Raw genomic sequence first — 72089 nt, 5'->3', positions numbered from 1 at the left:
TGTTGTCTTCAAGATTACGAGTTCCCGATGATCCAGGGATCTTTCCCGGAGCCATGAGCACTTTCTTTAATTCAGCCTCTTGAAAGACTTTTCGTTTGACGAGCTTGAATGAGTAGAAAACAGCGCCTTCCTCGTGGATGGATGTGGAATGTGGAGGCATCGAGCCGGGGGTGATCCCGCCAATGTCTGCGTGATGGCCTCTGCTGGCCACGTAGAATATCGGCTTTTCCCTTTCCCTGGAAAATTGAAATTTTCGCCATTATTTGCCAAATATTGCAAATTCAAAGGATTTAAAGCTGCACATGTTTACAACGGACAGCACATGCAAATTCTGCATCAGTCGGCAACAAGTAAAATCTGCCCGTAAAGGACATTTCTGTCACACGCAGACTGTGTCCGCAAGAGACACTTACCTGCAAGAGACACCTATCTGCAAGAGACACCTATCTGCAAGAGACACCTATCTGCAAGAGACACCTATCTGCAAGAGACACCTATCTGCAAGAGACACTTGTCATCAGTCACTTGTTAAAGACGGGCGTGATGACGGTGAGGTCAGGTAGGTGGGAGCCACCAGCCGCCGGGTGGTTGCTCAGGAGGACGTCGCCATCTTCGAGATCATCGCCCAACTCCCGCAACTGCGTGCATCATAATATTCTAAATTCTACCCATTGAATCCCTTCAAACATAATTTAGTTCATTATTGCTTAATGATCCATTTTCAAATTTACTATCTGCAGCTGCGTCTTAGTTTCACTACTACAATTAGAATTACGATGTCATTATATTTAATTATGAGTCGCACCGGCTTCTAGATAAACTTCATTGATGTTCTAGCTTTTTCGGTTGTTGAGAGAGGGAATACAACACAAGGCATATCCTATCACTGTATAGTAAAGATTATCAGAACGACGAGTGTATACAGAAATCCTTCTAGTGAAATAAAAATAATTTTACTCATTATTATCGAGATGCCGTAAGCACTGCAACTTTAAATATTATGTTACTTGGCATTATGAGATGGATCTGCGATAACATCGATTTACCAGTCGCAACAATTTAAACTTTAGACAACTGTACATCAGTATGTTTACTTGCTTTAAAGCTCAACCATTAATTAATACCTGGTACTGCACCGTCTCTTGCATGGCCCCCAAATGGACAGGAATGTGGGGTGCGTTCGAGACCAAGCCTCCGTCAGGACCAAAGACGGCACAAGAGAAGTCGAGTCTCTCTTTGATGTTCGTGGATATGGACGTGCGCTGTAGTACTCTGAATAGATAGCCGTCATGTAAACCATCAATACATAATGTAGAGATGGCAAATGAACTTTGCGATGTATAACAAGTATGTTCTTTAAATCTCAAGTGTACCGGGTCGATATCAAATTAAATATACGAGCATAAATAAATGATTTTAATTTTTTGGACGCGAGGGAACCGGTGATGGAGCTTGGTGGAGGACGAGTAAAGAAATTAAAATACACTATCATTTAAATTAAAAAATAAGTAGATATATAATTGATCAAAACTAATCCCCACCGGCCCATTTGTTCAGCAAGGCTCATGAATCGGTGCGAGAAGATTGACAGTTGGATGGGGTCGAGTTTAGTCGCAAGTTTGTTGTTGTTGGCGGTCGCAGTGCCAATTTCTATGAGGATGTTGCCACCGTCCGTCACCTCGCCTTGGCAGGCTGATACAAAAATAAATGCTATGTACTCTTCATATTACTGCTAGAGATTTAATTCTACAGTACGTGCCACAGTATTACCTTTCATCGTGAAGGACTTGTTCAACCCTGTGTTATTTCATATCAAGGAGGCAGTTTGTCCGAGTATCTAATCAGATTCGTTCAGACGTGAAAGAATGAAAAGATTTATGTGGGAATCAAAAGCATCTTTTTTCATGTCCTTTTTGTGCTTTGCCGCTTTATCCGCTAGTTCAGACGAGCTACAACAAATTATCCATCACTGGGACATAACAATAAAAGTTTCATTAAACCTACTAAGATTCTCGAGAATGGGATGAATAGGATGAATATGCACCTTTAGTGCATAACGCACATCTTAAAAATCATGGCGACCTGACAACAATATCTTTAAGGCGAGACACTATTACTGCCTAACGAGTTCTAAAAAAACTAGAAAATTCTTCAGTTATCAGGAACTCTATTCCATATCATCACTAAAGGCCAGGCACTTAAAGCCTAACGGTTATGTAAAGAAATCTCTCGATTCACTTAATTCATTATTTATCAATTTCCTGAAGGTCAGGCACGTACCCGGCTCAACGAGGACCGTGCTGAGGTGGACAAGTACCACGGCGGCATATTTGAAATTAATTGAAATTGTATTCACATTTTCACGAATGACCAGGCACGCACCAGGCTCTACGAGTATCGTGCTGAGTATCATTACAGGCCAGGCACGCACCAGGCTCTATGAGTATCGTGCTGAGTATCATTACAGGCCAGGCACGCACCAGGCTCTATGAGTATCGTGCTGAGGTTGTCCAGCACCACGGCAGGCCCCGGCAGGAGGTGTCCAGCGCGCAGGTCTTCCAGGCGGTACACGGGCGTCTGGTACATGCCCTCCTCCAGGTACACGGGGCTCACCTGCCATATTTCAACGGCAGTTGCAATTATTTCTGAGTACCGATTAGAGATATTAAATTTCATTTATGATGATGTTAGACATCAGCCGATAATCAAGTGCCTTAAAACATTTCCAGGTCCGGTTGCCTCCATCTTACCGTTCGCAGTTATGCAATTATCGGGCAATATCGAGCAAAAATATCTGGCAAAAATCATCAAAATTTTACGAAATTACATTAAACATTATTTCTTTTTAACGTGAACCTATATAAGAAAAATCAACGTACTTGTAAAGGTTGCGGTGGGCTTGCGGCGCTAGCGACTGTTTGGCGGCACTGGATGCCTGACGCGGCCACACCGCGCACTCGTACGTCGTCCACCAAGATGGCGCGACCTTTCAACACGAAACCGAACTCCCGGTAGTACCTGCCAAATTCGTTACATAATACTACATTTTCTCATTTTTGGACAATTTATCAAGTGATTATTCTTACAGGATAAGGCAGCTAACGTCCGCTCTGCATCGTACAAGATCATTTCGAAAATCCCCAAAATGTAAATATTACTCCTGAAAAAATGAAATTCAAGAAGTGGTAAAGTGAAATTATATTTAATCAAAGAAACAGCCAATTCTCATCGCATAACACATTGTTACTTTGATTCTAGACTAGCCTTTCAGTGAACGACTGAGTTCAGACTTGCCTTTCAAGAAATGACTTCATGAAGCGTCCATAGCCCTCAATACCGTTGCCTTCATCAATGTCTTGTTCGTCTTCGGCAGAAACGTGAGACTTCTCTTCACTGCTACTAGACTCCCTGAGATTGTAGACGAGATTTTTTCAATAAAATTTCACTTTAGATTATACCTATTGAAGTTATTTTTGATAGATTGTAAACAGCGATGTATGCTTTTTAACCATTACTAGCAATTCAAAGATGCTTCTCGATGAAACTTCAGAAGACTCTAGATCAGTTCAGAGTATAAGAATAGCGGCACGCACTATAAAAAATCTATACACTAGACAATTATGGGAGCGAAATCCCATAAATTTTCGCAAATATTCATATTAACTGAAATGTTGTGCATTATTTACGAATAGTTCGGCAACAATGAGAGAAATTATAAAAAGTAAGAAAATTTGAATGGAGATTTAAAAATATCTAACTCAGGGAAATAAATTTGGTACATGCATGTCAAAGAAAATAAAAATAATATAAACTAAAACAAAGCAGTAAAAGGAAAATCTCCCAGCACTCTTCAAAGCGGGTTATTTTTTTTTTAATAAACAAAATAAATCATACATTTTTATAAAAAGAATAAAAATCTAATGTACCCGGTCACTGCGACGTCTTGGGCACCAGATGCTGCTGCTGCTGGGGGGCACATGAGTGCGCAGTCTGTGCCTTTATAGCGCAGGTGCAGGAACGTCTCGACCCTCACGCTGCTCGCTGGGAAGCCTTCACTAACCAACTTCCTGCGACACTCTTCTTCTAGCTCCTGCAGCCGCTGCCTCAAATGCTCGAAATTTTCTGATATGGAAAATTAATTATCCACGTAAATTAATAGACATTGATAAAATCGTTTCTAAAGAATTTATATTATCATTCGTTTGCTGAAATCGCAGGTTCACCATGAATATAGAAGCAAAGAAAACGTCAAGATTTACCAAATCTCAGACGAAAACGCTACATGGTGTTTTCTTTGCTTTTAAATTCTTGGTGAATCTTATCCCCTGTCCCAGGGCTTCTTCAGGTCAATAATATTAATGTTATGCTTTAGAACAATTTTCTAGGTTTCAGCTGTTTACATTGCACATGGTCTTACAAAATTCATGTTTTTTTCAACCTCCATTCTAAACATAAGTCTACGTAAATAATCGTCGAAGAAATAAATAATCGGCGAAGAAATAAATAATCGTCGAAGAAATAAATAATCGTCGAAGAAATCAATAATCGTCTAAGAAATAAATAATCGTCGAAGAAATAAATAATCGTCGAAGAAATAAATAATCGGCGAAGAAATAAATAATCGGCGAAGAAATAAATAATCGTCGAAGAAATAAATAATCGTCGAAGAACTAAATAATCGTCGAAGAAATAAATAATCGTCTAAGAAATAAATAATCGTCGAAGAAATAAATAATCGTCGAAGAAATAAATAATCGTCGAAGAAATGTAACTTACGAGGCTCGTATATCTTGGCGCACGGCACTTGCATGTCGTGCACAGTGTCGGCGAGCGCGAGGCCGTACGCGGACAAGATGCCGGCGTAGCGGTGGATGAAGACGCGTCGCATGCCCAGGCTGCGTGCGATGGCGCATGCGTGTTGCCCACCAGCACCACCAAACACTGAGAGCACGTGGCGGCTCGTGTCGTGGCCCTTGGCCTGAAATATTGTATAAATATTATGTAAATATTTGTTAGACTAATTTATTAATAGATCTTGATTAATTATTTATTATATATTATTAATTGACAGAGCGCAAGTACTGGTCAGCAAACCCTACGGTATGGATTAGATAGGGATCTATACACTAAAATTTGTGCCAAGTTTGACAATATTATCTTCTGGCAGTTCTTTACATTTTTCCATTGAAAAATGTTCATTCGAATTTATTAGAAAAATTGTTTATTAGAATTAACACCTATTTCACAATTTACCCAAGTAAATAGTTACCTGTATCAATTTTTTAACACCCACACCTAGCTGTTAGAATTCTGCAAGGCCTGAAACCAGCGAGGCCTTACAAAGCCTAGTCCAAACGCTGAAACCACTATATTATAATACCAAGACAATAAAATTATTTCACATAACCTCAGCCGACGCAGTCATCTGCGGCTAACTTTCCGATCAGGAGTTTTACTTTACATAAGCACAAGGATACTCTTATTCATGGCGAATTCCCGCCTCTGTGGAATCCATGACGAGATTTTACCCGCCGTAAGTAAAATAAAGCTCGTAAATTATTGCTGTGTAGATTGTGACCTCAGTGAGAGCTCTGATGGGCCGACACATGGTCTCGTTGGCGACTTTGATGAATCCGAGAGCCAGCTCCTCGGGGCTTAGCGTCTTGTCGCTACCTCTCGAATGCTCAAGATCATTTACCTGTTGTGAATGTTAATATGTTCTTGTTTACACTTAAATGTTGAAAATATAATTTTCACATCAAAATGTAATTAGAAAATACACCAAGCAAAATTTATTCATTCAATAATTAACAAATTAATTAACTTTGTGACCTCTAAATTTGAGGATTGGGACCTCTAAATTTGAAAACGATCAGGTTACAAATTCAGCCAGTAACCTCAAAATTGTGAGAGTAAAAAATTTGATGTTGTCGAGTCATTAGCGCTTCAAACAAAATTCTATACAGTACGGTAATGGAGAGAGCGTAGAAAACGTACCGTGGTGGCGAGTTCTTCAAAAGCTTTCCTGGAGGCATCCGCGTCCAGGGGCTGATCTTCAGTAGGACCGAAGATACGAGGGAAGTGTTCGGGCAGCAGCCGCCCCAGCAACAAGTTGGCGTCCGTCACCGCCAGCGGACCGCCTTTTTTGTAGCACACGGGACCTGTAGATTTTCAGAACATATGTTAATGGATGGCTCGATACTGATTAACAAACTTCCTGTACAATTTACTTTTTCTTGACGAATCGATTCTAACCTTTCACTGTCCAAGAGGGCTTATTGGTACATTTTTATGCTTTCATACTTGCTGCCTTGTTACAGCTGCGTTGTCAATCAAAAAAATATTTGTCGATAGAGGCTTGTGTTCGTAAAACTTACAGCTGGAATCTATTATTTGAAAAAATTTGAAACCAAATATGCTTACAGACCCAGAATATGCTGAGAGACCCTGCAAGCATATTTAAATCTAGTTCTCGATTCCGTTAAAATTTATGAGAAATGAATGGTAGTATCATCAATGAGGGGCTAATGTTACGTTTTAAAAACCGGATTCAGGGGAAAAGTGATAAAATGAACAGATAGGGGTTTAATTTTCCAATGTAGAGCTCATACATACCAGGGTTAGCTCCCGCAGACTCTGGGCCAACGACGAACAGCCCAGACTGGAAGAACAGTCGTGACCCGCCGCCCGCCGCCACCGTGTTGATGTCCAGCTGCACTCACGCCACGTGTTTGACAACAAGTAGTAGTTATTACCGAATAAAATACCCTAAATCAAAATAAACGTATTTATATTCATTAATGGTGAAGAATGAAATTATTTAATAATCTAAAACATTGCATAACAATAAAACTCCAACGGAACACATGTTTCACGATGCCGTTCGTTCTAAAAAAATCATAGGAGAGAATACACATTATTTATTGGACCAAAAAAATAGGTAATTGTAAGTGCTAATTTGAACGTTTACCTGAGGAGACTGCAGGGTGATGCCCGCTACGGTGCTCTCGAAGACGTGCTCAAAAACACCCGCATACCGAGACACATCCGTTGAGGTGCCGCCCATGTCGAAACCGATCACAGGCATGGAGCTTGGGTCGTCCTCCTCCGACGGTTTCTGTGTTGACGAATCTTGTGTGTCGGGCGAAGAAGAAGTCGAGTCTTTTTGTTGCTCGATAGGAAGGGAATTTTCCTCTTTTGAGTCGAGAGAAGAAGTCGAGCCTTTTTGTTGCTCGATAGGAAGGGAATTTTCCTCTTTTGAGTCGGGAGAAGAAGTCGAGCCTTTTTGTTGCTCGATAGGAAGGGAATTTTCCTTTTTTGTGTCGGGAGAAGAAGTCGAGTCTTTTTGTTGCTCGATAGGAAGGGAATTCTCCCCTGTTCCGTTAGGAGTGAAGGATTTTTTTAGTGAACGTAGCTGATGGCAGGTAGTGGCGGCGTATCCAACGACTCCTCCGGCAGGCCCCGATAGTATGGCCCGTGATCCAATGAACCTGTCGCAGAGATAAATTATAAATAGAATCTTTTCGAGGTTTTATAATTGGTTTATTGGGGTTTTAAACCTACAATAATAAACAAACAGTAAATTTCCATAATCGTGCGCATGTGAAAACATATATGAATTTATGGAATCATTTATGTTCGAACAATTGACAAAGGGAAATAAGGAAAATTGCAAGCCAATAAAATCATATTTGAAGTATTATTGAGAATAGAAATTTATTTCAAACTTCTTACTTCTCCATGAGCGTGAGGCCGCCATCGCTCTGCATGAACAAGACGCGCACGCCTTCAAGGTCGTTCTCGAACCCACTTTTGAAACCCTGGAGGTAAAAGTAATATTTATACTTAAATATTATGAATTATTTTCGCTTATTAGGTCAGCACGCACAGCTATTTACAAATTTGGAATAATGTTGTAATTTTATTATAAGGAAATGAATTAAATTGAACATAATGAAATCAACTCAGTAATACAATTCAAGAAGAGCGAGTATCATCATTACCGAGCATCATCGTCTTACGAGTATTTCGTAAGACCGAGTATCATCATTAAAAAGAAAATAATTAACAAAATTATGTTGATTAGCAGGGAAGAAATTTGCGTTTATGCAGCTCAGGTAATTCTCGGGTTACAAAATTGTCGTCTTATAAATGCTCTGCTATCATTTTCTACGAATACGTACTAAAACCTAAATGAAGCTCTAACACTACAAATCTCAAGTCTAAATGAAGCTCTAACACTACAAATCTCAAGACTAAATGAAGCACTAACACTACAAATCTCAAGTCTAAATGAAGCACATAGAGTTTTTCACGTGTACAAACGGAGTAGGACGTATTGTACGCTTTAGAATATAGCGTTAGAGGAAAAGACATGCTATATTTCTCTAGCTATTACTAATGATTACGAATAAGCTAGATATTCTGACGTGTATGAGTGGAGGAGAAGGACGGCGAGAGACGAGACGCCCTTAGCGAGCACCTTCGTCAGGTCCTCACGCAGCAACTCCTCGTCCAGCTCCTTCAGGAGTAGGAGTCGCTCGCCCGTGCTACCTTCCACCTATTTGTACAAACAATTACATAAAAATTTTTAGTTTGATATGGCAAACTTTAAAACCCTGTACAGCTTTAATGAATTTTAAAAACTTTTATAATTTTAATTCATTTTAAAACCCTCTATAGCTTTAATGAATTTTTAAACCCTATATACATTTAATAAATTTTAACACGTCCTAAAGTAAAAAGTGGAAAAGAGCTACGGTACACCGAAAACGTTGCCCGCTCAAATGGCGCCTGCTAGTCCACTTTAAAAAAAAAACAAATGAGTATTTGTTCTGCAAAAATTAAATATTGAAGTTTCATAACATTATATCAAGTCAGTAAAAAGCACTTCATTATTTTTAAGCGCCTGAAATACAGATACTTCAGATAATAGTACCATCTTAAAAGCTAGGGGTAGTTACGCAGACACCTTTTATGTGGACATAAACCTATCCAGCTATTAAACTAACAAGTTTTCAACATATTTAACGCATGTGAAATTTTCAATTCATCAACCAAAACGTTGTACTGCATAAAACGTAACTAATTTTACCTGTTGTACTTCAGGATAATCTTCTGCGATCTTCAGCGCAGGCAGAAGCCTTTCGTGAACCTCCACCACATCTTCGTACAGAACATCCGGACACTCCACCCTCTGCATAATAGAAACAATATCCAGTAAGTAATTTCGTTACGACATTCAAAATCAGGTGCCGTCCAATTACGTCAAAAAATGTAACTCAGTACTCACTGCAGTGAGTGACAGAGAGCGCATTTTCTCGTCGACGAAAACTTGAGGTCACGGACGTAGGGACAGACGGACAGACAGACATGGCGAGCACAATAGTGCATTTTTTTCCATAAATGAGAAAATGCGCTAAAAAGACTACCGTAGACACTGGAGGCTCCTCAATACTGGAGACTCATTGAGATACATCATAAATGGTGCTTCTGTGTTTTGTACTTGCTTTGAATAATGATTATAATGTTCAAATCAACTTTTTTTTTTTTTTATTATTAAATAATCAACTTAATAATTTTTATTAAATAATCAACAATTAATCAACTTTTCATGCTATATTTTATTCGTGGAACAAACAACCCACGAAATCACAACAGGAAGACAAGTCTATCGTCCCGTTCATAAAACTTTATTCGTAACGAGCTGTGTCAACGTAAATACAAAATCTGATAATGTTTAGAAATATTTCTCACTAAATAACATAATGGTCCTTGTTAGATTTCATTTGTTTGCAAATTTTTAGATTGTAGAACCTAATTTATGTTAGATATCTTGGTAGTTCAATATTTTTGTGAGCTCTCAATTTTCGAGTGCAGCGCGTTTTCGTAGCTAGTTTACTGTTCGTAGCTTTTATTTCGAGTCGAAATCGATTTTCACGATGGCAAAATTTTAATGTTGCAAACGACATTAATAAATTCGATGGTCAACTTTTGGGAAGCTTGAAAATTTGAATGAAATAGAGAAACTAATTAGTGTAAATCAGTTTTGTATCCTTGATGACTGACTAATTATTATATCAAGATCTTTTGAAGTCAGATCAAAGCAGAGGAGTTTTAATTTGTTGTGAACACCGGAATTGTGAACTGAGGTCATGTAGATCGTGCATAGCCATTCAAGATTTAACAGCCTTCATTTAAACAAAACTTGTCTTTTCAAAACTACGAAAAAGATGCAAAAAAACAGCACTCAGTTCCATTTAATTTGGGACAAACGGTCTTTAATTTTGTTATCAATCTTCAAATATAAAATATAAACTTTTTACAGAATTATATCGCACTGATGGAACTATATACCTCCTCAGCTATACCATCCATGAATTAATGACAAACAGTTGATGATAATATAGAAAATTCAAGGATAATAAAATAAGTAGGATTAAATGTATAAAAAGTAACAGAAATTCAACAGCTGCAAACAAATGAATATTGGGCCTTATTGGCCGAAGACAAAACAATTTTAAATTAGAAGTGAACAGCACTAGGTAAGGGATCAATGTAAATTCAAATGAATATGACTGACCAGATCAAAGATGTTGGGGCGGGCCTGATTGCCGATATACAAGAGGTCCCTGAAGCCGCTGGTGACGGCGAGCGCCGTACGCTGCCCCTTTCGCTCGAGCAGCGCGTTCGTCGCCACCGTCGTGCCCATGCGGATCCAGGCGATGCGCTCCGTGCTGATCCGGCACGACCGCGGCATTACTTGTCCGGTCTCCTGCGGTCCGGCAAATATTACACACATACACATAGGTTAATATATTATCAATAGGTCAAGGTACTTTCGATAGGGTATGTAGTATGATGGGTTATTTATAAAAAAAAATCTGTGAGACTAATGTAAGATGAGTTTTTGGAAAGAAAATACTGATTTTACAACACTTCTCTTTAACTTCACTTCTTGTCTGTCTGTCTGTCTGTCTGTCTGTCTGTCTGTCTGTCTGTCTGTCTGTCTGTCTGTCTGTCTGTCTGCTACAAATCTTGTAATCGAAATTTAATACACTTCTACTTATCCTATCGACCTGAAATTTTGCACACTTGTGTAAAGTTGGAGACAATGCATGAATCAAATGTTAAAATAAAAGATTTTAAAAATTGAAAAAAATATTTGTTTTTAATATTAAAAAAATTGAAAAAATAATTTTGCCAGCTACAAATCTTATAGCTGATATTTGACACACTTTTACCTGTCTGATTGATCTGAAATTTTGCACACTTGTGTGAAGTCAGAGGCAATGCATGAATCAGAATCAATTAACAGAATAAATAATTTTGAAAAAATTATATATTAAAAAATTTATATATTAAAAAAAATTGAAAAACTAAATTTTTAATTTGAAAATTAAATGAGAAATTCGTTGTACATTTGTGAGATTGGAGACACTGGATTCTTTGGAAGTGTTGTCTTTAAAAATTAATTTTTAAACGCATATTTATACCAGAGATCGCGAAAATACATGACTAATAGAAGAGGAAGCAGTTCAGAGTAACAATTACAGATTAACACACAGCATCAACGATGTCATTGTTATTTAATTCGCATTAGCAGGAACATTAGGACATCAGGCAACCAACCTGCTCGAGGATGCGTCTGATGGCTTCGGTAGGCGCGTCCTTGTAATGCTTGGGGTCCTCAGAGAGGAGCTTGAGGACCCGCTCCTTGCCCCCAGGACACAGCGCCCACACGTCCGTGAACGTCCCCCCGCGGTCTATCGCGAACGCGAACTTGTCGTCGGGGACGGTCGCCATCTTGATAATCTAAAAACTGTGAAGACATACAGGTGAGATTTTGCTCTTATCAGAGCTATGCTTAATCAAGAGTGATATCAACATTAGCAGTTGAAAAATTTGATAAAGTATGAATCTATCATTACCATATATAATACACTTCGAAGTATAGTTTCCTTCAATATATAGTAATCGCCAGCTGAGGCTTGTTATGAGCACATCACACGGTCAGTTTTCTGGTCAATTCCACTGTACATCGTTCATTCATTGCTCGACCTCTCTTCACAAACATTTATCCACTGCGCTACCACCGTTCACCGTACATTTATTCACTGCCCAACCACCGTTCACCGTACCTACATCATTAACTCATTCATTATCCTATGACCGCTCTCAGTACATCATTAACTCGTTCACTACCCTAACGCCGTTCACAGTACATCACTAATTCATTCACTGCCCTAACGCCATTCACAGTACGTCATTAATTCAATCACTGCCCTAACGCCTTTCACATCATATCACTTGATCACTGCTCTGCCACGTCTCAGTGCATCACAACATCTGATGATCTGAGTACGGCAGTAGACAAGGCACAGAAGACAGATAGCAACACATCTGGCACCCTCAAGTCTACCGCGGCTAGTGGCGTCGACGCAAGGCAAGTGGCACCGGCTGAGCAGAATGTAGGAGCAACAAGTTTGTGCATTCAAGGTCACCGCCATCGAACTGGCGTACGTACAAACATGAACCTTTTTCTCGATAGCAATGCATAGCCATTGTGTTCGCTCATTCAATCAATATTATTTGATTATTACTGATCACGAATAAGCTAGAGTTTTTCACGTGTACGAATAGAGTAGTACGTATAGTATAATTTAAAATATATCATTAGAGGAAACGATAGGCAGAGAAGGGCATGTGGGCAAAGAGAGACTTTGCTGTCCTAGTGAAATTGAAAGCCACGATGCTAAATGTGACATTTGAACAATAAGTAATCACGAGGATGCAGCTGAACAAATTTGTTTTGGTTGTCATCATCTCCAGAAAAAAGAGTCGAGAAAATCAGAGTTGGAGGGTTCCTCAAAGTAAATTTATCCACAATGGTGAACCTTGGCGAAATTTTTATATCAGCAGACATTGATTTTCGAGACAGCTCTTCCAATTAAACTATTAGATATTTGAGATAGCAGGATTATCTTATTTACAAGCTTAGTAAAAATTTTCAATGTCTAAGAAAATTCACCAAATCTTCGAAGAAAATGTTCCAATCATTTTCATTCTAAATATCTCAAGTTTTATTGACTTGCTTCTTTTCAATTATTGATTTTTTATTTTATCTTTCATCCATTATATCAAACATTTTTATTATTTTAATATGTAGGTATAGATCTAAATTTATTTTTTGCCATTGAAATAATTACATTACTTACGTTGGTACCAGAGGAAATGTGACGTTTAGTTCAGACGACTTCAACAACGATGTTGCTAGTACGGAAGCAAGATCGACAATGCGGTAGCAAGCTTTGTGCGCGTACTTATAAATGTTGGGAGAGGTCGCATCTCAACTGCAATAGCTTATCGGTCTTATCACTTGCCACTTATAAGACGCAATGGCTGGTGTTCCGAGAGCATTTTATTAGTCTACGAGCTAAAATTATCTCACGACGGCACAACATGCATTCATCTACTTCAAGAATGAGGTCATGTTTCTTCGAGAGTAAAGAAACCTAATTCAAGAATTAGGACAAGCTTGACTTGACATCCATGCTGTTTACGTAATCAACCCTCTTTCACTACTTATGGTTACTCGCGTTACCAGACTTTAAGAAACAATTAGCATTTGAAGCGTTTAATCGATCTTTGGACAAGTATTGAAAGATACCTCAACTCAACAGAACTCTCCATGAAAATTATATTTAGTAAAAACATTGATAAAGTCCAAGATTTTGAATGCATTTCCAACCCGTGATGAAATAGGAGTGAATTGAATTGAGCTGTTGAGAAAATTATCGGTGAACAAGGAATTAACGGAGGTGCTACCGCTACAATAGTCATACACTATAAAGCATTGAAGCAAAACTATTGTGAAGGGGGTTAACGCCTAGCGGCATCAAGATATCTGTAAAGTTGACACGTACTGAATATTAACCAACTACCCAGATTCAAACGAAATGTCATTTGAACATCGGCGTCTTATATTTCACACCAGCGGAAAGATTCACATTGTTATCTATCTATTTCAAATTAATATTCAATTTTAATAGATGCCCAAAATAAAATCAGAGATTCCCACTATGACAAAAATAGGTCGGTATAGGTCCAGATTTTTACCACATCAAAATCAACATTCAATGCACAATTCCTCAATGATCACAACTAAGAAAATACTAATACAAGCCACGTTACAACTAATCCACCATCATATAGAAGTAGACGTCCTCGAGTTCTAATAAAACTACGCACAACGGACGACATGCGATATCTACCTACGCTTGACCTCATCAAGAGAAAGTCATGAGGAGAATACTTCTTGTTTTATGTACAAGGCCGGTAAGTTGCCACGAAACAACACGGAACACTCGATTTTAGTCTGAAAATCATACGTGCGTTTTATGCATTTTCGTGTTTCTAGAGACTTTCAGGTTTGAGCGGTGCATTGGCTTATGTTAGTAAGTACCCGCCACAGACGGTAGATATGCAATTATGTTAGTCGCTACCCGTCACAGACGGTAGATATGCAATTGTGGTAGTCGATACCCGCCAAAGACGGTACCTAGATATGCAATTATGTTAGTCGCTACCCGTCACAGACGGTAGTTATGCAATTATGTTAGTCGGTACCCGCCACAGACGGTAGATATGCAATTGTGGTAGTCGGTACCCGCCAAAGACGGTACTTAGATATGCAATTGTGGTACTGTAGTCGGTTCGCGACACAGACGGTAGATATGCAATTAAACTAGGCCAGACGGTCGGGTCGAGATAGAGAGCGATCGCTCGTATTATAACAGGCTGCACTTCACGGCCTTAGTTTTGTTTCATAAGTAGAACACGCATATATGCGATCATTGTACACAGATATGATAGGCCAGAATATAAGTGTAACCCTTACAAGACTAACCCGACTATATTAAATACCGTGCGCGTGGATATATTTTTTTCCAATACATCACAATGCAATCGTTCAATAGAGAGTCGCTGATGTAAAACAATGATAACACGACAGATACAACAACAACATGACAAAAACGTAGACAATTATGTACCACTGCAACATACCTAACTGGTGCGCCGCATCAATATGATTTCCTCGCCAAACAGCTAACTGAATAATCTACCCAGCTATAGAGGCTCAAAATCACGAACAAGTCTCACACGATCATTTCTGGAATAGTGAGAAAATAAGGCCGAGCCAGCCCTTAATAAGGCAACAGCGTCAGCTCGCTCATGACCAGATTTGCCAGGAGGAGCCTTGACCCACGTAGATCCGTAGACACAAAAACTTATTTGGGTTCAGGAGCAGCTGACTAATTTGGTAGATCAGACTGTAGTAGAATCACAGTCGTCTTGTGAAACTACAAGGCTTTTAAAGAATATTACTTATCAAGTAGAAATTACTTTTTCGGTCTGCTATATATTCATGGACAATGCAAGTTAACTTGGCAAGCCGAGTAGAATTCTTAAAATGTTTCCTCCGGGAAATCGGTCGTGATTTGATGGTCCTAATAAAGCCTAAGCTGTGGATTGACTATTTAACATCGGGACTTATGACATTACATTGTGTTGAAGCCTGAGTAATTAGAACAGAGGTCAACCGTAATGGAACTCAATATAATTTACCGTAGGCGTAAATATTTTAGCACAATCGTGATTGAGGAGTGGAATTCAATTGGATAGTCACGCGCAACCTACGCGATTTCAGTTCCTTATAGAAAAAATGTCTCATGACATTCCATTTTGTTCAGTCACGCATGTCACCAGCAGTCAAGAAGAACCTACGAAATCTCCACTCACGCAAATGGGACTAGGTACACCGACATCTGAAATACACGCGATGAAAGAATTGCATAAACAATGACTTTCGTTCAAGCAATGTACACCAGAATGTAAGGTTTTCTGCCACCTCCGCTATTGCAAAGCGAACAAGTTTGGAAGAGAATAGAGCCCTGGCGCCAGCGCAGCCTTGACCCAGTGTCAGAGAACGATCTACCTTTCAGCGGCGTTCATGGGTAGCGTAAGAATTTGGTAGACAAGGTCACATTTGTTGGGGCTAGTTAGAGCTGCAAGGCCAAGTAAGCTACTAAGCATGTCACCCACTCTGAGGACGGTTTGCCTTTATATTTCCTAATAGCCAGGAAAGTGCAGCATACAGATTTGTGGGACGAGGTGACAGTATCGGTGCTTATGCTCGTGCTGGATATGGTACACACTACACACAGTACATGATGTTCACGGACCATTAGATAATGACGACGCCTCAAAGCCGATCAATATTAATCCGATCTTCCGCATTGGATGAATGTTGATCGCGTGTTCGGCGAAAGCAAATAATGCAGCTACACCAGATCCATAGTCCGCGGAAAATACTAGGCATTGAATATGGGGATCGTCTAAATACAATTTTCAATAACTGTAATTTCATTTCATTTAAACATCAATGATGGACGTCAAATACCTAAATATAGTCATAACATCTCCAGATACGAAGATAGCTTTATTTTCATCATTCAAAATAGAGTTAGCCTCTAGATGACGTCATAAAGCCTACTGAACTATAACATTACTCTCACCAGCACTGACGTCACACAGCCTGCTCCTTGTACTCCTGCATATTATCGATCACGGAGCCCGATGCTATGCAATCTCACATTGAAGGTCAACTTACCCGCTTGTAAAAATATAGGAGAAAATTAAAACCCTGAGCATTTGGTATATTGGAACTATAAATCATGATGTATGAATGCCACATGCCAACAACCGAGCATGGAATCCACGCACTTTCCTGCCACGAGTAGAGCTTACTCGTGATTTCTGGAGCAGTTAGGTTCATATTGGATGAATGATCTATATAATTGTTAACAAAAGTACTCTATCCAATGTTGTGCACGACAAATGTATTTTTTCGTACTTCTTGAAAGGGATGAAAACTATAAAATTAAATTAAAGAGCCTCTTCCTTACATTAACTTTAAAAAAGTGTTAGAATTAATAATGTGAGAATTATCCTTGAGCCGGTTTGTTAGCCCGGTATGAAGGTGAAGTGCATATTGTCCATGTCAGAACTAAATGAACCTCTCTTACTAAAATTCCACCATGCGCATTTATTCTACCAAAATTTGTAATGTCATCTATATTATTCTACGCATGATATAATTCTAAAATGCATTGGATTTGCCTATAAAAACACCAACCTTTCCAAGTGGATAGAGTACGCGGCCACTTCAGCACCAAAGCGACCGACCCACGCAGCAAACGAAGACTAACTAACCGTCTTTTTAGTTCGCAACACGCAACTTCGCGTTAGACTTTGGCCAGTGCCAACAACGCAGCCTGATATACTGATGGTGAGCTAAGATTCGCATAGATCGAGTAATGAGTCAAATCTGAACTCGGTGACCGATAACCGGTCAACGAGTTCAGCTTTGGACTATTCATGGCACATGCAGTACAAACCAGTTCGCTGTGATGCTTAGATTTATTCATTTTAACGTCTATAGAGTACCATTCTATGAATAAGAAATTAGTAGCCCATATTAATTGGCAAATTTTAATATTTATGCCATACTATACTTTGACTACATTCCTAACCAACGAACGGTGATGTTTAGAAGCATGCGTGAGCGATCCTGTCCATTTTGAACTTAGTCCTAAAGTTCATAAAATAAAATTACTCTCTAATATCCTGCGCAAAAGTAGCCCGCCTAAACGCACTTCAAACATCGGAATGGGTGCAATAATTTTTTTTGCATAAGAACGTACGCTCAATAACGGAATGATTTAAATTATGTTGTTTCAGCATGGCGAAGACGATATCACTATAATTCATAAATTAGCAACAATCAAACAACCATGTTCCCCAGAATACAAACGCTTCCGTTCTGTTTAAAAATTGAACTCTCGTTCACCTAACATCTCCGTAATGGTATTGGCTATACGTAGTGTGTATTCATTAATAATGCATAGTTCATTAATGAAGCTTCTCATGACATGCATCATGAAATTCGACATTTGAAACTATTTTATAGAGGGAGCGCAGTATTATGTGACATGGGCCAACCTAACTCCTACTAAAATGTGAAAATCCCTAAAATTGGTTTGCGATCAAAATAAACAGAATAGAAAGCTGGTTTTTACGCTAAGTTCACTTAATTTCTATTGGAAAGTATTCCTCTATGCCACTACAGGACATCATTATAATCCTCTTCTCTAATCCGCTCTCAGTGAACGATAACAGTAAACGACTGAGACGTCTTAACTACCATCCGGTACCTACCATCCGGTACCTACCATCCGGTACCTTTACTACATCCTATATGGACTGCAGTACACCGAGGCAGTCAATATGATAAGCATAGCGATAATTTCGGATCATGTAGAGACTAGAAAATAGCTGAACTCTACTGGTCTTTAATGCTTTGAAATGCTTTCTTACAATCTGCTCGACAAAAAATCTTTATGCTTAAATGGAAAAGATGACCTACTGATAAATTTTATCCGAGGTCATTTTACGTACCATGAAATACATTACATGTTTAATGATGTTTTCAATGGAAGCATATGGAGAGGAGTTCAATTAACATCTCCCCCTTTCTTTGCGGCAGCATAGATTGCATTCTTTTCCATTATATGACCCAAGGTCCTCGTGAGTTTAAGATGAAGGTCAATAATTACAAATTTTTTAACCGCTCTGCGTTTTCTTCAACTATAATCGACTGACTAGCAATAATTTTATTGTCACCTGAACTGTTAATAACGTTCCTTGCAGCTGCTACATTTCACAATATTACCATCACAATAATTTCATAATATTTATCAATATCAGTAATCTAAAACTTTCCGAGAAATCTATGGTTTCGTGAGTAAGTCAGACACTCATAATTGTCTGCTTTAATCCAATCAGAATATTTGTAAACATGAGGTTTGTCAACTATTTACGTATTCTAGCTGGTGATGAAAAGCTACGGAATACAAACTTTTTAAAGTACAAAATCGAGAGTACAAACTTTTTATGATGATAAGTGTAGTTAGCACGACGAGATTCTCAGCAGATTCTGATAGTACACTGCCAGAATCTGGGTTCGGAGCGCTCTGCTCAGTTGCCCTGGCCTCCTAAAACGTGGCATAAATATTTTCTTGATTTACACTAAGGAACTACGGGATTGCGTTTGTTGCACCTAAAAGTTACCAACATAGCTTGTAGTTTTTTTTTCTATAAGAATAACATGGTTGCACACAATGTTTAATTTATCAGCACTAAATTATAAACAATTACTAATTATCGTTGCATAGAATTTTTCTCTTGTTTTCCCATTTCCTGAAATTCGTTAGTCCCAGAAGTCGTGCTCTTTACTAAAGACACGACTTTATTTGTCCCGTACTTTGCTTATGAATCTGCATTGCGATTTCATTTGATCTTATATTTTTGCTGTTGACTCTTGATCTAACGCAAATTCCCCTGCCGTCTTGAGTGTCATACTAAAAATGTCATGCATTCTTAGTATGACTCATAGAAATTGAATCTTCAAGACCCTGACTTATTCTCCCTCAGAACGGAGGAAGTTCAGAGTACCAGGATTGGCGCAGGGAGGCGTAAGTTCAATCCCAGCTCTGTGCGCCAGTTTCCGGTCAGAATCGGCAAGGAGGCCGGGCGGTTAAGCAAATCAGAATTAGAGCAGTGAGTTGCGTGTTCGAGACCGCTACACGCAGTGAATGTTCTGCGATGTTAATAATCGGCGACAGGCCTATGGTCTAATAAACGCTGAAACCGCTATATTATTATAGCAGCTATTTTAGTAAAATTCTCTCACTCCTGTGTGTATTTTCGCACGTAGTCGTCTAATCTGCAAACGAAGCCGCGGTTGTGAAAGTTTGTCGTCATTGAATTAATGCAATATGTCCCCCTCTGAAATTCAATACCTTCAGCCGAGTGCTATCTTCAGTGTGAGTGCTGTCTTCAGCGTGAGTGCTGTCTTCAGCGTGAGCGCTGTCTTCAGCGTGAGTGCTGTCTTCAGTGTCTGTCTCTTATACACATCTAGATGTGTATAAGAGACAGGCTGTGTCTTCAGTGTGAGTGCTGTCTTCAGCGTGAGTGCTGTCTTCAGTGTGAGTGCTGTCTTAAGTGTGAGTGCTGTCTTCAGTGTGAGTGCTGTCTTCAGTGTGAGTGCTGTCTTCAGTGTGAGTGCTGTCTTAATTCAGTGTGAGTGCTGTCTTCAGTGTGAGTGCTGTCTTCAGTGTGAGTGCTGTCTTCAGTGTGAGTGCTGTCTTCAGCGTGAGTGATTAGTATAGAAATTCATAGTATCTCAAAATTGTTAATATATGTAGAACCGTTGAAGATTGATTGAAGCCGACGGTTTAAAATTCAAAACAAAGCGGGTGTAGGACGCCTCACGCGGGTAGCGAACGGGGCTATAAAAGGAGAGAGGTAGGAGAAGAGGCAGCTCAGTGCGAGTCGGCTAGCGTGCCGAGAGGACATCGTGTTGTGTGCGGAATTTAGATCGCCGAGTCTGTGCAGAAATCTCGTGTTGGAGTTTTTCCAGGACAACACGGAAAATATGAGGCGTGTTTGATAGCACAAGAGAAGAATCAATCTCCCAACCGAAGAAAACTATTCCCACCGAGACAGAGTTTTATTTCGGAAGCCAGTATCTACAGGCTACAGCAAGAAAGAACGCATCACCCCAAATAACACGCACACCAGGGAACGCGGACTGAAGACTTCCGATTTCTAATCTTCGGTCGTTTACAACAGTCGTACGGCTCAACGGAACTGCAACGGATCTCACGCTATTTCTTAAACATCAATCTCCCAACCGAAGAAACCTATTTCCACCGAGATAGAGTTTTATTTCGGAAGCCAGTATCTACAGGCCACAGCAAGAAAGAACGCATCACCCCAAATAACACGCACACCAGGGAACGCGGACTGAAGACTCCCGATTTCTAATCTTCGCCGTCGCTTAGCCTTGGAAAACTCGCCACCCGCTGCGCAGTGGGCCTCACCATCTCCAAAATTTTCGGTGATGTACTCCGGGAAACTGTTAGAAACTATCTTATTTTCCGTAGAGTCATAGAAGTGAAATAACTGGGTAGATAGGTCGGGATAGGAGATATTTTGAGCACAAATGCTATGTCGGGAAATTCCCCTGTGTAACTCTGTCTGAGCTACATATTTTGGTGTGGCAGTATAGGACCATATTTCGTGTAAATCGTGCTCTGCCGACTGTCCAATTGTATTAGACTAGATTTCTCTATAATATAGTAACTATAGAATTTATCTCCATGTGTTGTCATTGTTCCTTTGCTAACTAGTTCGCTGTTCTGACTTTTAGAACCGTAAATCAATGCGCCGTTTACCGCCACTCTGGCAAAAAGTCAACCTGACCAATTTCTAATTTATATCAGAAGATAGAAAATCGATGAGTTAACTCAATAAATTTATGACGAAAAATGGTATTTCAGATTTGAATTCGTGGCCAAGTAGAAATGATTAAAGATCTCGAAAAGAGGTAAATAATAGTGAGAATTAGGAAGTCTTAGACTTTATAACAAAATTATTCACAAACCAATTTATTCATGAGTGCTGTCTTCAGTGTGAATGCTGTCTTCAGCGTGAGTGCTGTCTTCAGTGTGAGTGTTGTCTTCAGTGTGAGTGCCGTTTTCAGTGTGGGTGCCGTCTTCAGTGTGAGTGCTGTCTTCAGTGTGAGTGTTGTCTTCAGTGTGAGTGCCGTCTTCAGTGAGAGTGCCGTCTTCAGTGTAAGTGCTGTCTTCAGTGTGAGTGCTGTCTTCAGCGTGAGTGCTGTCTTCAGTGTGAGAGCCGTCTTCAGTGTGAGTGCACTTTTTAGCCGTTTTCTATGAATTTCACGTTTTCTATCAATTTTTTCGAAAAATTCATAGGAGCAAAATGTTTTTTTTTACATTTTACGTATGTATGTGAAGTTTCATGACAATCGGATAATAACTGTAGAAGTTTTCGTATGCTAGGGCGGTCCCCTTAAAGATCAGAAATGCACTGCATAAAATAATAATATATAACATTACATGTGTAACATGTGTATTATGCATGTTATATATGTTTATGTTTCGATTGATGCCTGGGAAAAATTTTCATTTTTAAATCACAGATACCAAGACTTATTGAAGTTTTTTGATTAGCGGATAGTAGTTTGAATCGAAGCATTATATTAAATAAATTAAGCGATGTGAATCACGTAATTACCTTAGTGCTACCTTAAAAACCAATAAATTACCTTAAAGATCAATATGTAAATGCTGCTCATACAGTGCCAATTATTCATTGATTATCGCTACTGCTTAGCTATAATTTGGAAAATTCTGTTATATGAAAATTCTCATGAAGTAGTTTGAATTCCTGGTTTCATTTGCCGCTCCAAAACTGTGTTTTTACGAGTCAATCACTAAAAATTCAACCAAATCCTACATATAAACAGTGACGTCATTTATGCAATTTTAAGGAGGCTTCAGCTTCTTCAAAATTTTCTAAAGCCCCATAAATAAACTGATGATCAGTTATTAATTAATTATTTTTTACGAATAATTTCGACACATTCCATATTGCGGGTCGGAATGCGCTTATAATGCTTTAAACATACTGTATTTCCTGCTTGTTGTCGTGCTGTACTACAGACAGTTTGTGCTGTTTGCGGAACGAAACGTTCGCTCACATCACATCTCCTGAGGCCTTAGCTCCCTTGTCCTCAAAATGCCCATGTGTCGCAAGTGAGTATTAAAATAAAAAAATTCACTTTGTGAAGCACATTATATTGTTATATATGCGTTAAATTGCTAATAATTCTTAAATAATTTTAAAAGTAAATATAATTATGTATGGGGTCAATTCAGCTCTAAAACTCATTCCACAGAAAATTCTTTGTTCACGACAAGTTAAATATTAGTTTTAAACTCCGTGGACTATTTTCTTGATTTGTTTCCCAAATTGAGCACATGCGAGGTGAGTTTTGCTAATGAAATATTCAATATATTTAAGCCCTTTTTGAAATGACGCAATAGGCACATAATTGAAGCCGAGAGCCATTAGGGCTTCATGGCGAGGCGGCCACAGCGCAGGAGGGCGCAACACGACGCTCTTCCTCTCGCCGGCCGATCACTACAGCGCTCTCTGGTGGTCGTGGCGGCAAATTGGTGCATCAGCCTGCAATAACGCAATTCATAGAACATAATACAGAAAAAACTTTATAGTCATGATTATTCTAAACATTATCTTGCATTCGTTAATATTTTGAAACAAATAACATTATTTTATAAGGGGCTAACGCCAAAAATTGTTCACTGGAAAAATTTGCACTCGAGACCATTATTTTCCCTAACTTTTCATATGCTTGTTTATTTAATTCAAGAGCCATGCCAATTTTTCAAAATATTTTTGAGTTTGACGTTTTTATTACACTACCCAAGACGCGTTGGAGTGCATCGTAGTGCAGGCGTGGCGTCGCAGGTTTCCTGGGCAGCGCTCGGCACTGCAGCGTTGGCTGTCGTGGCGTTAGCAGCTAAAACAACGCTGCTCTGTCTCTGCTGCTAACTCAGTTCGCTTCAGGCTCATTACCCCACATTTGCTAGAGATAGCAGATCTCTTTTAAATTTTTTATAAGCCTATCACATTATCATATTTTCATAGAGTTCCAGCCATCGATTTACAGTCATATTAGCGATTAGGTACTTACATCAGTAATTTCATGAATTATGTGCGCTTGAATTAAATTAGGCAGTTGCGAGATAGAGGAGTTACTCTACACTCAAATAACCGTCTTATTCATTCCAGATTCTGAAAATTGAAGTAAATTCACAAATATAAAGTTACAAATTAGTCGAGCGTTTCGCGATTTTTTAAAATCTTGCAGTCACCCACGAGGACCAAATTTCAGCATGCCACAGCGTGAGTACTAATGTTTTCTAAATATCCACCTTGAATTGATCCATTTATTTCTATTTACATCGTGTTATCGATAAAATAATGGATATTTAAAACATTATCAAAATAAATTTCATCGAGGAAGTAATTCAACACAATTCTGATCATAGGCCGAGGACGACGCTTCAGGAATGAAAGAAATTGAGATAAATTTATACCAATTTATTTATTAATCACCAAGATAAATAACGAGTCTTTCTTTCTTCATCTCTTGTTTGATAGTTCTAGTAAAAATCTCTCAAACCATTAAAAATATTTATACTTCCAATCCAGTGCACATTATTAAGCTGCTCCTGGGAAGCAACGAGCGTCTTTCCAGTCTCCTCATGCGTAATTTGCGTTATAATCATTTTGGCACCTGAAGTGCTTACTTGTTTATTTAGTAACTTCCTTATAAATTGTTTATTTTTCATCTTGAATAATTGTGTCGAAACTCGATCAGATAAATTTAGGGACTGTATTGAAGAGTTCTAAATTCAAATCGAGAAACGGATTTTTACAAAGGCTTGGAAATTTGTTGGAATGATCTTCCTCACATGACAAACTTGATGAAAATGCAATTACGAACCTATCTAGAAATTTATTTCTCGATTAAAACAAATTCTGCAATCAATGTGACTCCGAAACCAGCAGCATATAATTTTCTCTCTTGGTCGTAGAGTGACAATATTTCGGTGTTATGGAAACTCAGAACTCGAGACATGTCCATCACTCCCAGCTGTATAACAACCAACCGATTATTTGTCAGTAAAAATACTACCCATGATATGTCACAACGGTTGTTCCCTATTTAATTCTCGTCATTTTTTACAGTTAGTAACTTTTCACTCGCACAAAGTTTCTAACTGACCAAAAAAGCAATAAGTTCGAAAAATTTAGCCATGTCTAGCGCCACGCGCTTCGAGTGCAGTGACGTGTTGGCACCGCAGTGCGACTAGAGTGCAGTGACGTGTTGGCACCGCAGTGCGACTAGAGTGCAGTGACGTGTTGGCACTGCAGTGCGACTAGAGTGCAGTGACGTGTTGGCACCGCAGTGCGACTAGAGTGCAGTGACGTGTTGGCACTGCAGTGCGACCACGCCTTGTCCCATCGTCGCTATCAATGCTGCCGATTTCCGAACGATTTTAATTTGGAAATAAATCTAGTAGACTTAACCTCAAGCGAAGAAGATAGTGGATATTGTGATCACAATTTCATGAGTTTATTCCTTTAGTTAATTTATGAGATTAATTTTATGGGATTTTCCTAACAAATGAAAGGAATAAATTTGTGCATTCATCTGAAAAAACTTTCGAGTGATAATGTATAGCAAGTTTAAATTAAATTATTTATTTATACAATGAGAAATATGGAGAAAAATTACATGGAAAATTTTTTACCAAAAATTTGCAATGAAAAAGGATACATTTAATTACTCATTGAGGAGGTATGTGGATGAAAGTTCTACCAAAATAATTTAAAAACCGGAGTATTAAGATAGTAAAATAAATGCGTAAACAGTACAAAGTGTCATTGGTTCGCAGCAACTCTGATATTCAAATGGAACGGTACATGCCCAATTAGTAGCGGAAGGCCGGCATTTATCATTGATTGCACTGATGATATACACATCACTATATACTGTATCATTGATCGTGGGCAAATCTGCTGCTCATCAAATTAATGGCCCGTCGCTCACCGAAGCCAGCAGACGCAGAAACATCAATTCAGGGCATGACTACAATAAACAAAATCAAGGAATCTAAGCGATTTTAAGGAAACCGTGGACTTTCTCATGTAAACTTTACGTTGATTGTTTTTTTTTTGCTGGGAAAGAAAATCTAGAAAATTCCCAGCAAGAAAAACGGATAATCTAGAAAATTCATTCATTCTTCACCATCAAATTACTTCTCAAATGCGAGGAGATTATTCCTCTCATAACTTATTTGTTATTCAGTTCAATTTAGAGCAACAATACCAAAATTATTGAGAATATGATTCAAATAAACAATTTCCATCGATCTTCTACTAGTAATTTTGAGAGTCAAAAACTTGTCAGGTAATCATACTAATTTAGCCTTCCGCATACTTCTGTCAACGGGAGTACGAGATTAACTTCGATCCGATTGTGACAAACAGGTCCTCGCTGACCCGTTTATAAAGTGTGAACATGCAACCTCACTGACCTGGTTTGAAAGTGTGAACAGGTGTTCTTGCTGACCTGGTCTGAAATTGTGAACATATGCCGCCGCAGTCCAGGTTTGAAAGTGTGAACATGTGTCCCCGCGTACCTGAACTAAAAGTGTGAACATGTGTCAGCGCTGACCTCCTTTGAAAGCGTGAACATGTGTCCCCGCTGCCCTCCTTTGAAAGTGTGAACATGTGTCCCCGCTGACCTCCTTGAAAGTGTGAACATGTGTCCCCACTGACCTCCCTTGAAAGTGTGAACATGTGTCCCCGCTGACCTCCTTTGAAAGTGTGAACATGTGTCCCCGCTGACCTCCTTGAAAGTGTGAACATGTGTCCCCACTGACCTCCCTTGAAAGTGTGAACATGTGTCCCCGCTGACCTCCCTTGAAAGTGTGAACATGTGTCCCCGCTGACCTCCTTGAAAGTGTGAACATGTGTCCCCGCTGACCTCCTTTGAAAGTGTGAACATGTGTCCCCGCTGACCTCCTTTGAAAGTGTGAACATGTGTCCCCGCTGACCTCCTTTGAAAATGTGAATATGTGTCCCCGTTGGTCCAGCTTATGTTGGGAATGCTACTGGATTTTACCGGTCCACTGGACAACACCGGTTTTCATTAGCGGCACAAATGCCTGATGTTTAGCAATCACGCAGCGTTGGTGTTTAGTCTAGATGAAGTCGGTGTGTTATCGCTGGTCGTCATGACGAGGAACTGTTATGCCGCGCATGACAAGCTAGTCAAGTGGATCAAGGTTCAACGTTAGTGATCATTAGCTATTCATTAAAATTTCAAGATTTTACATGATAATTTAACGACGCCGCCCCTGATTTTTTCAACAAAAATATTAATTTGCGGGAGTCATCGAGCTCTTTTTTATCAACATAATTCATTCGTAATAAAGCATTCATTTAGTTTTAGAATTGAACGTTTACGAAAATTTTCTCAAGTGTTGGCCAATTAATATTGAAATTTTTACAATTAGTATGACCGACTCAATTATACGTTCATGTGATAATATATAAAAAGTACAGAAAATAGTCCTATAATCATTGCTATCTTTTCGTGTTAGTCAAAGAGAATTAGACGGATTAATTTAATCGGAGCTAACGGAAATTTAGTCTCTGAAATTATGTTAGCATTATAAATAAATATTCTTATTAAACTCGAACTAACGATATAAAATCCCTATATTTTAGATTAAATAGAGACCGATGAGTGAGTTTGCACTATCGTCTGGCCGCTTGCAGTATCAAAATAGGTCAAAAGGCCAGGAATTTTTATTTTCAAATCTTCTTTTGGTTTCCTAATTCAGGCAGGTCACATCTGTGCGGCCTACCTGCAGACCTTTGGCCTTCCATTAAGAAGGCTGCAGGTCAAGGCTGCCTAATTCAGGATCATTGCAGGTTCCGCGCCGCCATCAAAATGACAATTTCTTATAATTGAAGGCCTCGAGCTGAACTCCGACTCAAGAACGGCCTAAAAATCCTGCTGCGGCGAGTTCCTTATTCACTTTTTTCAGAGATTTGGAAATTTAAATGAAAATAATTGACTAATTTATTGTGCTCAACATCTGTGAGTGACAGTAAAATAGGTGTGTGTCAAAGTGATTGTACGTGTGTCACGCTGAAACGTGTGCTCCACAGTGAAGAATGTGTGTAACATTGAATTATGTGAGCGTCACAATGAAAACTGTGTGTGTTATAGTTAAATGTGTGAATGTCGCAGTGAAATGTGTGTGTATCATTGTGAAATGTGTGTGTGTTTGTGTGTGTGTCGCAGTGAAATAGTAAATGTCACAATGAAATGTGTGTTTCTTAAGCTGTGAAATGGGTTTGTGTCACAATGGAATGGGTGTTTGTCACAGTGAAATGGGTATGTGTCGCAGTGACATGTGTCTTTGACAGAGTGGAAATGTGTCACAAGGTAATGTATGGAATTTATCAACAGGCAACGGCAAATCGCGGGACAAATTTGCCAGAGTCACGCGGTGAAGTGCAGTATTTAAGAGAAGTTTTCTTTTCTACTGGTCTTGAAGCGCCTTAGACGTCTTGTTCCTTAAGTTGAATTTGAATGAAGAAGTAACTCTTTTTAATGTGGAATTTTGCCACGAATGAATATTTAGCGGATCAAAATTATCATAATATTATTATTTAATAACATTGCGTAAGCACTGTTTTATCGTTTGGAGCAGCAATGTATTCCCGCCTCATGACATAAGTATATAATCTCATTAGCCTCATGCGGATGAAGCATGGCGTGCGCCATGCCGCAAGCTGTTCCGTAATCTGAGCCGCGTGCGGACCAGCACGCTCTGCAGACCGGACGATTCTCTTATCTACTTCTCCTATGTACTTACGACGAATATATCTTAGTTTTACGCTTGTATCATTTCAAAATATGTATGCAATGTGATATATCGTTCAATTTAGAAAACAAAAGGAACATCTACCATGGAAATGCATGTGGTTATCACAGAGTTATATTTATAGATTTCTTACGTAGAGCAGAAGTAACTTCAACCAGTGTGCACGCAATCATTGTAGAGTCATATTAATTGAGTAAATACATCATTAGCGATCATTAGCCGTTTTAAGATCATAATCAGATTAGATCATCATCGGCAGATCATTAATGGCTGTTTTTCAATGATAGTTTAGCCTTGATAAGCAGGCGTCCGATGGCTGTACGAGCAGCTGCGTCGCACGAGCGTTCCCAGTACATCGATAGGCTGGCCTAATTCAATGAGAAAGATACTATTACGCGGCACGGAAGGAAATGTTGACTTTTATCTTGCTTGGAAATATTAGCAGATGGGAAAGCAGTATATGGAAGTAGTTCATCCACCTGTCTGTACTATATTCGATTATATTGCAGAAGAAATAATTGCTTCCATGTAAAATATAATTTCCGTAATATATTTAATGAACGGTAATTCATTACGATTATTATTGCAATATGACATTTACTATTATTATCATATTTCTCCTGAACGAATATAAAGCAAACCACGGTGATAGCCTATCATTCAATAAATTTTCTTAATTTAACTTTCGTTGGACTGTTATTGGTGTAGTACGAGGCTCGTTACAAACCGGTCAATCCGAATGCAATATTCAACGAGCTTGGCCTCGCGTGCGGCGGACTTTGCTGCACCGATTCTGCTTGTTCCCGGCAGAGCTGCTGGCCGTAGTGACAGCTGGAACTTGGGTGGGTTATAATCATATAAATATTTTTTCACAGTCATAAACTGAGATTTAGTTTTGAGAATTTCACCAGAAGGATTTAAACTTGGAAATTAAACATATTCAAATCCCATAATGTATTTATCGCACTTCAGAACTGGAATGAATTTTTGTCAGAGCTGCTTACAGCATTGACAAAAATTTAATCCCGTCTCAACTCCCAGAAAAAATCTTGTTATTAATTAATACAAAATAAACTAAGGAAGAATCTTTCGATATTTGTAATTTGCGGTCTGGATATTTGCACTAAATACAATAACCTCTGACCTTCTGGACTGAATTGTGGCGAATCTTGACCACAACATTCGCATGATTTTATATGTTGAAATATTACATCACCGTTGAGTTAGTATAGCATACGCTGCATTTATATCGAATAATTACACTTCCTGCATGTAGCTATGATACAATCCTTTGCTTCTGCAAACTGAGTCAGAATGACCCACACAAGGTAGTAAAGTGCATCGCTATTTGTGTTGTTAATTTCTCTCACAACGTAAACTGTTCACGGAACAGAAAAAGATTAATAAGAGGCGGACTATATACCTACACTCAGTGACCACTGAACTGATCATATTCACGTTTTAATCGACGAGTTAATATAATATGATGGTTTCCATGGTACCCATAAACAGCACACAAATACAGCAGCTTTGTACTGCACGTACACTTAGAGTTACTGTTGAATTGAGTTTATTGTGAATGATAATAAATAAGTACGTCGGCAAACATGTTCATTTTCTAATCTCAAGCACCCAGGAGTTTTCTTTTTAAATGATGTCCGATAAGATAAAGTGTAAAACTTTATATTCAAATCTTTGGAAGTCTCCAATTACTGCACAAAACGCTTCCACACAGTTTGCAAAGTGTATATATTAAAGTAAATCGGTAGAGGCTCGATAAATTGATTTTTTGATAAATTGATTGTTTGGATAATTTACTATTTGGAGAAATTGATTGTTTGGATAAATTTACTATTTGGAGAAATTAAAAATTTGGATAAATTGATTATTCGAAACAATTGATAATTTTGAAAAATTAATTATTTTGACCGATAGCATCGTGCATTGGATGCACTCATAAGAATGTTTGTGTTGAAGTTTTATTATCATAACTGAGATCATGGGGATATTTCGTTAAACGGGTACTGATAGCTATTCATGACAATTCTAATTGACGACATAATTTAAATAAGGTCACAAAAGTAAGGGTGTTGCCACTGTAGCTGTCAACACGAGCAGCTGCTGCAGCTGTCAACACGGGCAGCTGCTGCAGCTGTCAACACGAGCACCTGCTGCAGCTGTCAACACGGGCAGCTGCTGCAGCTGTCAACACGGGCAGCTGCTGCAGCTGTCAACACGGGCAGCTGCTGCAGCTGTCAACACGAGCAGCTGCTGCAGCTGTCAACACGAGCACCTGCTGCAGCTGTCAACACGGGCAGCTGCTGCAGCTGTCAACACGAGCAGCTGCTGCAGGCTGCTGCAGCTGTCAACACGAGCAGCTGCTGCAGCTGTCAACACGAGCAGCTGCTGCAGCTGTCAACACGAGCAGCTGCTGCAGCTGTCTAGAGAGCTGCTACTCGCGCCGTCTCATGGCAGAATCGATCTTTATATATGGACGCTCTCTTCTCATGACCCGCTCTCTCTTCCTGTCTGGACCTGCTCTCTCTTCTAGACCTTGCCCAACTGCTGCTCTCTTCATGACTGGCGCTCTCTTTTGCGCCGCGCCCACACCCTTGTACTGTATAACGTGTTCAGCAAACATGAGTTTCACTCTGAACGTGCAATTTAATGTCTACGATTAAGTAGTGGCTATCAATAATGGGATGAATCATCGCGCGGCAGTGACACGTTGTACATACGTTCATCCATCTTGCGTTGTCATGGCAACCTCACGGTCCTTGTCATACCCATGCAGCAACTGAGTGATTCTTCGGGAAAATTTTTTACTTTGAATTTTCCCAGACTTATAATATTTTTTATAAATGGATTAATATTCCGATACGTCGGAAGTTAGCTATGATTAAGTCGCAATGGCATATGCACAGTCAACGTGACTGTGCATATGCACGGAAGTTCCGTTAATGTTTAAAAAAAATAACCTGAACATTGTTAACCGAAGAGATAAATGGCAGATTATTTATCGAAATTTTCTCATAATAATTTCGGCATCTGACGCAGGTTTTTTCAATGAAATCAATACTAAGCTTTACTTTTGAAATTATGGGTATTACGAAATCATAACTTGCTCTTTTTAGCGCATTTTCTCATTTATGGAAAAAATGCACTATTTTGCTCGCCATGTCCGTCTGTCCGTCCATCTGTCCGTGACCTCAAGTTTTCGTCGACGAGAAAATGCGCTCTCAGTCACTCACTGCAGTGAGTACTGAGTTATATTTTCTGTGACTTCGCTGGCCGCATGCTAAACCTCGAACTGAACAAGAATACGCGCACATATTTAATATATAAGAATATTCCGGACAAATTTGCCAATTTTTTTGCCAAACGGACTTTCAAATTTACCTGAAATTGATCTAATTAGCTAGGCTTGAAATTCTGATTTCATCATGGATATTTTCTCCGAAATTTTTGCTTTAGAAAAACGGTTAGTTTCATCTGGGACATTTCCTAGAACATATGTCCTAGTTGAGCTTCCAGAACGTTCGCATATATTAAGCCTACGGTTTTCTCCAACCTTTAGGCTAACTGATTACCGAAGAATTCAGATGTTTACAAACAATATAACTATGACGCTACAAAGATGCCCCAAAGCACCGCGTCCGCAACTTCGACTAAAGTCACGTCTAACGAAGAAAAGTTCGTTAAAACGCAACTAACACATTAACTGAAATTTAGTTTCATGCGCAAATGTTGAGTTACTTACAGTGTGAGATATTCATTTTTCGACATAACACTAAAGGTATTTCTCTAAGAGCTGTGAAATATTAAATTTGGTTTCCATTTGCAGGTTCCGATGAGCACATGGAAGGCGAGACCGGCGAGGAGGCGAACACCACCGCCGAGGTCTGGACTGAGGAGACCTCAGAGAACGGTGGAGCTGCCGGCGGAGATGGTGATGGAGATGGAGATGGAGATGGAGGAAGTGTAGAAGGAGAAGGTGGAAACGAAGGTGATGCTGGTGAGGGCGAAGGCGAGAGTGGAGATGGAGATGAGGCCAGTGGAGATACCGAACAAGGAGGAGAGGGAGAAGAAAGTGGTGAAGGTGGAGAAGGAGCTGATGAAGAGGAAGGCAGTAAAGACTCTGGTGAAGATAGTGGAGATGGAGACGGTGCGGAAGATGCGGGAGAGAGTGGAGAAGGAAGTGAAAATGACGAAGGAGGAGAAGGTGAAACTGAAGAAACTGGAGCTGGTGGAGATTCTGATGAAGGAGATGGCACAGAGGCGGGGGATTCTGAAAAATCTGAGGAAACTGACAACGCAGCGGACGAAGAAAAGGGGGAGGGAGACGGCAAAGAAGACGGAGGAGATGACGGGGGAAGTGGAGACGCGGAAGAAGGAAGTGGAGATGCGGAAGAAGGAAGTGGAGATGCGGAAGAAGGAAGTGGAGATGCGGAAGAAGGAAGTGGAGATGCAGAAGAAGGAAGTGGAGATGGAGATGACGCAGACGGGGAAGCAGAAAAAGAAAAGGCGGATGAAGAGAAGGAAGAAGAAGCTAGTCCAGATTCAGGCGACGCGTAGCAACTTATCTCTAAACTTATTCTCCCAGCTGAAAATCACAACAGAGTTACGGTAGCCAACAGTCGGTCATCCGGTGCAGCCAGCTTGACTGCCAAGATAATAGGCTTTAATAAATGACGTGGTGGTAGTCTGCTTTCTTCAGCTCATAGCTAGCTTACCAGTCGAACTGCGCATACTGTCTTTGGTACGAATCTTAAGCCTAACACCGTCATATTTAGAAATTTAGAATTAAAATCAAATTTTCTCCCAATTACTTCGTTTGCGTTCTCAAGATAGTGATGCAGAGCTTTGTAAAAGTCAACGCGATAATGGTAACTTGAGAGCTAATTTTAATTCACTAAATTTTTCATGAGGTAATTGTAGCAAAATATTCGGCCCCTTTTAAGTTGAACGATTTATTCATCCATTCAGGATTTATTTCACATTAATTGCGATTTAGAATAATTGAATGATTCGGCGTTGGCAAGCCGAAATTCAAATATTGTAATTCGTTAATACATCTATTTTTGAGACATAATAAATTCAGAGCTATTATACACTTGATCGCACTTGCATGTTAAAAGTTTTCTCAAAATGCTTCTTCTGAATCTAAGAACTTTTCAATCTATCTTCGTTAGTAATAACAAAAAATAAAGACATCGCCATAATTGGCGGCTAATGTGGCATCTTGATAATGTGAAGCAGGACGCGCCAACGAGAAGGGGAGACATCAAATGAATAGTTGTAAGTTTTACCTAACTTAATGTTAAAGGCTATAGATTTAAAGCGATAAATTTTACCAGATTCATATCGATGACATATCGCTAGTGATAAGACTATCCCATGTGATGTTGGCTAAGGCAATGTGTGCACCATATCAAGCTAAGTTATTTTAAAGATTGTAGCAAAATTAGGCATAACTTGAGCTGGGCTTTTATCAAAAAATTAGGCGGGAAGCAATGATGAGAATTCTAAGTCTACTACATTTTAGCGCAAGTTGTGGAATCTATGGAGTGAGTACTGATGTATCTTTCCTACTTACCTTCGCCAATTCTTATAGTCATTATCTCCTCAGCTTTAACCTAATTATTGTAGACTAAGTCGATATTTAGACCCGCGGATATAGTTATAAATGTAGTCCTGTATGCCTTGTAATGCTAAAATCTGTTCGTCCATCAGTCCTTTTAGGCTTTCGCTAGGAATATTTAAAATAATTAGGATAGTTCATGTCAATGTGATCTTAAAACGCTGCTTCTTTATCATCATCTGTAACGAGGCTTGAGACAGTTACAGTTAGCAGGGTCGCGTTCACCAGACAGGTCGGGGAACGCAAGTGTCGCACTTACGCAGGACATCAGGGCTCTCTGGATACTCCATCCCCTGGGGTATTAGACATTAGGGTTCTATTAAAACCCCCATCCATTGGGGGCTCTCTGGACATTCATAGCTCTCTCTATTGAGTATTAGACATAAAAGCTCTGTAAACACCTCACCCACTGGAGTATTAGACATAGGGGCTCCCTAAATATCTCACCCACTGGATTATTAGACATAAGGGCTCTCTAAACACCTCACCCACTGGAGTATTAGACATAAGGGCTCTCTAAACACCTCACCCACTGGCGTACTAGACATAAGGGCTCCCTAAATATCTCACCCACTGGATTATTAGACTTAAGGGCTCTCTAAATACAACATTATGGCTAAATCACAAATACGGTATTTATTATATATATCGCTATGTTTCCCTGTAATATGTACTCAGGAGGAAGTGAGGCTCAAATTACAGCTTAACGAATTCATAAAACAAATCTTTAACTGAGAAGAAAATCTATAAATTAATTAGTCCGTTAAATTAGTATTAGGAGTTGAAGAATTAATAGTATCATAATCACAGAGCCTTGATGATCATAATCAGTGCCATCGACCGAGAATGCTTCTTTAATTTTCACGTGAACATTAAATCACTTCGTCCATACATAAACAATCGAGTGTTGAGTCAATTTTACATATTAACGAGTAATAATCACGAATAGCCATTTTAAACATTTAAATCAAGCCATTATCGACATCCGTGAATCGACGTTATCAGCATTCATTGAGGGCTTTGTTCTTTCAAGGTTTACTCTTAGAATAAATTTTCATATCGCATTCCTCTCATCATTTCCAACGCTATATCAATAGACATAATTAGCCAGAGAGTGCAAGGAATTGTAGTGATCTAGATTGTGATGTAGATTGTATCTAGATTGAGTGTATCTAGACTGCGAAGCCTAAAGTTAGAGGACATAATAATTAGTTATGGCTTCCTGCCTTTGCTCGGTTAGATTTACGAACAATTCATTTGGTAGAAATAAAGAAGGTAAGCATCAGTGAGAGGATTTTATGCCATGAAATTTTATGCAAAAACAAATCAATGTACTTCTGGACTATTTCTTAAAGGGTAACCTTGAGAAATCTCAAATTTCTTATTACTTCTAAAGGGTAACCTTCTCCACTACCTTTGTTGTTTGTGTATGAAGTAACTTTAGAAGCACTGGTCATCTAATAAAAATTAACTAAATCACCTCAACGCCAAGTCATTACACATTTCCACTCGACTACCTTTATTGTTTGTGTAAGAAGTAACTTTAGACGTACTGATCATCTAATAATAATTATCTACAGCACCTCAACACTACGTCATTACACATTTCCAGTTGCAGTGACTTCTGCTCTTAAGCCTCTAGTAGATGAAGATGCCGGTTGCAGCATAGGCAGCTAAGTATTGTAGTTCAGCGACAATACACTTCCCTCGCAATCTGTATTTCATTTCCTCGCTGTTATTGACTGTTTTTCAAAAGCTGTATCGAAACGACAACAGCTGCATCTTTAACAATGCAATGCCATCGAAAAACAATGTAGCCGAGTTAAACAGCATCAAAGATTTTATTAATTTATATTTACTTGCGTAAAAATATTGTCTCCGGATAGAATTTCCTTCATTACTGTGAAGCTCGATATGGTCGCGCGGATATGATCACCAAGATTGGCGTAGCGAGTTGAAGGGTTCAAGACTCGCAACTAGTTGTGAAAATTCTTCCGGTATTAGCAGGGTGGTCGGGTTGTTAGAAAAGGCGACGGGCCAACACAAATAATATATGTGTAGGGTTTATTTTAGCTGGATTTGCGAGCCATGTAAACCCTCTCTATTGAACCAATTAGTGTTGCCAAAAAGTTGACATGAAGACCTAAGCCAGTATGACTGCGTGTCGTTGTCGCACTTCAAGGATAAGTGAAATGTATAAATTAATGTTCGGTCTAAGATTATTTTATTGTTAACTCATTATGATTTTTCACACATGCGTAGCATGGCACTTTATACTTAGTAAATGAATATGCTTGGAATAGATCATAATTAAATTTAAAATAACAATTCTCCACTTGTAGCTACGTGGTCAATCAAAGATAGAATTCCTTCGATCCGCCGATCCGCAGTAGCGAACTGTAGCGAATATCTCACTACTGAAGAATATAATTTATTTAAAGGAACATCAACGCAAGACTCTAAACTCACTGTTCCGTTAATTTCAATCACTGAAAATCAAGATACAAACTAGGTGCATCATAACTTATGAAATTACTCTAAGTTCTCATGGAATATGAAAATTAACACAGGCTTCAAACATCATTATCCTAGAAGATGCCTGAAGATAACACGTACACAAAGACATAACCATTAGCACGCGAAGAGACTTTTATCATATCAATAACAAGACATGCAACAAGCTACAAATATTCATTAGTGACATACACATTATCAGCTAAACATGGAACACATTTCAACTCAGATCTCTAAGTGACCCTTAAAAGATATATTCGGTGGCGATGCAAGATTAACGAAAACGTTTTCATACTAAATAAGTTTCTTTCCAGTAACATTAAATAAACTTGCAGTAGGATTTTCAGCAATGAATAAGTCAACTTGCATCTTTCGGCAGTTTTAAAATGCCTGAAAATTGTAAAAAAAATGTCTTTTATGAAAGTGAAACCTACTACATAAATCACAGTCTTTGGAATCGACAATGGATGGATAATTTGTAGCAAGATCACTTGAAGCGTAATTAAGCGCTTCGAACATATCTTAAAATTGCTATGATGTCGAACCAGTAACAGCCAAAATTTCAGTTAAATCATTGCAAAATGCTACATGAAATAAGTGATCCATTACATAAACTTAATGAATGGATTGTTAAGATTCGCCTAACATCAATTGAATAAAATAATGAAATAAAGCAAAAGAGAATTACAATGACTTACGTATCACAATGCTATGACAATTTAATCTCTTGAATGAATAAATATCGCAATCATATGCCAATACTCTCTTTTTGACCTCAGTGCTCCATTTTACCAAAGTTATTCGCTCTCAATAAACGGCAGAAATGTTTTTGCTTCCTGGCGAAACACAAATCTTCCGTGATGGTCTCTTCATATTTTGTGATACCAGAAGAGCATGTAGTCGCCGTCGCTTGGGAACGTCTCTTGAACACCTGAGGCAAATGAAAATTATTTAGAAATTGAAACAAAATTTAAAAATCGGCCCGAAATATAAGACACTCGCTCATCTATGCTTCACTGCCGTGCGCAGATTCTCTGTTGTACGTTAGAGAATCGTACAAATATATAATCCATCTCCTCAAAAAATTAAATTCCCTTTAAAAATTCTCTTTTTATTGAGAATAGTAAGTGAAGATTCAAGTATTGTCCATACAATATTTTAATTTGGGTCTATCCATAAGCCACCTCATCTTTAATCAGAAGTTTGTACATCCAATACAAACCGTTTTACATACAATTCGAATCTTTTTTAAATTTAATTCGAACCGTTTTAAATTCAATTCGAACCTTTTTCAACGTCATGCATGTTACTGCCATGAAGAAAATTGGAGTTAAGCTACAAGTCTGTCGAGACATTATTAATTTTGTTCTTACCCGTGCCAACGACGAACTTGTTGTCCGGTTTGGTGCCCGGGACGGGCGGGACCGTGAGCCTGTAGAGCAGCCAGAACCAGTACCCTACCTTCTGCTCCCGCTGCCCCGAGATCGTGTGGATGTAATAACCGTTCGCCCAACGGCTAGCCGAGAACCTGCGAGGTGCCGTGATCTTTTGTTATATATCCGTAAATGATTAATTAATTTAGTACTTATGTTATCAGTCAGCTTGAATTGCAAGTTCACAAGGAATTTAAAAGCAAAGAAAACGCCGAGCAAATTCACCATATCGATGTTGAAAACGTATCGGAGTCGAGCGTCATTTGCCAGGCTGTTATGTTTATGTATATACCTATTAAAAATGAAACCTCCTGTTTTTTATGTTTACAGTTCCATCATCAGTTCGACAATCTAAAAAATGAATGCAACCATTTTATATTACAAAATTCTAAGTCAATCATTCAAACCTAAAAAAGGCATAAAACACAAAACAACCTTAAGTCGAAAACAAGCACTCGCGGAACAGAGTCATGGGACACACGAAAAAAATAGAAAACACGTTTTCAATATCGATATTGTGAATTTGTTTAACGTTTTCTTTGCTTATAAATTCCATATTAATAAATTTGTGATGAATGAGGAATAGCCCTCTTTATTTGTTATGTATGCACAGTGTCTACAAGGTTACTTTTATATACATGTATATCCGAAAATGACTAATTTATTTGTGATATATCGGGGATTGTCCTCTTAATTTGTTATATATGCTGAGGATCCATAAGGTTTCTTCGAAATCATGGAGTGTCTGCTAAATTATAGTCCTCTGCAAAACAAACTTTTTCAGGGAGACTTTTTGGAAAAAATGTTGCTTTAAAAATATTTTTTCTTGGAAAATATGTTAAACTTTCAGTAACATTTTTTTATTCTCGTTGAATGTTTAGTGTTAACTAGAAGAAAATGTAATGAGCAACCGCGGGGTTACGTTATCTGACATTTTGCTGAACTGCAATGGTTTCGCCTGAAGCAAGACGTCCGGAAAAGACTGTGATATCTTTGAAATTTAAGAGTGTCTTTCTAGTCATATAAGCACAGCGTATGATCGGAAGGAAGGTTATTATTCTTTAAGTGCATGAGCAGCACGAAATGCGAAATTCTCGATCAATAGTACCAGTAACTTGAACAATAATGGAGCGTTTGCCCCAGAATCTGACATGAAAGAATATGAATCAGTCTCAGTATCACTGCTTCTGTAAATTTTTTAGGTGCGTCTAAGTGACTTGCGGAGTTTCAAGCCACACCAACAGCTGCCATCTCATAATCACAAAACTAAAATTATCAATAAGAATAGACGTAAAATTGGCTTCTGACTCTGATGCCCCACAACCTATCTCACAGTTACACTCTAGAGTCTGTGTGCTCTGGAGTGCGTAGAAAGCTCGAGCTGGTTGTATGATATGAATGATAAGAACTCACTCGCTAGCTGGGCTGATCCCGACCTGTTCGATACCGAACGCATGTTCATCGAACTGTCAAAATATTAGAATTTTGATAATATAAGGGTCTCTCAGAATTTTGAGTTAAATATTATAAATAAAACAATGTCGCACTTAAAACAAGGCTCCAGCCTCAGGAAAAACGCCAAATTTCAAAAATAAAATCAATATTGCGCTCAAAACTGGAGTCTGTCTTTGAATTTTACTAAATGTCAGAAATCTGAGATTCGTTTCCTCATTTTACGATGAATTTTTCAAATAAAAGCAATGTTGCATTTGAATCTGAAGTCTGCCTCAGCAGTTTGTATTAAATGTTAAGAAAACCGATTGCGCATTCGGAACGAGTGTCCACCTTAGCATTATAAAATATTATAAATATTATAAATAAACACAATGTCGCACTCGAATCTTGGGTCGGCCTCAGCAGCCGTCTTCATGATGGAGAAGAAGGATGTGTTCACGGGCACGCTGAGCGTGAGGTTGAAGCTCTGCTGCGCCGAGTTGCCGATCCAGATGATGTACGTCACGTTTATCTGCAAAACAATACAGATCAGACGCTGGGTAGGAAATATACAGCCTATTGAAGTTCCGTAAGACTAGAGGAGAAGGGATGATGTAGACGATGAAACTTTTACTGAATACGAAGTGCGTGATCAGCGGCACGTATGAACTGATGAACTTATAGTAGTTATTCACACTGCAGGGAAATTTTTTACATCCGCGTGGTTATAGAAATTGATGATTGAGTATTAAATTATATGGAGCAGAAGGAACGAGTTACCAAATTTTAGCAGTCTCTCTCTCCAATTTTTACAGTAACAATGTGGGTAATTGAACACAATAAATTAGCTGCAGCTCTAGCCAATAATAACGCAAGCTTCCGGGAATGAATTATAAAATGCTGATCAGTTGAGGCGGATCAATGTATTCTTATCTGGCAAGTATAGACAAGTAGTTTCACTAATCTATCCAACAATTCGTTCAAGATATAACGCAATTAATGTCAGTATGATATTCAAGGAAGACTATCAATAAAATTACTGACCTATTTATCTCCTTTAATGAACCTTAAACGAGAGTTCTTTCAGAGAAATGTGAACAAAAGTTCTCAAAACCCTATAAAATGAGTGTTCGCTCAATTTTATATACCAATACTAATCACAGCTACGAGGATAGTGGCTTGAATAGGTTAAACGCAGAAGCTTCACTGAGCCGACAACCTCACACGGTTCAACCGCTGGTGTTAAGCCAGTATATTAATTGGTCTTAAACGAGCGAACACAGAAGCACAAACACGCATTTAAATGGAACAAGCAAGTGAAAAACACATTCGCACAAACTTTAATTAAGTTAAAGCAGGAGGTCTCCTCAGAGGCAAGGCTAAGGTGATACTAATTCCGATTAAGCTACTGATCAACGATTTTGTCTCCTAACACGAGATTAACGATAAGCGAACAAACAATAACGACGTAATTAGAGAACAAATTTTAGCACCACCTAAGTTGTAGAAATATATTACAATTATTATGTAAGTTTATGGAAATTTTTTGGGTGTTAGAAAACTGTACAAATGTGAAATTTTTACATTAGGGCGATATTTGTTGTTTTTGAGTGTATTTGTGATGTTTTCCCGGTAATTTCGAGTAAGCATACACGCAGCGAGAAATTGTACATTTATGCTAAGAATGAGGATTTTGACGGAGAACTTTAACACGATTTCAATTAATTATGAGACGATACTTGTTTATATCAAGAAAAATTATGAAGATGTTTGTTGTCGCCCGCAACTCTAGCATAAAAAGTTTGCTGTCCTACGTACTGACAAAGTTCAACAATAAAAAATTTCTTGTCAAGGCTCGTGCATGTAGCTTTGTTCAAAGTAATATTATCTCATTGTAAACTGGCAGACGCATAAATTTGCACCAAAGGATATGCATTGTCGTCAAGCACTAAGACCTGCATCAATCTGCAGGTCTTAGCGCTTATTAGGCAAATGCCCGTAGTGTTTGGTCGTGACAAGCCCCTTCATTACAGAGCAGCGCAGAGCTTAATGATTCGTCGTGCCGAGCATCTTCATTACAGAGCAGTGCTTTGAAATGCAGAGCAGTGCAAAGAAATTCAAATCAGTGCAGAGCTAACACAACTACTTTTGTGAATGCATCGTCGGCTACAACTACAACTATATAGCATTCAAATACTCGTATGTAATACAACTATACAGCATTCAAATATGTAATATACAGTCATTTGCAAAAGTTTAAGACCACCCTCCAAATTTGGGCTTTTTGCATTACAAAAGGATATCGAGGCAAAATATTCAAACTGTTTGTATTTGATGAGACAAAGTAAATAAATAACAAGCAATTTATGATACATTTGATATATTCAGTACTTACTTTGTCCCTATTTATTGTCAATAACAGCCTGGATTTGTTGTGGCATACTGCTGATAAGTTTCTGACAGTACTCCTTAGATAATTCCGAGCACCATACCTGCTTAATGCATTCTTCTGATGACTTCAAATTTGAAGGCTGCATTGCTGCTACCTTATCCTTCATGACTGACCACAAATTTTCAACTGGATTCAAGTCTGGGCTATTTCCAGGCCAATCCAGCAATTCAATGTTGTTTGAGGTAAAAAAATCTTTCAACTGCTGGGCCCGATGGCATGGAGCACCATCCTGCATAAAAAATATTACACTGGGGTCATCCCATGTGTAGTGCAAGCTTTTGTTGAAGCAGCTTGAGGTACCTTTCTCCATTCATGATTGTTTTCTGAGGCAGAAAGTACAATCCAGCTGTCCCATTATGGCTAAATGCCCCCCAATCTATGACACTGGGTGGATGTTTCATGGTAGGTACTGTATATTTCTCTTCAAATCTTTTACCAACTTGTCACCTAATGTGTTGATGCTGTGACCCAAACTGGTGAAATGTACTTTCATTTGAAAACAACACTGTGTTTCACTTGGCAACCATCCAATCTTGATATCTCCTAGCAAAATTCAATCGCTTAATTTTTATGGCAGGAGTTAACTTTGGTTTTTGGGCCGGCTTGAAACTCTTTAGGTGAAATTTTTTGCTTTAACGGCGTAAAATAGAACTGATGATCACCGCACATCTTTTCTGAAGCAATATTCCTTGAATTTTCCAACTGGAACTTGTTGGAGATCTTGCAACAGTGAGCTTCATGATGTTGTCATCACGGCTGGTTGTTTTCCACGTATGCTCCGACTTCTTCTTGTCTGAATACTGGCCATCATGTTCAAACTTGCGTATTGCATTGTTAACTGCAGTCTTGCTACATCTCATCTTTGAAGAAATCTGGCGTTCAGAATAACCTTCGTCATGTAAGAGTTCAATTTGAGCCCTCTGGACTTAGGTAACAGATGATTTTCTGCCCATTTCTTATAAATGAAATTTCTGCTGTCTTGCAGCTACAACCTTCTCTTGTGAATGCTGGAAGGTAAGACACGCACAAACACACTTCTCCGAACGCCTGCGGCTCAAATTTGCACACCACCCATCCAAGAAGGGTTATTTCTGATTTAGGTCAAATTCTGTGGGTGGTCTTAAACTTTTGCAAATGACTGTAATTACACCTAATACAATAACTAATTATTCATGGAATGGCCTGCTTCTAGGATGTAAAGAACTATGAATATAAAATTTATTACTTTTCGCAATCTTTAATCAATCTTACTCGAAAAAAATTATTTTAACATTTTTAATATCGGGATTAGATTGATTTTCTTCTATTCGTGTATCGAATATAGTAAATGCTGTACATCGAGAGCTATCAAGACGGAGCTCGTGGCACAAGCTAAACTTATACTACTTTCATTCAACTCGCTTATTTCATTCAACTCGCTTATCAAAATGTTTGAGCGCTTCAAGAGATTTATTCATTTTAATTCTGAGCCATTATTTTTTTAATTAACACATGAACATCGTGTTATCCCGCTCCTCAGCTTAATCGTGCATTGTACGTCATTTCAGCCACGGAGGAGCAGCGAGCTGATGCAAACAAGTTTTACAATAGACTGTCATATATTTCAATATGACGCTTTACTGTGACGTTGAATTGGTGTACTTGATGTTCACTTTTCGACCACAAATCTGTATTACAAAATTTACACCTGAAATGAAGCAACATTCTCTCAAGACAATACCCAGAAAAAATTTATAACTATCATTCTACAATTATAGCAAAACTGCCTTAAATTGTTATTCTGACTATTAGATCAGCAAAGATATCGTAATTATGATGACTGTTACCATGGTGGGCGGAGGTGGAGGTATCACGGACGTGGCAGGCTCGACGGTGAACCTCTCGTAGACGACACCGGCTGCCATCTCACCTTCATCAAACTCCACCTCGTTAATTTCGTCTGTGTCTGCGGTGAGAAAACGCATCAAGTAACTTTAGCTGAGTTATGTGCTAATGTACATCCACATGATCCAAAATAAAAATAAATAATTATTTACAGCGCATATCTACAATACTGATCCTTTCGAGCCATTAATTACAGAAATCTAAACTCATTTTGGTTTTTGGATCGTGAAGCATCTAAAAAACGTATCGGTGGGAGAGAGAACTGAAAATTTTTAATGGGAATTTTATTGCGGTACATGTTCACTTTATTTGTAAAATGAAATTTCCTTCGAATATCAAACTAAGATTTTAATAGAAACTCAACACATATACGATTGGTCTTTGCTTTCAAAACTTTACACTGGATTCAGGATACAGAATCCAGAATAACTGAATTCTCAAATGACAGATAACGTCACGCTAAGCTGCTAGTAATAATATATAATTTAGATATAATATAATGACAAAAATATCAAAGGAAATATATCACATAAAATAATAAGTATAACATATTTCATCTGCATAATAAGAAAAATGAAAGTAAAATATTGGTTGCCAAAAAAAACTCTGGTCACCAAACAAAATATCTAGAGATATAAACATAATATACATTGACGTAGATATCAACGTTTTAACGCATCCTAGACATGAATATTATTTGATTATATTTTTCCATCTAGGAACCATATTATCAACTCATATCTCACAAAGTGGGTTGGGTGTGCGATGGCGTGGGTAGTGGGGCTGCATGAGGCAGGGCTGGTCCCCCACCCCCAGCAATGTCCTCCCCACCAACAGAGGCAGGACGGCATTTGTGTCGAACAGCCCACCGAAGGATCCGTCCGCCCTCTGGTGACTCATCAGGTATTCCTGCGCCAGGGTGGCATTCCATGAACCTCCTAAGTCACTCGCCAGCAGCGCCTGCGCAAAAAATTTTAGTACATAAATAAATAGTTTAAAATAATGAAATGCAAATTATATTAAAAATATATTAACGAACAATGAAAGATTATAAACGAAAAAAATAAGAGCAACCTTTTTATTTCCTTTAGGAGAAAAACGTGACATTTATAATTGTAACTATGGTTTTATGAAGCCATGCCTCATAACTCAACCTCCCGAGATCGTTCAATAAATTCTTAATCTCTGTGGTCTTGAATTTTCGAGGCTACCTGTTGACCTATGGACAGAAAGCCATTATTCAAAACTATCTGTCTATAGGTCAGCAAGGAATGTCCATATTAAACAATATATTCATCGACCATTTGCCGTGCTATCAAAATTCGCTCTGGAACGCGTAGAGACCATTCTGGTCTGTGATTGGTGGGTTTCGTTTGAAAAGCTGTTGATGATTGGGTCAGGTAGTTAATAACTTGTACTTAATCTTGAAATTACGACTCCTGTACATATAATGTGATAGACGCGACAAATGTACTTCTTCATTTATGCTGCACAAAGTAAACTAAGCCTTCGGTTCGAAATCCGTGGATTTTAACTGGTGTAAAAAATGGGAACCCGAAAATAATTTGAGGGCAAACGGTGGAAAATAAGTTTTTAAAGTACTTTCTAGTTTATGTGAATTTATTCTGACACAACTGTGACCTGCAAAGCAAGTGCAGTCGTGTGCAAGTTTCCTCCAAAAGAACCGTCCTGCGCTTGTGCCTTGAGCAGGACATCGATGGCTTGCTCGGTGTAGGCCAGCAGGTCGTGATGACGTCGCTTCTGCGCGCAGTGAAGCGCCAGCAATGTCACTGACAACGTGTCTGTAGCAGAACACTTACCATGACTTATAATCTTAATGTTAATTCAAACTAGAAACATCTATGACAGATAACTGGGTCAAATGAGTTAGAAATATTTAGTCTATGAGAGAATTAATCACTTTTTATTAGAATAGGCCATTTGATCAATTTCGACCAATTTACATGAATAGAGCTATTTGCATTCCAATGAATTTACTTAACGTGGAATAAAGCGATTTCAAATGTGGCACACCGGATTTACGCATCGAAAATCGGTGTTCGCACTGTACGATTCACGGCTTGATTGGAAGAAATGAATCACCAGTTGAATCTTAAGCGTATTGAATTGTTGATTATCATTATCGTATGATCATTGCCATCAGTAGCATCAAATTTTCTATTGTTTCTCACCGTGTTTCATTCTAATTTAGTATTAGTACCTTAAAAAGTTCAAGTATAAACTTTGTTTGTTCGTAATCTCTTTGAATACGTTCAATGCCAGACGATACACATAAGTGCAATAGAGACCCAAAATTGTCATATTGGCTCATAATTATTACTATCAATTCCCACCGATTGAGTGTATTTTACGCTGGTCCGCGATGATGCTTAGGAGGGTGCGTATACTGCGCTTGCGCACCTTCCTGCCTGCGCTGCACACCGCCAGCTGCCCGAACGCAACCTCGAAGTCCACTATCCCGTCCTGGTGCTCCAGCAGACCTGGGGGGGGGTAGGTCTCTTGTTACCATGAGGATAATTTAAATATTCTTATTATTAGGCTTATTGTTATTCGAAAATTGACTGTTGTTGTTGGGTGGATCATCTAATCTGTGTTACCGCGAGTTTAGACTGGATCGAAAAATTTTTGTTGTTGATTATTTTCGTGCCTTGATAATCCTTTGCGAGATCATTATTCGCAGAAACCCGTGCATAACATCAAGTTGACGAACGGTAGCAAATCCTAAAGTTATCGTAAGTTTTATTCAATTTGTTTTTTCTTTCTGTATATTTTTTTGCATATATTTTCCTTTTCTTTGGCGACAGAATGGGCTTAATCGCTAAATTTGCAAACATTCGACAAATGAAAGAAACAAAAAACAATAAAAAGTTTACCATTTAAAAAAATTTTGTGAAACGATTCCAAATTTGAAAGCGAAAATAGTATTGTCATTGCATTCCAGATAACGCCTTTTTTTTAATTATTGTTACGTACATAATATATATAATTGATAAGATCATCGATATTGTCGGCCAGCCGTTTTTTGCTGTCAACTCTTTTTCTTGCAATTTCGTCGTGAGGGTCATTTTTGATCATTAAACTCTGGCTTTACACGAGCTTTTCGTCGTCGCTGGAATTTGTCGGAGGCACAGAGGCATGGCAGTTCATTGACATGCAAGCGGCGTCGCGCGGCCAGATAGCCCATAAAACTTTTATCAGACCAAATTGCTGGCGCTGATGGAGTGCAAATTGACTTCCTGAATTGAAATGAAATGAAAAGAAAGCTCAACTTTTCCATGAAAATTCGCCCTGAATCCACGATGGTATAGTGTGTCTTGCTTAATAATTCCCTTCAAATGTTACATTCTACAAATGTAACTTGTCATGCATTACAAATGTCACCATCTCAGGGCATTGAATAATTTTCTGCATATCTGGTCAGTGATCTCATGAGATCTCTCATATTACTTCCAAATTTCAAAGCGGGTCAAGAAGCGTAGAAAGAAATGAATTCAGGGCATTTATAATTTTTTAAAATTTTCTGAATTGACTCATTAGCTTGTATCTCATGACCCCTATCACTCCGACCTCCGGTACCGTAGCAGCGCAGAGCACTTCTAGCCTCAACCTAAAATTTCCCTAAGGGCACTGAAGGAAAATTTCAGGGTAATTTAAGTTTACTTGGAGACTCATAACCTTCCCTCGGCATGACAGGATAAAATTCTGACACTGCAGCCAATTAGGAGAAAATGCGGCAAGAGGTTCCACGAGGAAAGCGACTTGACCTAAAAATAAAGGCCCTTGTTTTGCTGTGACCTGAAAGGGAGGGTGCATTAAGGCGGCACTTTCAGACTACGTCTGGAAAAACAAGAGAACTGTATGTATTTATCTTTATGGGAAATCATTCTACTCTGATATCTATATATTTTGTGATTGGTAAACACCTCAATAATTTATAGTATTTGAAGAGACATGTAACCACAATGAAGGGTGGGTGAAAAACTTTTTTCTAAATGTTGTGATTAAATCTTGATGATGATCAACTTGATGATGTAATACGTGACGTACAAAAAAAAAATTTATGTTTATTCTTTCCTCAGTAGCACTCGTTAGGCTTATTTTTATTCCGAGAATCACTGAGTTAGAAAAAAGTTACAATTAATCAATGAAAAATGTCCTCAATCCAATGTGTGTAAGTTTCCTTCATTTTCCAATAGTGCCTCGAATCCGCTGGCACTTTCTGCCTAGAGCGATGGCTGATTTTCTCGTCCAGTATTGATTTGATGGAAGTGCGCGTGAATTCAGTGCAACTTGAGCCTTATTGAGAATCATAGTCGACACATGGTCAGCCAACCAAAATCCATTGAGCGGTTACCGATTTCCGCCCATTGTTTCAAATTCAGTTCCAATTGACATTCTTATTTGGCAGTGAGTGTTAGCTTGAGAGGTGCTCTACAGCGGGACCATTTTTAAAATTAAACCATCTTCAGCGGCCATGTTTCCACCAATGTACTTTTCGTCGCAGTACGGCCGTTATTTCAAATAAAGGAAGACGCTCGGCACTCATTTCCTTACGATAAAGTGACGAAAAATTGCAGAAATGTCACAGAGAGACCAGGTCACCAGATAAAGTATAACATGAACTTCAACGCTAGAGTCATAACGAAAAAATTCTCGTAAACTTTAAAATTACTTTAAAAACTCTTCAAGGTTCAGATATGTGAGCAAATAATTTACAGGTGATAATAGTGCAAATATCAATAGAGTTAAAATTATTCAGCCATTTTATTAATAGACTTTCATCAAGTAATCAAAGTGACCAAATTATGTATGAAAAAATTATTGGCGTATATTTTTTGTTACTAAACTGCACTTCAATTAACAGCTCAAAAGACATTGAAAGCAAATAACTATTAGAAATTTACAATTTTCTGTTCCCTGGACCTGGAAATTGGCAGCACAAAGTACAATTCCGGAGAAGCTTTTGTTCGAGCAGCTCGAAGACTTCGTTCGACTCTGAGCGCTGAAAACTTCGCGCGGAACTGAGAGAAAAAAAGCTTTGTAAAAAGATTCTGAGGAGACTTCAGAGAATTGCTTCAGGATTGTCGAGTGCATCACTTGGTGTCTCGCACGACTCTTGCTGGTCATGAACTGAAAATTTTCTAACAGACAATTTGATACTCCGATGCTGCTGTAGACTGTGAATAATTGCTTTACTCGTCATAGTTTCCCAGTTTAGTTCATTTATAACTTGCAATTAAGTATTAATTACTCACTGACAAGATCCTTAAAGTGTCCGGCCCTAGACCATTACTAATTCTTAAAGATATCTAAACTGAACTGCAGAATATACTATCATTAACAATTAATATTTAAGTTTCAATTAATGCACCAACAACTCACTGACAAGATCCTTAGAGTGGAAGGCCCGGGGGTCCCGGCAGAGCGCGACGAGCGTCATGATGTTGAGGGCGAGGTGGCCTGTAGTGAGGGGCACCTCGTGATGTCTGGAAGGGACAACATCGATAAATATTATGGGTTACTTATAATATATTAATTATTATATTACCAGTCGGGGTGAAATGGTCGGAGTTGTACATTTCTTTTAAATGTAATTAGGTAGAGAGTTTGATAATTATCTCAATATTATATCATCAGCCATGACTGAGGGTGTGGGTATACATTGCTTTTAATTGAAGTAACATAGAAATTATATATAGGACTTATATACATATAGAAATTATTAAAATATTAAATGGGTAGAATAGATGTGAAAGAATCAGACGTAATTAGCGTGAATATAAAATACCATCAAATAACTGTTACATGAATCAAATAGACCTCCTTCTTCTTGTTACAACTACTAACCTAGAACGAATTTTCCCGAAAAATGAAGTTAAACCATTAAAAGAAGCCGTCAAGTTTTTTTCTCTTTCTCTACTCAATGCTAATGTTAATTAATTCAACAGTGGTATGAGATATAAAAAATTTAATAACTGGTTAGTAAATTAATGTTTACTTTAGGCGATTATACTGAAATTCCTTCTGTTTAAATATTTACTGAAAACCACTTCTTATATATACTAAATATATAATAATTCCTTTTTGAAAGCATAAAGCCACAAAGACAACTACATGATTGATATAAAACATAGGTTTGATGAAACGGCCTGATTAATAATTAATGAGTAGTACAGGTAACTTCAAGAGCCAGTAGCGAGCCTGCTTACCATGAATTTGCATGTTTCGCTTCTGCTGAAAGGATTTTTAATTTCTGGAGCAAATATGCGACTGCACTCAGCCTAACGTCAAGTGACATGAAGGCTTCATCAGGAAATTAAGCATTTCTAGTGCCTCTGTTAACTGTAAAACTTGTAACGTAAACATGAGCAGCTGAAAACGGGTAAACTTTGATCACAATAAGCAAACTTTCCACTTCAAATGAAGTTAAGTATCTTGTAAGCGGGTTAAAGCTTAATTTTTACCATCAAGTCTGGAGCTGAGTACAGTAATCGAATCGTTGGGGTATCTACTGATGAATAATAACCAGTCGTATCATGAGATCGCGTCGTGTTATAAATTGTCAAATCCAAAAGTTCAGAGTATCACTATCACATTAAATGTGTCACCACACCTCAAACCAATCATGCTCCAAGCTCCAATCGTCTTACTTTGCTACAATCAAAATGCTCTTTGCTCCAACCATCACGCAACACCTCCACAGCCGCAGCACGAGCTCCAACCATCACCCGCACCTCCACAGCCGCAGCACCAGCTCCAACCATCACCCGCACCTCCACAGCCGCAGCACCAGCTCCAACCATCACCCGCACCTCCACAGCCGCAGCACCAGTTCCAACCATCACGCCGCACCTCCAAAGCCGCAGCACGAGCTCCAGCTCGAACTGCTTGGTGACAAGCTGCGCCTCCAGGTTGCTGGGGTCGAGTATCCAGGATGCGTTGGCCAGGGCGAGGGCGAGCACCGTGTGCGCCGTGTCCTCGCCCCACCCGAAGTCCTGCGTCATGCGACTCATGACCCAACCCACCGCCTTCACCTCCGCCGCCCGGGCAACCGCCATGCCCGGACTCTCAGACTGGGCCTCCTCCAGAGAGCGTGTGGGAGCCGTCACATCTGGACACGAGGGGGAACTTGCGTAATTAGGTTCATACTTAGAAATGAAATGGAAATCGAGTGGTTGTTGCAATCGTAGCAATAGAGGTAATACTTAATTAATTGGATAATCTTTTCCAGCACGAAATTGATAAATTACAATACTGGATCACTCCAAAGTGACATACAGTATGTACCTAAGCAGCAATCAACATTCTAAGCGCTGCAATAATTGTGAGCATAAATATATTTTAGCCTTATGCTAATTAAATACTCTATATAAAATGAATGAATGAGCATAAATGTAGCGCATCAATTTGGTCTTGGCTGTAGATGACATTCGCTCGACAAGTTTAATTGGCAGTACATTGAACGCGTAAACAAACACTGCTGTCCAGACTGGTCGAAAAAGTAAAATTTATATTTTTTTGTCACGTAGAAACAATCAAGAACTGCGAGTCGTCACTACGTCCAAGCCGGTCTGAAGAATCTGAACTCAAATAAACTTCAATCCACGGAGCAAAACATCGCGTTGGGCTCAGAATAACAATTCTGTCCTAGCTCTTCTGTAATTGAACGCTAATCCACTCTTTTCGGATCACATTAGCCTAAAATGATTACTGAGAAGAGTATCGTTCGTGGTACAATTTCCTTCTTTACAGCGATATCAGATAAGGTAAAAAACTAACATTATACTGCAACTGATTGCAGACCAAATTTATCGTGTCAAAATCGAAGTAATTGATCTCAATTATTATGAAATATACTCGGAGTTTTTGTAATTTTTTCTAGGTGTTTTGTGAGTATTACTGAGATTGTAGATTATCATATGTACGTAAATAATTATTATAATAAAAATAGAAGTAGATTTTGCTATTAGCTCTTTGATTGACGACTCAAAGTTTCAATATTAGCCATTGCTACCAATTTTATATGAGGAGTGTTGTAAGTAAGCGATGCAACATAAGGCTTCTGTTACCTCTAGGGGTACACTTCCGGTAACCTCACCACGATACCCTTTCGGCTTTCCCTTACCGCGTACGATTTAAATAAGACAAAGTGGTTAGGCGTTCAAGATCTTTATATGCAGACTATAGGACGTGAGAGCTTTCGCAGAGCTGAGGGCCCTGAGACAGAGTGGTGGCAATCATAACATGGAGAGTGCATCATAACGCCGGGCTGAGCGGAGTGTGCTGTAATCCTTGTTTGTGTTGGGTGAAGGGCGCTGAGGGTCTTATGTATGTTGCGATGTGTTGTATGCTTTTAGGTTGTGTTGGCCTCTTATCAAGGGCAGACGTCAGCGTTATGTAGCGCGGACACTTTATCAGGGTTTGCATACAGAAGTTGATTAATTATCCCCCGTGACGATGTTTTGAATTATGGGGAAAAATAAGCTGCAGGCTGACGCCAAACCCAACTGCTGCTCGTCAAATAAAATAAAAAATCTCACCCGTTATACGTCAGCACCGCTGAAACACAAGCTGGTTGTGTCGGCACAGCTGGTGCTCGTTTAGCATTAATGCGGGCGAGAGTCTCGTTTGATTACCAGAGGGAAGCTGGGCTCTAATTTGTCGTCCTGTAGCTGACGTTGACTTGGATTGTGGACACGCATCTTCATAACACATAACAATACACCACTGCATAACACACCACTGCATACAGCACACCACTGCACAACACACCACTGCACAACACACCACTGCACAGCACACCACTGCACAACACACCACTGCACAACACACCACTGCACAACACACCACTGCACAACACACCACTGCACAACACACCACTACACAGCACCACACGGAAGCGTCCGCTTTGATGCATTTAGAATTAATTAATTTTCAATCGTCACGCTGATGCGCTCGAGCTGCGAGACAATTCATGGATCGAGTCACAGCAAATGAGCAGCAGCTTTTGATGTCTAGATATTTAATAGATGATTATAATGAGCTTCACTAAATAAATAATAAACACCTATAAACGATAGTGAATAAAGCCTGAGCAGCTTGATAACGTTGCAGTAAAATTCAATCCAACTCTCAACCTCTTAAAAAAAAGTTGAGTGATAAAATAGAACTATGATTCAATATAAGTTTATGGGATGAAATATAATCTAATTCAGTGTCCCTCTCACCTGCATCGCTGTCAGCGAAAGCTGTCACCGCCAGCAAGACTGTCAGCGACAGCACGCGCGCTGGCAACACCGTCATGGCGTCCAGAGTTTAATCTTGTTCCGGCAGAGCAGAAGAGCTAAACAAGTTTTGATCTTTCGAAATTGGGATTAGAAATCTTCGTTACATCCTGAAATAAATTGGATTGAACTCTGAAATAAGAATTTTTTAAGCTTTTGAGAGTTTGTAAACGTGGAAACGCAAAAGAGGTTTAAATGGTTTTAATGTTGAACAACACCAAAAACATTGCTTTAACAGTAACAGATAAAACATCTTTAAAACTTCCACCAGAATACGCTTCCACTCAATAGCCATAGTATGGACCCAAAACTGTGAACATGTGAAAAAATTGTAAAGTAAAGCCCCAAACTTTCGCACTTCCCAGCAAAGGTATTGCATAGGTTTGTTATGTATATTACTACCCAGTGAATAAAACGTAACACTGAAGAAGGAAAGTATGAACAGTTTCATATTAGTCCTCCAGCCTCGGGTTCTGAATAACTTGGCAGTACGGACGGATTGCTACCTCCAATCATCAAAGTTTCTGGGCCGTGGCAAGCCGCGTTACAACTCCTTCCAACTGACGACAAAGTTGTGCGCGCTTCTGCTCAATCATATGAGCATAAATTACCTGCCAAAATCGTAAGGGACTATTATACACTGAAATATCTTTCTAGTGTTTAGGATCTAGTGTTTACAATTATGACCTGAATTATCTTTCTGCCATCTAGATTCAGGATCTAGTGATTACTATTATACAATTAATTCTCTTTCTTTCATCTAGATTCAGGATCTAGTGCTTACAATTATGACCTGAAATACCTTTCTGCCGTCTAGTCAGAATCTGGTAACGACAATTATATACTGATATATCTTTTCGAAATCTAGAGTCTGTATCTGGCGATACCTGATATTCATTTGACTTTCTTCTGAAGCATTTATAGATTAGAAACAAATATCACTTAAAAAATATTTAAAAATTAATATAGAGATTTTTATCATACATTCAGCTGCACAATACGAGTCCTTTGTCTGAAATAATTTTCCTTGAATTTAACACAGTGGACCTCACACTGGAGATCTGACGATCTCGCAACTTTTTTGGCCGTTGCCCAACTCGTTGATGTCTTCAAGAGTTTGCCCCACTAAGGCCCTCGTAATCTTATTAGTAAAATCATTCCAGCTCTATTGTTTCCCCCGACGGCGTCCATTGTGCTGAGGTCAGCGCAGCTCAGCTCGTCCTCACATCTGCACCGCTGAACAAAAGGACAGCCGCGAGCTGAAGGAAGATATCCGACCTTCAAGGACTTGTGAAGAGCATTGTTCAGCCCTCCAACGTATCGTTAAAAGAACGCATCAGCAGTTCGACATCTCGTTAAAAGGACGCTTCATCCCTACCCTGTCTCATTTGAAGGAAGCATCAGTCTTCCACTGTCTTGCTGTAAGGACTCATCAGTCTTCCGCTGCCTTGTTAAAAGGAAGCATCAGTATACGTATTCATTGGTACGGCCCTTGTATACGATAAATGACATCACCAGATCATCCCATGGTCCGATCTCAGCAGGCCTCAATACTAACATTCCAGCAGCAGACGCTAGGCGAGAGTCAATTTGCAGTGTCCTCTTGGAGGGGCGGGACGAGAGCTCTTTGCCAGCTACATCATGGCCGCTACTCAACCCGAAGACAATTCTCCTCGTCGCTTTGCATAAGCTGTGCCCTCGGCAGGAACAATCCGTCTGTGGACTGGAGGCAATATCTGAAGTTTCGGAACAACTTCTACGGAAGACGTATTTTTGTGCTGCTCAGTTTGTCAATTCGCTGCTTCTACTCGGACTAATTTCCAATTGAGTGGGTTGGACTTGACGTAGCCATCTACACGTATTTATATAGAGCGACAGTGCTTCGATTAGGCTCAGTATTGCCTCTACGACTAATGAATTTATCTTTGTATTTGTTTTTTAAACGTACTTATGCATTTGTAATTTCGCAATTTTATTACTGATCTATTCTTGTTCATTCCACGTGATTCCTAAAGCAAAAAGCATCCTTTCTTACAGGTTTAAAGTCTTAGATGCAGCATAATGATAATTACAAATATGATTTTTGAATCAAATAATGAATTAAAGAGTGTGATGGCGAAAAATACATTAGTCAAATGAATGCTGATCAGTGTTCAACTGAACCCTCAGAAGGCATCAGGTGCTCCGGAAGATGGAACGTCAATTAGGTCAATGGCGTCCAAAAATCATCCGCAATCTTCAATCGTAAAGTCCTCCAAAAACCGAAAATTTCAATAATGAACATGACTGCAAAGACCAACATGTCCGTCAGATCAATGTTGCACATAATTTAGGCGGTTGAAGATGCCTCAGTACAAGCATCAACAGAAGATGATTCTCTCTGACAATCCTTCGTGGTAAAATCCACGGTCCTCCATCAATCCTTCTTGAGTGATGCAGAAAAATTGCAAACGCATTAAATCTTCGAAATGCAGCAAATGTTCAACGTGCAGATTTTCCACTTTCAACAAAGGTTCAACGCGTGCCATATGTTCAAAGTACAACAGATTTTCGACGTGAAGCAGATGTAAAACGTGCAGCACATGTTAAACGTATAAAGTAAATGTTCACCGCGTGCAACTGATATTCAACGTCCCACAAATATTCAACGTTGAATGGATGTTCAAAGTACAGCACCTGTTCAATGTTCAGCAAATATTTATCGCTTAGCAAACGTTCAACAAGAAGTAGATGTAAAATATTCAGATATTCAACTGATGTTCAATATGCAGCAGATATTCAACGTGCAGCTAATGTACAGGATGATCGGATGCGGACAAAATTCAACAATTAACCCTGCTTCCATGGTGGCCCCTACATCAAAATGAGCCTCGACATTGCTGGTGAGTGCTGACCAGACAATTCAGACAATATCAACTGCTTTTTGGTATATTTTATGGGCAGAAGGTTCGAATATTTCTCAACTTTATTCATCACTGATTCTGAAAAGAAAACCGTTTTCAGTTCAGTGACACCCTTGGCACTGATATGATGAGGTCATGCCCTGGTTCTTGCCAATACTCTGGACTTCTGGCACTCTGCCCAGCACCGCCTAAGGAACCTCCTGCTTCTAAAGGCTCTCAGGAGAATTCATGAGGTTTTGTTACCTGAGAATAAGCTAAAAATCATCTATCATCGGAATAATTTTACTTACTTGACGTAGATTCTCATGGCAACAACCTTTAAACTGCAAACGACTGGAGAGAAACTAGAGTGGGAGGAATTTTTAACAACAAATCTTAAACTCAATTTTAAAAATCTTTCGAAGCGTCTATTCGCTTGAAAATTCTCGACTCTTCTGACTTACTACTGTGGTATTTCGACGTACCTGAATGCGTGAGCCATATAACGTTGTTTACTATAAACGGTGAATTTCGTAGGGTTTACAAGAGCTGAAGAATCATCGTGAGTAGAACTTAGTTCCTTTTGCTGTAGTATAAAAAATTTCGCTTTGTCCCTGATTTTCCTTGCTCGTGGTATCGCCCTAGATGAACCGAGCGCTACGTTAAAATCGTTATTATTGAATATTTCTTCATACATTTACTAATCTTAAGAAATATATTTTCTTCATCTACGGTATTTTTATGGAAGTACGGTTTTCTTACGAAAAGCAATCCGAACTCTCATTTTTTTTAATTCATTGTGGATGCGAACCTTGAAATCACCCGCCTCCCGAGGTCTAGAGCGCTTGAGCCGGAATAGGACACCTGATTGTAGTGACGCACGATTTAAATTATTAGTTAACCCTGTGATAGCAAGTTACCAGGTTCCAGCACCTGCCATCATCATTCAGCACATACAGTACAACGAAGGAACTGACAACGAGTAGTGCTGTATCCCACTACATACTTCAACAGCAAATGAGCTGCGTGGCCTCATTGCGTCAGCTCGGCGCAGCCTGCTGAACCATTCTAATCTAGTCTGAAGTTATTAAACGCTTGATGGACAGCTTGAAACTTCCCTAATCTAAGGCCTTCCAGGGACTCTCCGTCAACACCGACAATGCTTCCAAAAATGGGACCGGCGATTGCGACGGGTGACTTAACACTAGATTTGTATCTAAAAGGAAATATGATTGTCTCATTCTAAAAAAATTATAGGCATTATATGCGAACAATTTTTAAAGTAATTAAGCAATGCCACGAAAGATAATTTTTATTTAGATTACCCATGCTTATGCCGTTGTGGTGGCCAATGACGCCGGCTCGCTGCCAAAGACCTCGGCAGCGATTCATCTCAAAGCTTCCAATATTTGCGATCTCCCCTTGTGGCGCCTTTTTTTCATTCTTTTACTCTATTGGAACGCACTTGAAGTGCGCAGTTTCTGTGATGATTTTATTTCAGTTGATTGGCGATAACAGCGAAGGAAGAGAAATTAATTTGCTACATGCAGGGAGGCCTACGATGCAGAAAAATGTTACACGTAATTGAGAGTCAAGCATTGCTTTTGAATTTTTTGCGATCATACGGACTAACTCCAAATCATTTTATAGTATTTGTATTCGACCCATAAATTCTCGGTTTATTTCAATCAAGTTTGATTATATACGGACCATGCATGAACAGTTTAGCCTGACGCACTCTATTAAATAGAAAAATATGAAAGCACATTTTAAATCTTTTTTTACATGAGCGAGTACTGGTCAAAAATATTAAAAAAAACAGATCAAGCTTTCCTTCAGCGTTTGTTTGTGGATCTCTACATCTTGCACCAAAAGCCAATACTTTGTGCAGCACAAAATTAAAAAAAAAACTCGTCTTCAGAAACGAGTCCCATCTGAAAATTTCTCTCGTGTCAAGGGAGTCTTCACTATAAACGCTTGGCGTTATCTCGGTCGTTCACGTTTCGCCTTTAAATTTTTTAGCTGTGTTGTGACTGCAAGTTTCCTCCCAGACGTACGTAGCGCCAATCCAATTACGCGGCACGAAGTGGAAGCGCAGGGGCGGCCTCGTCCGCGAGTTGGAATGTTCGAGTGGTTACGATCAGGGTTGCCGGATGGCCTGAAAAACGGTAAAGTCCTCGGACAAAGAAAAGGCCAAAAGGCGAATAACCCAATATATACTTGTATGTAAGTAGGTTCCGGGTTTGAAATTCCATTTTCCTTTTTTCACACATTTTTAAAAATTAATAAGGAACTACTACCATCATAAATTTCAGCAGATAAACTAAATTGAAAAAACTGAATCGTTGAATTTGTCCGGAAAAACCATCTTTCAACCCTGTTTACGAAGTAGTAAATGCTTATCATACATTCTTCTCGAAATTTTCTTCACATTTCAAGACTGTAAGCCGTCCTGCAAGCGTTCTATTATTTATTGTTAATTTGCCGTGTATCTATACAGTCGGAATTATTTACAATTCTGCCCACAGTAATATTAATTGTACGCGGCTTTTGACAAAGAAAAAAATGGAAAATAATTTAAAAATTTGCGGATTGAAGGAAGAGGGGTATTTCGATGCGTTAAACGTACCGAAATTTCCATATTTTACTTATGTTACTAATATTTTTCTTCCCAATTATCAAGTATTATCTTATATTTAAGGCTAGTGGTGCCATCATTAGCTTTTATTATCCTTACAATCATGGAAACCTTGGTGGAAGAGTTCGGTGAACAGCGCGCGAGTTATGCAGTGCCATGACTTATGGCTGCGAGGTTGGAGTTTACAGAGGTGCCAGATAGTAGCAAGAGTAAACGGCCAAATCATCTTTCAAAAAGGCCAAAAAACGAACAGTTTTCCATATTTATTGGCAAATTTTTAGTTCCTGTACAATAATTTAAATTTTAGTTTGTTAAGAAGTAACAAATTTTTTTATTGATTAAAAAATGCAATAAGTCCCAGGTCTTCGCAGATTTTCCCAGCCTGGGAAAAGTCTCGAATCGTCAAATTTGCCCGGGAAAAGGCCCAAATGGCAATCTTGGCCGGAGACACATCTCGGTTGTTACTTGCGTGTGAGTCTCTGTACGAAATGGCATCGTTTCTATACCGGAATTTTGTCCGAAGAATTATCCGCTATCTTGCCTGCGTTTCTGAGCCTTCTATACTAAGCAAAAGTAAACTAAAAAAACTTGGCGAGCTTCACCAAGAATTCCTTACAAGAACTTCCTGGAATGCCTGGCGATCGTGAGCATTAACATTTTTTCCGAGGAAGTACCATGAGAAATATTTTTTATGCCTGATATATTACGTCCGGTGGAACGACGAGGAGGACTTCAACAGATATCTTTAGGTTTGATTATATTACTATAAGTTATTATACTAAAATCATGAACTTAAGTAAGACCTAAAACAGACCTAATAAAAGACTGAATATCATTCATTTATGCTGAAATTAGAAAGTAGTTATTGCACCTACGTACATATTGAAACTCTACTCATTGACAGGTCATAATGTTGAATAAATGAATCATTATTTTGACCTACGATCAAAACCTTCAAAGTATAAACCAAAGAAAAACCTGACATGATCAGTGAGCATGAAAGGCACGATACCCTTTTCCTATACAGCGAACGCCGTGCTAGAAGAATTTTCTTCGTTGTACACGAACGAAAAGTTACAGGTAAAAATCTCCGTTTTGTTCCCCTGTGCAGAAGATTTTGCTTAGAGATAAAGATCTCAATTTTGTTCTCATTTGCAGAAGATTTTACGGACTTGCATCATGATTGGATTAATTCGGACTAATGCTGCGCAGAGGTTCTTCCTCTTTAGCGACTATTAACCTGAAATTCCTAAACCTCGCTCCCCGAGCACTCCAAGTGAAAATGGAAATTTGGCCAAATATTGGAGACCTTGCCAGAGCCTTCAATCACCCAGAGCCTTCAATCACCCTTCACACGTGTTATGTTGAGTTACTCGGTATATGGTAATTTAATTAATGAGGGGAATCGTTCATATACAACAAAAACGTAACTCTCCGACATCTATTTCACTTAGTGTTGTATTGGCTGGTAGCCTTCAATAAAATTCGAATTTTACTAGATCATCTTATCTAGTAAAATTCATCACTAGAAAATCTTATATAAGATGATTCACCAGAGATAAGATGAATTCATCACTAGAGATAAGATGATCTAGTAAATACCATTACTAGATCATCTTATCAGAGTATATCTGAGCTTGTTTTTGGCACATGATACAAATAGTCTGGCAAACTGAAATTTTCCTTCGCAAGCAAATTAGAATTTAAACTTTACAGAAGTTATTTCTCTGCCTCACAGATCTATTGGAGTCTTCAATCCAGTCATATCGCCATGAAATGGAATAAGGCGAAGAACTGCAAGTACTTCATGCGACTCAAACTTCATACGAGTCATACTGAAAAATAGGTTAAACAAGTTCCAGTGTCCAATTTTCAATGAATGCTACGTTTTATATTGACAATTTTGCGCACGAACACTTTTTTACAATATTAATGAAGTTTCAAACACAAATAATTACCATCAGCAGTTATCAAGCACGAAGAAATTTGTGAAAAAGAAACAATTGTTGATGCAAGCTTTGGAGCAGGAATCTCTGATGGCCTCCTGAAGCTTTTAACTAATCTTAGGACATTTGGGGCTATTTTGTTCCCCCTTACCTAATTCTGCCACATCTTCGTTACTATGAAGACTTCTCTCATGATGACATGACGCACGAGTTCCCTTAATCAACACTTTTGTGCATTCGCTTGCTCTGAAATGTCAAGGGCTTCTAGAAAGAAAGACTTTAGACACAGGCTGGGGTCTACGAGAGGAGCAACGAATGTAAGTATACTATACGACGAAATGAAATAATATCATTTTATTGGAACTTACTGACTGCGCCATCATAAATGTGTAAACTCTGATTCCAAACTGAATTCAGTTTTTTTATTTGTTACTTGTTCATAAATATTGACCTAAAAAGTATCAGATTTATTCGTCGCACCAAGGGATATGGTGTCAATGATTCTCGCGCTAAGAAATAAATCTTATTATATATGTCTTCAACCTTTTATGTATTTCTTATGTATATATCCTTTTTATATGCCTTTAATATAACTTGTATGTTTATGAGATGTGCCTTTTACGTAGTCCGTCATCCGTAATTATTTTCCTCTTGAATGGATGAGTAAACTATATGCATATAGCACTAGCGATAACTCCATTGTTTTGAGAACTTTAACATGGCTGCGAACCCATGTGAACACAAGTAAAAAGGAATTCTTTATTTTACTAAAAATATTTTATTACTATTTCAAAAATCCTTACGAATTTATCAATATACATTCAAACTCGAAATTTTATGGCTAAAGATTCTACATAAAACCAAAATTCTTGAATTTTTGTTTGTATTAGGGCTTTCAATTTCTAAAGTTAAGAGACTCTTCGACATTGATAGTTACTCGAAGTTTCGAAGACCTATTTTAATAAGACCCACGTCGTCTATTGTAAAAAGTCACTCACAACGTCTATTGTAACAAGTCACTCACAACGTCTACTGTAACAAGTCACTCACAACGTCTATTGTAACAAGTCACTCACAACGTCTATTGTAACAAGTCACTCACAACGTCTACTGTAACAAGTCACTCACAACGTCTAATGTAACAAGTCACTCTAAACGTCTATTGTAACAAGTCACTCACAACGTCTATTGTAACAAGTCGCTCTAAACGTCTATTGTAACAAGTCACTCACAACGTCTACTGTAACAAGTCGCTCACAACGTCTACTGTAACAAGTCACTCACAAAGTCTATTGTAACAAGTCACTAACAATGTCTATTGTAACAAATCACTCTAAACGTCTATTGTAACAAGTCACTCACAACGTCTACTGTAACAAGTCACTCACAACATTTATTGTAACAAGTCACTCACAACGTCCATTGTAACAAGTCACTCTAAACTTCTATTGTAACAAGTAACTCGCAACGTCTATTGTAACAAGTCACTCACATCGTCTACTGTTACAAGTCACTTACAACGTCTATTGTAACAAGTCACTTACAACGTCTATTGTAACAAGTCACTCTAAACGTCTATTGTAATAAGTCACTCGCAACGTCTATTGTACCAAGTCAGTCACAACGTCTACTGTAACAAGTCACTCACAACGGCTATTTTAACAAGTCACTCTAAACGTCTATTGTACCAAGTCAGTCACAACGTCTACTGTAACAAGTCACTCACAACGGCTATTGTACCAAGTCACTCACAACGTCTATTGTACCAAGTCACTCACAACGTCTATTGTACCAAGTCACTCACAACGTCTATTGTACCAAGTCAGTCACAACGTCTATTGTACCAAGTCAGTCACAACGTCAATTTTAACAAGTCACTCACAACGTCTATTTTAACAAGTCACTCACAACGTCTATTGTACCAAGTCAGTCACAACGTCTATTTTAACAAGTCACTCACAACGTCTATTGTACCAAGTCACTCACAACGTCTATTGTACCAAGTCACTCACAACGTCTATTGTACCAAGTCACTCACAACGTCTATTGTACCAAGTCACTCACAACGTCTATTGTACCAAGTCACTCACAACGTCTATTGTACCAAGTCACTCACAACGTCTATTGTACCAAGTCACTCACAACGTCTATTGTACCAAGTCACTCACAACGTCTATTGTACCAAGTCACTCACAACGTCTATTGTACCAAGTCAGTCACAACGTCTATTGTACCAAGTCAGTCACAACGTCAATTTTAACAAGTCACTCACAACGTCTATTTTAACAAGTCACTCACAACGTCTATTGTACCAAGTCAGTCACAACGTCTATTTTAACAAGTCACTCACAACGTCTATAGTACCAAGTCACTCACAACGTCTATTGTACCAAGTCAGTCACAACGTCTATTGTACCAAGTCACTCACAACGTCTATAGGTATTTGACCAGACACAAGGGGAGTGACGCATGAAGCTTTTAATGATGCTGTGGATTTTCCACCGAAAATTGTAATCGGACGAATGCAAAGTTTATTTTCTATGAAAACTTTCCTTATATTGCAGTGTCGGAGAATTTTCTTGGCCTCGTTGATGGTTAGATCGAAAGAAAACTGAAAAGTTTCAAACCATTGCGTCTCTCTTGAGCGCTAAAGTTATCCATTACCTTCAGTAATCGTTTCCTTTGTTGAACAGTTCAAAAAATATCAAAGACTCTCATCCAACAAGAAATGAATTTCAAAAACAGCATTTCTGACCGCATTTTTTTACTTTTTATTATATTGCCTTCTTTCGCTCAGAAATAAATTGAATTTTTACAAAACATATAATATTTGTACATATCAAAGCTTTTCTAATGGTTTAAATCACTCCTAAAAGTTTTTGCTGCATTGCAGACAAATTTTATCCATTCTTTTCCTCTCTTCTGCAGATGCCATAACCAAAACTTTGCAAGTTAGGAAGGTTTTTATGAACAAAGTGTTTTGCAGCCCGAGAATGGAGGCCAGAGAAAAATTAAAGGTTTATAATTTTATAGAAACTGTAATTTCCGTTCATACCTTTAGCTGCATATATGAAGTGCACCGGTAGGTTCACATCTTGGAAATTGCGCAAAAATAACAAAATTTCCGTTAAACCAAACGATGACAGCGAAAAAGATTATTCAAATTGAACTCTAAAAAATAATATTGAATACTTATTCCACTTTTCGTTAGGCATTTTACATACAACTATACAAGCCAAATAAAGAGGTTAGAAATATTTCAAATGTTTCCTTATAATTATTTTATTTGCACGTGCGATTTATTTGCAAATTTTCAGAGAAAATGTTTGCCGTTGCTGCAGGGTATCACGTGGCATGTGCTTTGTGCTGTGCCATGCGGAGCACGTGTCTTCTCTATCTTGTTTATGTGGCATATAAAATCAATAAAATCTGATAAACTTCCCGAATATTCTCCCATTTTATCAAATTAACAAAAAAACTCACGGTAAGTCGCTCAATTTATTCTAGGTTTGATTGCATCCATGAGTTGTTAAGGACAAGTTTTGATTCGTTAATTTTGCTGTGATTATCATGTTTGCTCAATGTGCTCATACTATATCATCAAAGATATTAAGTGCTTTTCGTTGAGTTTCATTTGTGTTCAATATTACTTTTGACATCCGTTCTTCATAAGCTTTGCAATACTGCGAAACTTTATGCGTGGAACAAAAATTTGATAAATACGTTATTCGATCTCTATGATTTCACAACAAATAGGTATTAATGCGAAGCCTTAGAGTAGTAACTAAAATCAATTTTTACTGACTATACTATAGCTACAACCTACAAGTGTTAATCGTTTCAGTTTTAGGCTACACTCCGCATCTAAGTGCCGCCATAGTCTAATGGTGTTCTCACCCAACATATGAATATGTTGCTTTTGGGGCGCATGCCGTAAGCCAGTTTTGTCCAAATTTACATATTAGTCCTACTCCTTTCCGTTGGTAAGAACGCTGGAGGGAATAGCAGCCAAAGAAGTCAACTGCCCAAGTTAAGCATGGTTATTGGTCATACTGCATACGGCCAAACCCACTCCGTTCAACGTCTTTTGGCCTAACCTACACACGTTGCAACATTTTCCCACCCAAAACAAACCTGGGCGGATCTGACCTAAGTCCTAACCTCATTATCAGCAGGAAGTTAGAACGACGGTGGTGCCTGTCATTGGATACGAGAAAGTTGGCAGCTCGAGTCGTGGCAGCTCTAATACGTTGGGTCAGGAGAGGTTAGGCTCGAGGAGATAAGGCCGAATGCAGAACTGCCGGCTTATGAGCGAGCATGCTTAGGAATTGGCTGAAAAACTATGGCGCCACTGTCTTCAGACAGTGTTTCATTGACTCACTGATCTGGGTTACGATGTTCGAACGAAGTTTAGGCTTCTTGCTCTGTGGCTGATTAAAGTTATTGCAATATTGCATACTGAGTCTGAGCGTCGTCTCTCGGGTTTATTTAAGAGTTAAATATGTGGCCTTCGGCGGCACCCTCTTGCTTGCCAAAGTCTTGCTGCAATATGATACATTTACCATGCCCTGACTCGTGCCACTTTGAATAGCAGCAAATATTTCAAACAGGTTCAGCACCTTCATCGAGCCCCGCAGCCATCCTTCTGTCTATAAAATTTATGAAAATTTGCTTTGTTTTCTCTACTGGACAGAGCATCCCCATCATCAATGTTTTATATATATCCGTTCCGGCCTTTGAAACAAATCCGTATTTGCTAGACTCGGTGCACAACGAGGATAGCTTTCGGAGAGCACTCACTGAGATTGTTTAAATGAATTGATATCTCCGACACACTGAGAGTATCATATTCACTTATATGTGCAACCGTGTCACATATATTCAGCCCACGAAATCAGAGCGACTTGTCAAAACAGTTTTGAAAAAAAAAACCTTCGCCGCGGAGGAGCCATGACTCGCGCTCAGTCTTTTCTATCGACCAGGAGCGTTAGAGATCAAGTCTCTACACTTCAGGTAATCCTCAGGCTACGGCTTTAAAAAAACGGCGTTTCTCGCGCGAAATCCTCACCGGCTTGTTTGTAGCTCAAGGCTCACAAATCACTAGCGCATAAATAGGGGAAAAAATTCACCACCACGATAAAAATGTGAGCGCGCGCAATGTCACCTGGAGGATATAGCGGCTGATGCACGACCTGAGAACAGTAACAGTTTGCAGGCGCTTAGCTTGCGCCAGCGGCAGCTTTTTATACCACTCTCAAAGAAATGAATAGGTTACATTGTCCCAATTGAGATAAACTTGCTGCACGTATAAAGGATATGCCCTTTTGCCGTGCCAGACTGGATGACCCATAAAAGCTCAAAACATCATCACTATTAAGACAATATTTCACATTATTTTCTGGGTGCGCGTGATATACAGCAGAGACGGAGTTTATCAATAAATGTTAGCTCGATCCCTCGCATGTGATGTATGTGTGCAGGCTTGCGCCTCAAGATGGATGTCAAATACTCCAGCAGCTGCCGTTGATCGAGCCGTTATGTCTGCCTGTACATGCAGTAAAGCTTGTTATTTTAGTTCAACTTCGGTTACAATTTACAATAATATTATTGTTTCGTGATAACTGAAATATCCCGCACAAACATGCACACTAGATTGCCTTGTTTGTGCAACATTTATCCCTATTTCGTTTCTTGCTACAAATGTAACGGATTAGATCTCCAGTTTTTCGAATGTAGCAAACGGCATTTACAATCGCTGGTTTGTTTGTAGGAGGGCTATGAACTAAATTGAGCAGCGCTCCACTGACAGCGGCTCACGGCATAATTGTCCAATCACAGCTAACGTGGTTTCCTGATGAAAATTTTCTAGGAAAACCGAGAATTTGAATCGTATTTAATTGTTAAAAATGTACGTAATTCGTTTCTTAATCTGAATAAATGATGCAAAAATGTCTCTCATGAATTATAAATGGGTTTTGAAAATTGATGTCGAAATTAGTCGATTTTCTCGATCAATTTTCTCAATCACACAACGTAAAGGAATCTGTGAAACAGACGATCTATAAAGTGATCGCTTTATGCCTGCCAATGAAAATGAACGAGCGGCGAGTTCATCGCTTAATCCAGGCTTGGTAAGCCCGTGCTATAGCGTTCATTAGTCGTCGGTGCACCGCAATTCAAATTGATACCACCATTATGAATAATTTCATACAACCGTATATTTAAGGCAGGAAAGCAATTTATTGGTTCGGAAAAAATGTATTGAATTTAGTGGCCAGAACATTTGCTTCAAGCTTTAAATATTCATTGTTGAACCTTTGGCGCCGAGACGGTTTCATCGAAAAAAAAAGAGGTGAAGCCAAGAGATGATGAATAGCTGGAACCGCGGCAACTGAAGTAGAGCTGTAACCGGTAAGTCGTGGCTGCTGCTCCGCCACCAGCTACACACCAGGTTTGAGGTTCATACTGGGGAAAATTAGTTACTTTAAATAAAAAGACCATAGAAAACAAGGTAAAAAGCATAAAGTAACGTAAAGCAGTAAATTTATATGAGGATAAGATAAACTAAATAATCACCCGAGATTAAATGCCACTCAGTGTGCTAACGCACTTTTTGGAAGAATTGCATTGGGTGAAAAAAGAAGAAATCAGTTGAAGGTGGATGCTTCAGACGGAATTAAAGTAAGAATAGTTGAAGATTTGGTGCGTAGAAGTAAGAATAAAGGTTAAGCGATTCGGCGTGAACTCTAAAAATAGAGCTCTAGTAGAAGTCTCATCTACCTAAAGTTGAGTTAATGAAGTTGAACTTGAATAAATTAAACAATTGAAGTCTGAAGCATCGCATACGATAATTAAGCATAGATTTGAGCAAACTAGGTTTCTAGGTTGCCAATAAATTAACGATGGTTCACAGGTGCTAGCATTGCTTAAATTTTCGAAATAAATTACTTGGTGTAGAAAATTGGACGTTTATTCAATTTGTCGCATGATTTTCGTGACGTTAAAAGAAAGCTGAACTCTAAGTGAAAGTTTCCGTCGATCATGGTATAAATTACCAGCAATGCATGTTATAAACCTCCATATTTTCATGCTTAATTACATTCTACTGAACGTCAACAAAGTGAAACGATTTACAGATATACATTATGTTTTGTATCGGCAATGCTGTTTTCAAGCTATACTGCAAAATTTTCTGCAGTATTTCAAAGTGATGATAAACTGCATACGTAAAGAAAGTTCCATGCAGGACGACTATGATATTTTAAATTCCTAGATGTCAAGTCGTATAATGCTCGTATTTGGAATTGAAAATTGTATGCCCTTGTCGATTTGGTTGGCGAAATTCGAAATTCACAGTAAATTACTTTTTGCTGTCAACATGAACACTTTGATCTCTGAAAGGTTATCGTTGTAACGCGACGCCGAGGGCTTGATGCAGAAGAAGGTACATTCGGGTATTAATAGTGCAAAAATACAATATATGATAATAAACCTTTTTACATATTTCAGGCGCAAGTGAAGAGCTGAATATATCAAACGTATTTGCTGTTTCCTTCCTTTGCTTCAAGTAATCTTTGATGCCACTATTTAAGTAATTAAATTCTTCTAAAATCTGACAAATATTATTTTTAGCAGGTTTCAAAAAAGTAGGTCTAATGGCGAGAATGCTTTTTGGTTGTCCAGGCAAGAAAAAAAATCACTAAAACAGCTTCGCCAAAGCACTTCTTTCAGTGCAAACTAAAAGCGACTTGCGAGGCCCAATCAAGTTACCAGAAACAAATTGAATCTTGCGGCCGGAAGTTTTCTTAGCTCTTCGCGTCAATTAATAGGCCCAACGGAAGAGCTGTGAGCTACATCAGCTTGTCAGCTTTTAACTGAAATCAATATAAATTACAGGTTCTTTATTTGTCACACTTTTATCGTTCCCGAGGCCTGTGGGAAGTATGTGTTTTGTGGCGACACTATCTTATGTGAGTCACATTGATCGACATGCTGTGCCATTCGTTATTACTAGTTTAATGAGCATTCCTTTAAACGTTCGTAGAAGCCGTAAATTTCAACATATGCCTTCCAGGTACCATTGATAACATTGGTAACAATGAACAAAATTATTTACATAAATTAAATAAATCGAGCATTCTTTTCTTCAGCAATTATTTACAACGGACAAGACTAGAGCTGCCAGGAAGCAACTTAACGAGCCTCTGCAGACAATAAGAATCCTCACTCTCTTCACTTGGCTGCTTAACACTTCACGGCCAGAAAAGAGTAATATACATAAACTTCTTGGGCTGAAAAGACTAGAGAGAACCATTCCTGTAAATTTGCCGGAACAAAAGCGTCTGGCTTTGTTCGAAGCAGGCCTCTAGGCAGCAACTTTAACCAGAAATTCGCTGGCAGCTGTGCGGAGTAGGCATCATAACAGCAGGTTTAACCAGACCATCATCAAATGATTTACATGATTTGATCGAAATTACGATAATTCTTTTGGTAAAAATCCATTTCCATTCATTTACAAGTTCACCTTACATTAAAATGCGCAATTTTTCTTTTATATGATTGATAAACTTGGTTAATTTTCTGTCTACTCCTAATATGTAGATAATATCATCTGATATTTTATAGATATAAAGCCAATTTCATCGCTTTATATCACATGAAAATATCACATCTATTGACCTATCATTTGCAAATTGCAAAAACTGTTGTTATGTTACACGAATATATATTTGACTGCTCTGCAATGGAAGTTCTCTTATCTACACCGGTCTCAGGCACCACAATTCTGTTATCAAACTCTGCCCACATCACAGAATGTTTGCTGGGGACGTGTTAATTAATATGTATAAGGTCAGCCTCGCAGTGGACAGAATTGAGTCCTTTGACAGTCCCGTCAACTGGGACTTGCATATATAAATGCATTTTAATACGTTCATATGCAGAAACTTGTAGTTATGAATGCCTGCGTAATCTAAAATCATTTCAGTAGTTACTTTGGTTACTTAACCTCAATTGGGTTCACATACAATAAAATGTTTGCTAGAAATGACGAATTTACGAGGTCATTTGATAGCAATTTTGTTCGCGTAGACATTTTCTCAAATTTTGATACCGCAGACTGTAAATCGTAATTAAAATCACATCAATTTAAAATTCTTTGCCATGTTTCATTTTTATATATTGTGATGATTACTTCTAACATGAAGATTTCTCCGGTTTAAAATAGTGAAGTATGAATTTTTTTCCGAAATGAATCTTAGAACACAAATCTTTCCGCTTTAAAATAGTGTGGTACGCATTCTTTTTTTCTGATTAAAAATAGTGGACTGTGAATTCCGTTTTCCGATTCAAAATAGTGGAGTACGAATTTTCTTTCTTTATTTAAAATAGTAAAGTAGCCGAATGGAGTGGAAGCCATCGATTCCCGCAAGCTATTGAGCAATCGTGTAAGCTGAAGCCGTTGTAGGCCACACCACTCACTCGGCAGCGACAGCAGGATGGCGCGGTCTTGAAACACGACCTGAGCTGCGGGCGAATGACGTTGAAACAACGGTTAATTGATGTGCATTCAGTGAAACAACGGTGAATGCGACATAGATTCAAGGTTAGCTGTCTTCTGGGCCAAGTTATACTGTCCCGCTGTTGGACATGAATGCGGAACACTAGCGGTCCTTATAAAGAAAAACTCAACTCTTCTTTGACCAAACAAGGACTATATTGATACCTGATTAATTATGCAAAACACTGCATTATATATGGTAGTCTAAAATCGCACCTCAGAAGACTAATATTTCGCGATAGAAGGTATCAATCAATGCATCAAACCTGATTAATATTTCATCTGATAAAACAAGTTTCGCAGTGTTTCAAATTAAAATCGCAGTGCAGCCTATTATTCTCTAATACAATGCCGCCGTACAGTCTAATATCACGGTTAAGGCTAATATCGTCTACTATGATATCGTTGCGTAGTCTAGTATCGTGGTACAGCTCATTATCGTCCAATATAATGTCGGCGTGCAGTCTAATATCACGGTTAAACCTAATACCGTTTAATATAATATTGCGGTGCAGCTTAATATCGCCTAATGTAATGGCAGGCTTAAGCCATTATCGACGCGCCGCCCATCAACTAATGGCAGTTTAAAAATTGCACGTCACACCGTCGATAATTAAGCGGGGAGCGCTCCAGCAGCGGGATGACGATGTCGTTTTAGCTATTTCCTACATTAAAACTTGCAAAATATTAGCTTCCATTACATTAAAAGTGCATTAATTTGAATCACGTTTAATTTTGTAAATTATTCATCATCAAATCGCTCTTTGTTGAGCGTTAAGTACGAAAGAAAATTAATACTGTAGGCAAAGTAAAAAAAATGTTTTAGAATCTAGGAAAGATTCAATACTTTCTCGAGTGAAACCTCCTACTCTTGTCTTTTCTCTTATTTTTACGTTTTTTTCAGAGCAGTTCGACGAATTATATGCATATACCTGCTGGGTCTCTTTTTATACCCTGGCCCTGTCTGCACGGAGATCTCCGAAATTAACACCAAGGCGCGCGGAGAAAATCTCCCTCAGGCACGGACTCCAGTGTTACTCTATGCGAGCATGAAAGTTGCGTCAGGGCCGGAGACATTGATGGGCAAACCCCCAAATGCATGAAGTTTTGGGGAGCTTGTATACGGATATAAAATACTATTACTTCGGAAATCAATTACACTGTAAATTTATATTAAAATCAATTTTCTGCTGCGAAGATTAATTGACCTTAAAATCTCGAAATCACTTTAAAATTCGATGTCAGGTGGATAAAAATTTGTTTTCATTTTTGTCCAAACGCAAGTAACACATTATGCCGGTCTGGAATTGGTAGCAGCATTATAGCGCTGCTGCACCATGGGTAGCTGGTCGAAATTCCGCACTGGAAAATTTACTATAAGAAAACCTCGTAATGTTGTCACTATAAAAGTAATTCAGCCAGATGCACAAAATTTCAGAGATTCTTTTATTTTTTTCTCTTATACACAATGAATTTTTATCATTTTATCATCAAGTTCCTTTTCAAGCCTTCTTAACTTAATCATAAAATTCGCACGATATTCGTGTATCTCCAACCACCATAAACGTATTTCACTAAGATTTCTGAACAAACATTTGCAACTTTTGGTCAGTTATTAGCTGCAGGATAATTTGCAGTCGGTCGCAGTGACGTGTCATATTGCCACCTTCAGAAGAACAGAAAGCGCTTCGAGTAAAGCTCAGGTCTTCTATTCAATTAAATCGACGTTTGTGTGCAGCTCAAAAGTCGTTTGTATTTTAATCAAATTAAGGTGCTAAATTTAAATGAGCCATTTTGTTAATTCAGTTTTACACATGTTTGGAGCTGGACCATCCTTAACGAAGATTCCACTGTCAAAACTAAATTTGTTAACCCATTTATTATAAAAAACTTTTGCTAGGACCAGCTGGAGTTCAG

At 38.7% G+C, this 72089-nt stretch overlaps 3 protein-coding genes across 3 annotated transcripts in view; 1 reads left to right on the top strand and 2 right to left on the bottom strand.

The window, feature by feature from the left end:
- LOC108669159 (5-oxoprolinase) overlaps positions 1 to 17336 on the bottom strand; it is a 21520-nt gene extending 4184 nt beyond the window's left edge. The window contains 19 exon segments of the mRNA XM_047882127.1: positions 1 to 236; positions 526 to 638; positions 1125 to 1272; positions 1542 to 1692; positions 2481 to 2613; positions 2880 to 3018; positions 3295 to 3408; positions 3927 to 4122; positions 4777 to 4978; positions 5579 to 5698; positions 5998 to 6161; positions 6616 to 6712; positions 6971 to 7490; positions 7735 to 7890; positions 8322 to 8560; positions 9095 to 9196; positions 10583 to 10774; positions 11632 to 11821; positions 17198 to 17336. The exon segment at positions 1 to 236 is cut by the window's left edge and continues 152 nt beyond it. Of these exon segments, the coding sequence (XP_047738083.1) occupies positions 1 to 236; positions 526 to 638; positions 1125 to 1272; positions 1542 to 1692; positions 2481 to 2613; positions 2880 to 3018; positions 3295 to 3408; positions 3927 to 4122; positions 4777 to 4978; positions 5579 to 5698; positions 5998 to 6161; positions 6616 to 6712; positions 6971 to 7490; positions 7735 to 7890; positions 8322 to 8560; positions 9095 to 9196; positions 10583 to 10774; positions 11632 to 11805 (3196 nt within the window). The 5' untranslated portion in view covers positions 11806 to 11821; positions 17198 to 17336.
- Positions 17337 to 23772: 6436 nt separating this feature from the next.
- LOC108669161 (spore wall protein 2) lies at positions 23773 to 35838 on the top strand. The gene is made up of 2 exons (XM_018156460.2): positions 23773 to 23916; positions 32329 to 35838. Exons 1-2 carry the CDS (start codon positions 23907 to 23909, stop codon positions 33057 to 33059), a joined length of 741 nt encoding a protein of 246 aa, XP_018011949.1. The 5' UTR covers positions 23773 to 23906; the 3' UTR covers positions 33060 to 35838.
- A 492-nt stretch (positions 35839 to 36330) lies between these two features.
- On the bottom strand, positions 36331 to 53279 carry LOC108669168 (uncharacterized protein CG3556-like). Its single transcript, XM_018156467.1, has 10 exons — positions 53091 to 53279; positions 50716 to 50974; positions 49246 to 49349; positions 46197 to 46343; positions 45484 to 45644; positions 44589 to 44802; positions 43785 to 43903; positions 39908 to 40038; positions 38013 to 38167; positions 36331 to 37570 (listed from the first exon to the last, which is right to left on the bottom strand). Exons 1-10 carry the CDS (start codon positions 53164 to 53166, stop codon positions 37509 to 37511), a joined length of 1428 nt encoding a protein of 475 aa, XP_018011956.1. The 5' UTR covers positions 53167 to 53279; the 3' UTR covers positions 36331 to 37508.
- Between the last annotated feature and the right edge of the window lie 18810 nt (positions 53280 to 72089).

This window comes from Hyalella azteca, unplaced genomic scaffold, assembly GCF_000764305.2.
Source record: "Hyalella azteca isolate HAZT.00-mixed unplaced genomic scaffold, Hazt_2.0.2 contig9713, whole genome shotgun sequence".
NCBI lineage: Eukaryota > Metazoa > Arthropoda > Malacostraca > Amphipoda > Hyalellidae > Hyalella > Hyalella azteca.
Note: the sequence above shows the minus strand (reverse complement) of the source record. Positions and strands in the feature narration are given on the sequence as shown.

Bases quoted from the DNA above. Each gene is read 5' to 3' on its own strand.
- LOC108669168 (XM_018156467.1), bottom strand. From the start codon at position 53,166: ATGACGGTGTTGCCAGCGCGCGTGCTGTCGCTGACAGTCTTGCTGGCG. The intron at 49,350-50,715 runs GTGCGGCGTGAT...TGTCCCTTCCAG, and splicing joins CTCGTGCTGCGGCTTTGGAG to ACATCACGAGGTGCCCCTCA. The intron at 37,571-38,012 runs GTAAGAACAAAA...CATTTGCCTCAG, and splicing joins CAAGTTCGTCGTTGGCACGG to GTGTTCAAGAGACGTTCCCA.